The sequence below is a fragment of the Phyllobates terribilis genome, unplaced genomic scaffold (assembly GCF_046119375.1).
Source record: "Phyllobates terribilis strain yellow unplaced genomic scaffold, ASM4611937v1 Scaffold_7__3_contigs__length_470593459, whole genome shotgun sequence".
Classification (NCBI taxonomy): domain Eukaryota; kingdom Metazoa; phylum Chordata; class Amphibia; order Anura; family Dendrobatidae; genus Phyllobates; species Phyllobates terribilis.
This window is the reverse complement of record NW_027362767.1, coordinates 432,632,582-432,688,443: the sequence shown is the minus strand read 5'-3', so window position 1 is coordinate 432,688,443 and position 55,862 is coordinate 432,632,582. Positions and strand designations below refer to the sequence as shown.

Here is a 55,862-nt window from a genome sequence, read left to right as displayed (position 1 = left end):
CGCATGTACAATCCGCATGTACCTCTTGAAGCTCATCAAGAGAATGCCAAGAGTGTGCAAAGCAGTCATCAAAGCAAAAGGTGGCTACTTTGAAGAACCTAGAATATAAGACATATTTTCAGTTGTTTCACACTTTTTTGTTAAGTATATAATTCCACATGTGGTAATTCATAGTTTTGATGCCTTCAGTGCGAATGTACAATGTTCATAGTCATGAAAATACAGAAAAATCTTTAAATGAGAAGGTGTGTCCAAACTTTTGGTCTGTAGTGTATGAGTTTCACTATTTGTATTGAAGAACTGAAATAAATTAACTTTTTGATGATATTCTAATTTAGTGAGATGCACCTGTATATGCTCACCTATTTGAGTTGTAAGGATAGTGAGGAGTACCTTGAAATACTAACTTATCTGATAGTTGTTAAGACATAGGCTATGTTCACACATGTTGGGTTTTTCAGCGTCACACATCTGCAGTAAAACCTAATCTGTGGCAGAAAATCAGCTACATCAGAAACACAGGTTTTGCTGCATTTTTGATGCGTTTTTTCAGCATTTTTTTCACTGTCCTTCTGTCTCTATTTATGCATGTAAAGTTCTGTGGAAAAAAAAATCTCATTCTGGTTTTGGCATAGTGGGGGAGGTGAATTGTTCAGGAATAGTTTAGACACTGTCAATGCATTGAGTTTGTATGACACTATTTACTTTCACACTATGGGGTCTGCCATTCAGTTGCACAGGTATTGTTCAATCTCACAGGTAGCTCAGCTAAGGTTTAAACTGTACACATCACTAATTTAATTAAATTCTTCTAATAGAACTAATACAAACAAACATCTCAGTGACCAAGACAAGGCGGTAAAATGACAAAAATAAATGCGTTTCACATACTGCTGTACTTGCTTATTTTAACTAAAAACGCAGCATAACCTGATAGCTATGTTCATACATCATATTTTTTTCACTACCCATTACTTCCAATAGGTGAAAAACGCTGAAAAAACGCTGAAAGACGTGACATGCTCTAGTTTCCAAAAAGGCTGCAAGGCACAAAATACACAACAACAAAAAAACATGATGTGGGAACAGTAGAGTCTGGTTTCTCAGACTTTGCTGGTACTGCAAAACCCAGCTGAAAAATTGCATAAAAATCTGCAGCAAAAAACGCTGAAAAACCCAACATGTGTGAACAAAACCTTAGTGTGCTGATAGAAATTGTACACTCCCTGACAGAAGTTATGTCACTTATCCATGTTATGTAAATAAAAGCTTATAACCTGACGTTAAATTCATCCATTGGTTTTATAAATTACTCTTTTGAAAGCTGAAACCCTCCCAAATTTGGTTTAGGTTAAGAAAAGAAATTGGCATCAAAGCTGAAATATTGATCATTTAATGAACACAGAATGGTCAGAATTTGGCAAGACAAAAGTTTTGTTGCCCACAGAAAGTAATGTGATATTCAAACAAATAATTATCTTAAAGTACAAATATATGTTGCATAACATTGATGAATGAAGTTGTGGTGCTATTAGAGTCATATTTAATATTTTGTGTGACATCCATGCGGTTCAACAATGATTCATACAATATATTAATCCCATACACCCAATCTCATTAGCATTTCTATTCACGTAATTTCTGGGGCAGCTGAGAGCTGCTATTTTTAACCTGGGAAGGTGCCATTAGGCAAACATTGTCCCTGGCTACTATTAACAGCTCACAGCTGTTTTGTTAGCCGCTACGCCCCCACCTCCCCCCTTATCAGCACTCAGCAGCGCTTTGGACGCAGCGTATTTTTTCTGCGTCCAGAACGCAGTGTTCTAGTGCCGCATTTCTGTTGTCGCTATATGTGAATCCACCGCATATAATGACACTTCAATCAGTCAAAATCTGCAGCAGAGACTAGCATGTTCGCTACAGAAATTGACATGCTGGGGGTGAGTTTGGGTACGTCGCCACGAACAGGAGCCGCTGCAGGTTTGACGCTGCGTGTTTATACAGCGTCAAACCCGCAGCGTCCAGATGTTACAGCATAGTGGATGGGATCTCTAGGAATCCTATGTCCACTATGCGTGCATCAGAGGCTGCGAATCACCCGTGGACAATGACATGCGGCGCGTCTTTCAGGACTGCAGCATGTCAAATTCTCTTGCGGTGTCGCTAGTCTCCGCAACATAAAATTGATTACTAGAATGTATTGAATGCGGTAAATATGCAAGGTTCAGTGAACACATGTGGATTTACCTGCGTTCAATAGAATGAAAAAAATATGCATCCAAAGCGCTGCTACGTCCGGATCGAGGGCACAGAGCCTAAAATGTAAAAAAAAAAAAAAAAAAAAAAAAATTTTTTATAACCAGCAGAGGGAAAGCCGCCTGCTGGTGGCTGATATTAGTAGCCAGGGAAGGGGCCATTAGCCAACAAAGCTCCCTGGCTATTAATATCAGTCTACAGCTGTTTCTTTAGCCTTTAATGGCTAGATTACAGGGGGACCACAGAAAAAAATTGCCGTGGGGTCCCCCTATAAAATCTAACCAGAAAAGGCTAAACAGACTACTGCTGGCTGATAATAGCCAGGGAAGGGGCCATGGATACTAGCCCCCTCCGCGGTCCCAGAAATGGCACATCCATAAGATGAGCCAAATCTGGCGCTTAGCCTCTGCCCTTCCCACTGCCCTGTAGCGGTGGCGAGTGGGGTAATGGGGTTGAGGTTCACATCAGCCTTGTATTGGTGGCTGACGTGAAGCCCAGGTTAGTAATGGAAGGCGTCTATATTCTTCAGAATGTTCCCACAGTGAGGTCACGTGAGTAATTGCGCTTGCCGCAGTGTACTACCGGCTGCTGGGACCGAGGACAAAGAGCACACCAGGGGGTGCCGGACAGGTGAGTATAAGGTTTTTTATTTTTCGTTTTTATTTCTTTTACTGCGGGCACTGAGGAGACTACTGCTTCCCCAGCAGCGCCACTCTCACTGTTGTCAGCGGGAGCGGCAGTCGGATGAGAGGAATAGTAGTCCTCCTCTGCCGACCTGGGCGCCTATTGTCAACCTCACACATGTAGCATGCTTGGCACATGTGCTCAACGTTTTCTGAAAACCTACCCAGATTTGCCAGAGATTCTAGTCAAGATATGGTACGTCAGCGTTTTAAAAGATGGTCAAGCAATACCTGGCTGACCAAACCAGCGTACACCCTAACTCTTCTGCGACCTTCAGCTATTGGGTCTCAAAGCTGGACAATTGCCTTGAGCTGTCTCTCTCTGCCTTGGAGGTGTTGTGCAGCCCTGCAGCTAGCGTCTTGTCTGAATGGATTTTTAGTGCCAGAAGGGGAGTCATAACAGACAGAAAGTGCTGAAAGGCTCACTCTGATAACAATGAACAAAGCCTGGATTAGATCCGACTTTTAGACACCACCAGTTGAAAGCAACACAAAAAGTGTTGTTAATGTTATATTTTAATGAGGCCTGCAAGCTATTGTCTTCTAGGGTCTATGGAGGACGCTACTTATAATTTTTTCGTTGGCTTTGCACTTTGTGCAAAGCCTTTATGAGTGTAGGAGTGCCGCAACTACACTTTGTTCACAATATTTGAATGAGGCACTACAGCTGGTGCCTTTAAGGGTGAATGGATGACCCTGCTTTTAATTTTTGGCGCGATTTGCATAGCCTTTATGAGTCTGCTTGACAATTTGAGTAGAATGTGTATGAGGCCCTCCTTTATGTCTAGTACAGGATGTATCTGAGTCCCTAATATTTGGCAGTTCTTCCTTCCGTCATAAATTATACTGAAATTTCAATTTTTTTTAATAAAAAATAAATTTTGGTTTACTTAAATTATAATTTTTTTAAATAATTTAAAATTTTTGCCTTATATACAAGTCATTATACAGGAAAAGATGTTTCTTAACATTTCTTTTCCTGGTAACTGCAATTTCTCGTCGATTTGGAATGTTTTATTGTCAGTCCTTAACCCCTTAATAACATCTGACGTACTAATACGCGTCTGTACCCTGGGACTTAAGAGCCAGACCCGTATTAGTACGTCATATCTTTAATGCGGCACCGCGACTTAAGTCGCGGTGACAGCATTAAAGTTACGGTGCCATCTTACCTCCTGGTAGATGGCGTCATCATCCCGGGGGCTGTCGCCGCCCCCCCCGCACCAGCGATCGCTGTGATTGGCTGTTCAAATCTGATTGCCGGAAACAGTGATCTGCAGCCTAGGATCGGTGCTCCTATGAGCACCGATCCTAGACTGTTGCTAGGACACCCCAGCCCTGGCCCCGGACTGCTATGATCGGTGCGATCGCCGATCACATCGATCGCACCGATCGTAGCGCGACCGCGCGGTGACAGGGCGGTCATGGGGCGGTGACCGGCTTGTGACCTGCCTGTCACCGCCCCATGACCCCCTGTAATGTGATTCAAGCCCCCAGACTGCTGTGATTGGAGCGATCGATGATGACATCGATCGCTCCAATCAGAGTACCTGAATACAGGTGACCAGGCGGTCACAGGAAGGTGTCACCTCTCTGTGACCCCCTGTGGTGCGTGCTCTGCTCCAGCCATGTCTGATTGGTGCAATCAGTGTCACCAATCAGATGGCTGGGGCACAACATGCACCACAGGGGGTCACAGAGGGGTGACACCTCCCTGTGACCGCCTGGTCACCTGTATTCAGGTACTCTGATTGGAGCGATCGATGTCATCAATGATTGCTCCAATCAGATTACCTCCACCTGTCACCACCCCATCATCACCCTGTGACCGCCCTGCAGACCCTCACATTTGGTGAGGATTTCTACAGAGCGATCACATCTGATGTGTCTGTGCTGGGCCTTGTAGTGCCACAGAATATTCTGTGACACCACAAGACCATCTTCTCACTGTTCCAGTCGCTGCTGCTGCCGCTGCTCCTGGATCTTCTGTTCCAGCGTCCTGGATCTTCTGCTCCAGCTCCTGGATCTTCTGCTCCTGACCTGCTGTGGTTCCTGCTCCAGAGCCTGCTGCTGATCCTGCAGAGAAGACTTTGGTAAGTCTGTTCTCCCCTCATCCACCCCAATCCCCCCTCCCCCCTCTTTTTACCCCCCCTTACCTTTTTTTTCTGCGTCCTGCAGCGGTCTCCAGCTCTGGTCCGAGTCTCCAGCTCCACTCCCGGTCACCAGCGCCGGGCTCCTGGTCACCAGCGCCGGGCTCCTGGTCACCAGCGCCGGGCTCCCGGTCTCCTGCTCTGGGTCTTCTGTTCCAGTCCTGCTGACCCTTTGGTAAGTCAATCTCTGATTTCCGCTCATTCACCCCAATCCCCCTCTTCCCACTCCCCTGTCTTTTTACCCCTCTTCCCACTCCCCTGTCTTTTAACCCCCCTTCCCACCCCAGTGTCCCTGTTAATTCTTTTGCTTCTGATCTCCAGCTCCAGTACCGGTCTCCTGCACCGGGCTCCTGGTCTCCTGCACCGGGCTCCTGCACCGGTCTCCTGGTCTCCTGCACCGGGCTCCTGCACCGGGCTCCTGGTCTCCGGCACCGGGCTCCTGGTCTCTTGCACCGGGCTCCTGGTCTCCTGCACCGGGCTCCTGGTCTCCTGCTCCGGGCTCCTGGTCTCCTGCTCCGGGCTCCTGCTCTGGGTCTTCTGTTCCAGTCCTGCTGACCCTTTGGTAAGTCCATCTCTGATCTCCCCTCATCCACCCCAATCCCCCGTCTTTTTACCCCTCTTCCCACTCCCCTGTCTTTTAACCCCCCTTCCCACCCCAGTGTCCCTGTTAATTCTTTTGCTTCTGATCTCCAGCTCCAGTACCGGTCTCCTGCACCGGCCTCCTGGTCTCCTGCACCGGCCTCCTGGTCTCCTGCACCGGCCTCCTGGTCTCCTGCACCGGGCTCCTGGTCTCCTGCACCGGGCTCCTGGTCTCCTGCTCTGGGTCTTCTGTTCCAGTCCTGCTGACCCTTTGGTAAGTCCATCTCTGATCTCCCCTCATCCACCCCAATCCCCCTCTTCCCACTCCCCTGTCTTTTTACCCCTCTTCCCACTCCCCTGTCTTTTTACCCCCCTTCCCACCCCAATCCGCCTCACCCCAGTGTCCCTGTTAATTCTTTTGCTTCTGATCTCCAGCTCCAGTACCGGTCTCCTGCTCCGGGCTCCCGGTCTCCTGCTCTGGGCTCCCGTCTTCCTGCTCCGGGCTTCCGGTCTCCTGCTCCGGGCTCCCGTCTTCCTGCTCCGGGCTCCCGGTCTCCTGCTCCGGGCTCCCGGTCTCCTTCTCCGGGCTCCCGTCTTCCTGCTCCGGGCTCCCGGTCTCCTGCTCCGGGCTCCCGGTCTCCTGCTCTGGGCCCCCGGTCTCCTGCTCCGGGCTCCCGGTCACCAGCGCCGGGCTCCTGCTACGGGCTCCCGGTCCTGAAAGAACAGAGAGGACTTTGGTAAGTAATCTGATCTCCCCTCATCCAACCCAATTCCCCTCTTCCCACTCCCCACACATTTGTGCGCACATCCAGCAGCCGCCGAGTATTGATCGGTGGCATAGTTCACCAATCCACACTCGTGCTCGCTGTTTGCACCACATACAGTATTTCCTTTTTCCACACACTCTAAATAAAGTACTGACACACACACACTCTCAAAGAATTGACACACACGCACCACATACATAACAAACAATGTCCTGCTCATCCCAAACTCATTATTCAGCGGAGGAGGCTTGCGCTATTCTTGCCTCCGACACTGACAGTGAGGGTGAGGATCCCACATTTCTTTGTTTTTCCGACTCCTCGTCGTCTTCCTCCTTCTCTTCTTCCTCAGGTTCTGCTGGCCCGCCCCGCCGTCGTCGCAGGAGAGATGTTCCAGCGCCCCCCACTACTGAGCCTATATGGACTTCGCCCCCCGAAAATTATGAGCCGCTGATTCCTGATTTCGTAGCGGAATCAGGAATCAAGTTTGACACCACCGGCCTCACAGAAATAGACTTTTTCAAAGTCTTTTTCTCTGAGGATTTTATAAACCTCATGGTGGGCCAAACTAATTTATACGCTCATCAATTTTTAGAACAAAACCCCTCTTCATCATTTTCTAACTGGTCTCCTGTAGACGCAGTAGAAATGATGAAGTTTTGGGGCCTGGTCCTTCTTATGGGGATCTTGAAGAAGCCCGAGCTTCGGCAATTCTGGAGTGTTGACGTTTTGTATAACACTCCAGTGTTCCGAATGGTCATGCCCCGGACACGTTTTCAGGCCATCTACAAGTTCTTGCATTACCAAGATAATGCAAGGTGTCCTGCACGCGATGACCCGAACTTTGGTCGTCTTTTCAAAGTTCGGCCGGTCATCGAACACTTCAACAACAAGTTTGGTGAAGTGTACGTGCCCCAAAGGGACATTTGTGTGGATGAGTCCTTAATTTCTTTTAAGGGGCAGCTTGGATTCCAGCAGTACCTGCCCAGTAAGAGGGCAAGGTATGGGATCAAGCTGTATAAACTTTGTGAGAGTACCTCAGGATACACTCACAAGTTTAGAGTTTATGAAGGGAAGGACTCCCGGATTGAACCCCCTGAATGCCCCCCTGTTCTGGGAGTGAGTGGGAAAATTGTGTGGGACTTGGTGCACCCACTGCTTGATAAAGGTTATCACCTCTACGTGGATAACTTTTATACAAGTATCCCGCTCTTCCAGTACTGTCCACAAAATTCAGAAAGGCCTCCCAAAGACACTAATTGGGCAGCTGCTCAAAAGGGGTGAGAGCAGAGCCCAATGTAGCGACCACCTGTTGATGGTCAAGTACAAGGACAAAAGGGATGTCCTTTTCTTGACCACCATACATGGTGATGGCAGCACACTCAGCACTGTACGAGGTTCCACTACACAGGTTGTCAAACCAGACTGTGTAGTGGGGTACAACAAGTACATGGGGGGAGTTGATCTCTCTGATCAAGTCCTCCAGCCATACAGTGCTTTGAGAAAGTCCAGAGTGTGGTACAAGAAGCTGGCCGTGCACATTGTACAGATGGCAATGCACAATGCTTTCCTTCTGTCACAATGTGCAGGCCAGACTTCTGCGTCGTACCTTCAGTTTCAGGAAACAGTTATCAAGGCCCTGATATTTGGCAGCGGTGACAGAGAGGGCCCCAGTACTTCTGGAATTGAAGGACCAAGAATTGTACCAGGCCAGCATTTCCCAGGGCAGATCCCTCACAGCGGAAAAAAAGGAAAGTCACAAAAGAGGTGCCGAGTGTGTTATAAAAGTGGAATACGCAAGGACACCATTTATCAATGTGACAACTGGCCTGTGTATGAAAGACTGCTTCAAAAGGTACCATACTTCGATGGACTACTGAATTAATTTCTGAAGTATGACAACCTGACGAACACTGCACAGCTGACGTAGTGTTCGTCAGGTTGTCATACATCAGTTGTGTAGTGTTCGTCAGATTGTCCTACACAACTGATGTATAACACTACATTACAAAATTCAAAAATCAACTAACACTACCAAAAAGGGGGCACTTGTTAGGCATTTCACTGTTTAGGCACATCAAGGGCTCTGAGAACATGACATGACGCCCGCAGACCATTCCATCAAAGTCTGCGTTCAAAAGCGTCACTCCTTCCCTTCCGAGCCCTTACATGCGCCCAAACAGTAGTTTTTTCCCAACACATGGGGTATATGAGTACTCAGGAGAAATTGCACAACAACTTATGGGGTGCAATTTCTCCTAGTACCCTTGTGAAAATATTTTTTTTTGCATTTTTGTGGAAAAAATGTTTTTTTTTTTATTTTCACAAGTCAACATTATGATTTTCTGAGAGGCACCTGGGGGTTCAATGGGCTCACCACACATCTATATAAGTTCCCTGGGGGGTCTAGTTTCCAAAATGGGGTCACTTGTGGGGGAGCTCCAATGTTTAGACACACAGGGGCTCTCGAAACGCAACATGGTGTCCGCTAATAAATTAGAACCATGTCGCGTTTGGAGAGATCCTGTGTGTCTAAACATTGGAGCTCCCCCACAAGTGACCCCATTTTGGAAACTAGACCCCCCAAGGCACCTATCTAGATGCATAGTGAGCACTTGGAACCCCCAGGTGCTTCACAAATTGATCCATAAAAATGAAAAAGTGTTTTTTTTTCACTTATTCAATTTTACGAATCAATTTGTGAAGCACCTGGGGGTTCCAAGTGCTCATAATGCATCTAGATAGGTGCCTTGGGGGGTCTAGTTTCCAAAATGGGGTCACTTGTGGGGGAGCTCCAATGTTTGGGCACACAGGGACTCTTCAAATGCAACATGGTATCCGCTAACAAATTGTCGGCTCAAATTGTTAGCGGATACCATGTTGCATTTGAAGAGTCCCTGTGTGCCCAAACATTGGAGCTCCCCCACAAGTGACCCAATTTTGGAAACTAGACCCCCCAAGGCACCTATCTAGATGCATAGTGAGAACTTGGAACCCCCAGGTGCTTCACAAATTGATTCGTAACAATGAAAAAGTGAAAAAAAAAACACTTTTCATTTTTATGATTTTTCACTTTTTCATTGTTACGAATCAATTTGTGAAGCACCTGGGGGTTCCAAGTGCTCACAATGCATCTAGATAGGTGCCTTGGGGGTCTAGTTTCCAAAATGGGGTCATTTGTGGGGGAGCTCCAATGTTTGGGCACACAGGGACTCTCTAAATGCAACATGGTGTCCTCTAACAAATTTAACGGAAAATCGGCTCAAATTGTTAGCGACACCATGTTGCGTTTGGAGAGCCGCTGTGTGCCCAAACATTGAAGCTCCCCCACAAGTGACCCCATTTTGGAAACTAGACCCCCCAAGGCACCTATCTAGATGCATTGTGAGCACTTGGAACCCTCAGGTGCTTCACAAATTGATTCATAAAAATGAAAAAGTGTTTTTTTTTTCACTTTTTCATTGTTACGAATCAATTTGTGAAGCACCTGGGGGTTCCAAGTGCTCACTATGCATCTAGATAGGTGCCTTGGGGGGTCTAGTTTCCAAAATGGGGTCACTTGTGGGGGAGCTCCAATGTTTGGGCACACAGCGGCTCTCCAAACGCAACATGGTGTCGCTAACAATTTGAGCCAATTTTGCGTTAAATTTGTTAGCGGACACCATGTTGCATTTAGAGAGCCGCTGTGTGCCCAAATATTGGAGCTCCCCCACAAGTGACCCCATTTTGGAAACTAGACCCCCCCAAGGCACCTATCTAGATGCATTGTGAGCACTTGGAACCCTCAGGTGCTTCACAAATTGATTCATAAAAATGAAAAAGTGTTTTTTTTTTTCTCTTTTTCATTGTTACGAATCAATTTGTGAAGCACCTGGGGATTCCAAGTGCTCACTATGCATCTAGAAAGGTGCCTTGGGGGGTCTAGTTTCCAAAATGGGGTCACTTGTGGAGGAGCTCCAAAGTTTGGGCACACATGGGCTCTCCAAACACAACATGGCGTCCGCTAATTATTCAAGCAAATTTTACAATCAAAAAGTCAAATGGCGCTCCTTCCCTTCCGAGCCTTGCCGTGCGCCCAAACAGTGTTTTTTCCCCAAATATTGGGTATCTGCGTGCCCAGGGGAAATTGTACAACAAATTTTGGGGTCCATTTTTTCTTGTTACCCCTGTGAAAATAAAAAAAAATTGGGTCTAAAGTAACATTTTTGTGAAAAAAGTTAAATGTTCATTTTTTTCTTCCACATTCAAAAAATTCCTGTGAAGCACCTGAAGGGTTAATAAAGTTCTTGAATGTGGTTTTGAGCACCTTGAGGGGTGCAGTTTTTAGAATGGTGTCACTTTTGGGTATTTTCTGTCATAAAGACCTCTCAAAGTGACTTCAAATGTGATGTGGTCCCTAAAAAAATGGTTTTGTAAATTTTGTTGGAAAAATGAGAAATCGCTGGTCAACTTTTAACCCTTATAGCTCCCTAACAAAAAAAAAATTTTGGTTCCAAAATTGTGCTGATGTAAAGTAGACATGTGGGAAATGTTATTTATTAAGTATTTTGTGTGACATATCGCTCTGATTTCAGGGCTTAAAAATTCAAATTTTGAAAATTGCAAAATTTTCAAAATTTTCGCCAAATTTCCATTTTTTTCACAAATAAACGCAAGTGGTATCGAAGAAATTTTTCCACAATCATGAAGTACAATATGTCACGAAAAAACAATCTCAGAATCAGGGGGATCCGTTGAAGCGTTCCAGAGTAATTACCTCATAAAGTGACAGTGGTCAGAATTGTAAAAATTGGCCCGGTCATTAACGTGCAAACCACCCGCGGGGCTTAAGGGGTTAAAGAGGAGTAAAGTGTGACAAAATAGTTCTCAGCAGCGATCTGTGAGTCAGAGATGCTTCCAGGGGTCTTCCCCATGCTTCCACTCAACACTTTTCCCATCCATTTGAACATTTTCACTGGCCCCCAGATCTCCTTACAGGGGCTGCCGGAAAAATGCTTGAATTTCCCATTGACTCCCATTATACTTGTTACTCGAAATGAGCACCCGAGCATTAGGAATTGCTTAGTCCAAGTAACGAGCACCCAAGCATTTTAGTGCCAGCTCATCTCTAATTAGAACTAAAAAAAAATCTGACAGATTCGGCTTTCAATCATTTAAAAACCTGTTTTTAAAAACATTGTATTACATTATATTGTAGATACACAGTATTAACATACAGTGCTATTAGTATTGTATCTGCTACTGTGTATTACATCCCAGGTGACAATATTGTGAAAAGTAAAATTTTACCTATTGGTCTTTTTAAAGGACGTATAGAAGAGACAGACACTCTACAACTAATATTGAATAAGCCAAACTCCCAGTTATCATTCATACAAGTAAGAGTATGAAGCTGCACTAAGGCCTCATTCAGATGTCCATGCTTGCTCACGTTTGCAAAAAAATCGTCTTGGTGTTTTGAGTCCGAGTGTCCTTTGTGTTTTGGATCTGTCTGTCCTCAGGGTTTTGGATCTGAGTGTCCCCGGTGTTTTGGGTCCGAGTGTTCATGGTGTTATGGATTCAAATGTCTTCAGTATTTTGGATTTAAGAGTCCTTGGTGTTTTGGATACGAGTGTCCTCAGTATTTTGGATCTGAGTGTCCTCAGTGCTTTGGATCCGAGTGTCCTCAGTGCTTTGGATCCGAGTGTCCTCAGTGCTTTGGATCCGAGTGTCCTCAGTGCTTTGGATCCGAGTGTCTTCAGTGCTTTGGATCCGAGTGTCCTCAGTGCTTTGGATCAGAGTGTCCTCAGTGCTTTGCATCTGAGTGTCCTCATATTTTTGGATTTAAGGGTCCTTGGTGTTTTGGATTCAAATGTCCTCAGTGCTTTGGATCCAAGTGTCTTCAGTGCTTTGGATCCGAGTGTCCTCAGTGTTTTAGATCTGAGGGTCCTCAGTGTTTTAGATCTGAGGGTCCTCGGTTTTTTCGATTCGAGAGTCCCCATTGTTTTGGATTTGGGTGTCATCATAGTTTCAATAGTGATTTTTACATTTGAATAAATAAAATAAATAAATGAATTATAAAGCTTCTCCTATTCTTTGCAATGTTAATCACTGACTGTACATTGATGTCGTCTGCTTGCTGTCCGTGTTTTTCACAGACTCATAGACTTCTATGGATACTTTTCATCCATGATGGCGGTAAAAAACGGGCATGTGAACAAGTCCATATACTATAATAGGTACATGTTCTATCCATGAAAACGTATGTCTGAATGAGGCCAAACTCACTAAATTCATGCATCAGTTCTGTAATAGTGAATAAACCGGTCATCATCTCTAGACTTCATCAGCGTGACGATGAGTACTCTGAAGGTTGTAGTGATTGAGCTTTCCCCATAAAGCTGATAAGTCCATATATATCACATACAATCCTTTCCTTGAAATATTTCAAATTAGAACGTTTCCCTAATTTTGCGAGTAATCTCCAAGCCTGAACGGACATAACTGAAGATCAACAAGTTGAAAGACGGATCCAGTGCAGCTGATGTTAATGGATGTAATGGCATCTCGTATCGTCTCCTTGAAATAAAATGATAAAAAAATAGAGTTATTTATACTGATCTTCTAATACAGTGGCTTAAGACCAATAATATATTTATCACCATGGCACAGAGGAGACCTTCCTACACATTAGTAATATGGTCATTGAATACGTTCTACAAACATAGATGATTCCTGAGCTGCAATCTGCCTGTTGACGATCCTCAGCCCGGACTCCTAAGATGCATTTATTGTGAACGGTTCCTGGGAATACTCGTTTCCTGATAATTGTGCAGTCTAAACAGACGGCCGATCACCGGACAAACCAGCAAAACGCTTGTTCATCAGAGAAAAGGATCTTTTGTGCTGCACAAAAACAATCATTGCTCTCGGCAGCACATCATCCTGTGTAACCAGGACGCGCGCTGCCGAGAACAACAGCACTGAACAACGTATTACAGAAATATTACAGATCTCTGGGTGTATCTGAAGTAGCCGATTTGCAGTCATTTGGTGCCTAAATTCAATATGTGTAAATGGAGCCTGACGCTCAATGTAGCCAGGAAACCATAATATTCTCCACTGTGCTCGTAGCAATGGCAGTCACCTGCTCAGAGTGATAACCGGGAGACCTGAGGGGGCAGGTACTTTATCTACTCTGTACCATTACACAGATCTCCCAACGCCATTTTTCTCTCTTCTTCTTATATCAATATTTTTTTCTCACATTTTTGGACCCCTCTCATCACCATAAGAGGGTCTTTATGACCACATTCATTTATCTAGATACTCATGCAGGTTTATCAGAGTCAGGGGACGAGTCTGAAGCTGCGAAAAGATGAAAAGATGCAAAATAACACAAAAAAAAAAGCAGAATGAAATTGATAACCGTTGACAGGGGTTTCCCTAATAATTCAGGGTGGGCTGCGATAACTGCCCCCGTGTCCCCTTGTGTGGTCTGTACAGGATGATATCGGCCTCATTCATCACAACCGTCTGACAGTAAAACTGTCTGTTACCCGTAGCAACCAAAGTTCAGCTTGTATTTTACCAGAGCAGCCAATCAGAGCTCAGCTTTCATTTTACCAGAGCAGCCAATCAGAGCTCAGCTTTCATTTTACCAGAGCAGCCAATCAGAGCTCAGCTTTCATTTGACCTCAGCAGTGTCAGACATCACAGAGGCCGTCGTCTCCTTCCTGTCAGTCGGGGGTCTCTCTTTGGTGAGTGGTAGCGTTATGTGAATGCTCAAAATGGCACATTGTGAAACACACGATTGTTCTACTTGTCAGTGTCCAGATCTTTCGGTTCCAGTAATAATGTGGAAGTGCTATAACAAAGGATCCATGAATGATGGCAAAAAATAGACAATCGCCATTGCTGCCGACATTCAGGACAGTATAATGAGAATCCTGAGGAAATTACTGTATAAATGATCCGAGCAGACACGTGTCAGCAGAGCGACATGACGCCGTGTATGGAAATGACTTCATCTGACGCCACTGAGTGTCAGCCGTGCAAAGGTTAAATGTTAGACAGAGGCGAGCGGAGTATGGAATGGTGGATGTGAAGGGAGGCGGCCATTAGGACTCCAGTAATGGGAAAGGGCGCCTTTCATCCACCAGCACTATGTTGTCGTGTAAAGTGCGGAGCTCACAGTCCCTGGAGATGTTTTCGGTATTCTGGGCAAAGGTTCATGACTTGTAAATGTTACGTTGGGTGATGTTATGTTGGACACATCGTACTTTTAATGCATTTATACTTTTATGAGGAAAATGTCTGAGGTGAGTGTTTATGACGCGGTGAATGGCGCGACAGAGGAGCTCATCTGACAGATGAGGGATAGTGTGACACGCAGAAGTAGTGCTGTAGCTTTAAAAGTATTCAGCAACTATTAGCAGTAATGAGACAGGAAGTGTTGTGCTCCAGAAGCATCCAGCAACTAGAAGGGTTAACACAGTCACAGGAGAAGGGGAGGGTTTTAGCAGAGCCCCAGGGGGATTGTGGGGAAGTTGTTTACTGTCTGGCTGGAGCCAAAGAGAAAGGTGGTGTGTGTGTTCTGTATCTCACAGAAGCCCCCCTGCAACTGATAAGGATTCAAGTCAGGAGTGAAGCTAAGCACAGGTCAGGTAGAGTTCCTGAACTAGCAGAGTAGAGTATTGTCAGGCAGAAAGATAAGGGCTGTAAGAAATGGTGTCACAGGGATCATCTCCCTCAGCAAACCCTCCCTCCTCCTCCATCTCACTGTGCTGTAAAGAATGCTGTGTTCATTAATGTGCCTTTGCATTAGAACTGTGCTGTCCTGTACTACTGGGAAGACTGTGAACTGCTGTGCTGCTAAGGAAACTGTACTGTATGTCACTGGAGCCTGTTACTCATAAGACTTAACTTGCACTGGCTGTGCGGCTTCTTATTAAATGCTACTGTTCTACCGTTTATGAGGACTCTTGTCAAGTGTGTCTGGTCAGCAAGTGAAACAACCTACGTGTCTGTGCCTGAGGGTCAATACCCCTGTGTGCCTGAGAGAAACTGCAGCACATGGTCTATGGTCGCCCTGAGTAACGGTTCCCCCAGGATTCCAAAGAATTCATGTAACCTGTCTCGCCCCTATCTGAACCTAGCACCATGCGTGTAACAATAGTATGGGCCTTGTCTGGTGAAAGAGACAAGTGGTGACCAGTCTGTACTGCTACTGAGGCCGAGACAGCTGATGCCGCCAGGGCCGCTGAAGTTAGGGAGAGTCATGGTTCACCATTTACCTGGAGAAATGCCTGCAACATGACCTGGTACTTAATTGAATAGGACCAGTGACCCCCAAGCCCGGAGGGAGTGATATTGGTCATAGGACAGTGACTACTGCCTGGAGGCAGAGGTTGGCAACAGAAAAGAAGTCATTGATGTCAGGCCACTATTTGGTAGAAGATAGTAAGCTGAATATGGCTATACTGAGACCAAGAGAGTTGTGTAGGGGACGGGATCTGTCAGGGCTGCCTTGGAGGAACCAGGGCTATGGTGGGCCTATGTGACACAGGGTAACAGGGACCACTGAAGATACAATGTGTGTGGGAGTGAAGGCTGCAAATTGTCTCTTCAGAGAGGAAGAGAACTAGAACTCTAGCGCCACCTACAGGAAGTAGTAATCCTAAAAGTCAATATTGACCCTTTAACGAGCCTTGTCACATGACTTAGCATGTCTTGGCTTTTATCCCACCTCACACAGTACTGAGCAGCTTGGACTATTCGAAAGGTACAGTAAATACAAATAAAAAATGACACCTTTTTGGATATAATTCTAACAGCAGTAATACTTGACACGGCCCCTCTGACATCACAAATAGTCAAATCTACTCCCTGCCGGCTGCGGTGTAATTCTTCTTTTCTGAAATGAAGCAGAGGAGATGGGATTAGCTGTAAAAAACTGAAGACATAATAACTGTATTCTAAAAAGTTTACAAACCTCCTGATTCCTTATATATATATATATATATATATATATATATATATATATATATATATATATATATATATAATCGTCTTATCCCGTCTGTCTGTCTTTCTGTCTGTCCTGGAAATCCCGCGTCGCTCATTGGTCCGGCAGCGGCCAATCAGCGCCGCGGGATTTCTGAAAAAAGATGGCGGCCGTTAGCGGCTCATCTGCGGGACGGAGCTCAGCGGCGATGCAGCCAGGAGATGACCGGCGCGAGGCGCTCATCTCCCGGCCGGTAACAGCGGAAGGACCCCGACCGCTGGCGCCGCTGACCTCCATGAGGAGGGGAGGACCGGGGAGCGGCGCTGAAGGTCGGGATACTTCTGCTGCGAGCGCCCGCTCATGTCCCGGGTTCTCGCAGCGGAAGTACCCGCACAGGCAGCGCCGCTCCCCGGTCCTCACCAAGACAATTCGATGATTGGTCGGGTCCGAAGACCGCGACCAATCACTGATCTTGCCGCAAAAGTTAAACACTACTGTGCTGATTGGTCGCAGATGCTGCCCGCGACCAATCACCGATTTGGGCGCCAAATTTAAATATCGGCCGCGACCAATCAGCGATCTTGGCTCCACATTTAAACACCGCTGTGCTGATTGGTCGCCGACGCCGGGCGCGACCAATCACCGATTTTGGCGCCACATTTAAATAGCGTCCGCGACCAATCAGCACAGTAGTGTTTAACTTTTGCGGCAAGATCAGTGATTGGTTGCGGGCCAAGACCGCGACCAATCACCGATTTGTGTGGCACATTTAAATAGCGGCCGCGACCAATTGGATGTCAGCGCCACTCCCCGGTCCTCCCTTCACACCCTAGGCGCATGGATGTCAGCGGCGCTGCCTGTGCGGATACTTCCGCTGCGAGAACCCAGGACATGAGCGGGCGCTCACAGCAGAAGTATCCCGACCCACAGCGCCGCACCACGGTCCTCCCTTGACACGCTAGCCGCTGATGTCCCCATAGTATCCGCATGGTGTTACAAAGGTCCGGACATTTGTGTTAAAAATCGCTGATTGGTCGCTGGCGCTGACCGCGACCAATCACTGATTTGGCCGCCACATTTAAATATCGGCAGCGAACAATCACCGATCTTAGCGCCACATTTAAACACCGCTGTGCTCATTGGTCGCGGACGCTATTTAAATGTTGCGCCCAAATCGGTGATCCAGCCGCGACCAATCAGCGAGATTGGCGCCAAATTTAAACAGTGCTCTGCTGATTGGTCGCAGTTGCCAGCCGCAACCAATCAGCAAGATTGGCGCCAAATTTAAACAACGCTCTGCTGATTGGTCGCAGTTGCCAGCCGCGACCAATCAGCGAGATTGGCGCCTAATTTAAACACCGCTATGATCTTCCGACGGCAAGTGTGATCGGAGGACCGAGGAGCGGCGCCGCCGGTCGGGATGCTTCTGCTGCGAGCAGCCGCTCATCTCCCAGCTGCTCGCAGCGGAAGTACCCGCACAGGCAGCGCCGCTCCCCGGTCCTCACTAATACGACGCTGATTGGTTGCGGCCGCCGGCCCCGACCAATCATCGATATGGGCGGCAAATTTAAACCCCGCTCTGCTGATTGGTCGCGGTGGCCGGCCCCGACCAATCAGCGATTTTGGTGCAAAATTTAAACAACGCTCTGCTGATTGGTCACGGACGCCAGCCGCGACCAATCACCGAGATTGGCGCCAAATCTAAACAACGCTCTGCTGATTGGTCGCGGTCGCCATTTTGTGGTGGACGGCAGCAGAGAGCCCTTTATTCCTGATACTTACTTTTGTTTATAATAACTCCAGCAATGATGGATGTGAAAATAAGAATGATGGAGACCACCGCACTGATGATCACAGCCAGGAGGAAAGCTCGTGGTGATTCTAAAAGGTAAAACAAGGAGAACATGATATCATCTATGATGTAAAGAGGTAAAATGATATGTTTTCGAGAAGTTGTTTGACGGGTGACAACTAATATGGCTGCACTTCCTTTTATCTGCTTTACAAAAATGGCTGCAGCAATAAAATAAGAAAATATTATATCTTTATAAGTAGATAAACTATAAAGACCAAAATGGCTGTTTTCACCAAAAAAGAGAAAACCCTATTTAACATGAAGAGGAAGGTATCTAGACTATGTTTTCCTTTGGACATACGGACTACGTAGATCACACTCACCCCATTTTATGAGGAGCGGCTCCTCCAGGCTGCTGTGATCCACATAACAGGAGTAGCTGTCACCCTCTTTGGGGGTCACTTCTGCGCTGACCCTGATCTGATAGGTGCCGTCAGGATTGGGGAGGACGTGTGTGGTCTCATATGAGTGAACCTCGTCCTCCCCGTTCATCCACTTCACATCCACAGCTCGGGGGTAAAATCCATACACCTGGCAGTGAAGCTTCATGGTGTCTCCTTTCACCTTCACCTGGGGCCGAACTGAGAGGGAGAAAAGAAAAAGCATATGTCTGACTGCAGATAACATTATTTACTGATGTGGGGTAAGAATTTTAAGGATTGCGGGGGCATTTATGCATATAGCATTTATGCATACTTTATCGAAGTGCCATAATTTATCAAAGTGCCGCGGCAGTTAGAAAATGGCAGTTGGACAGGGCAGGAGACAGGTAAGACATGCAAGACAATTAAACAAACTTGCTTCCAGGTCATCTTTTTGGCAAACAGTATTCACCATTTGTATCTATGCCATTTATATTCTGGCTGCTACAATCATCCACATTCACCGTTCTCCCACAAATTCGGCACACTTCATCCATATTAACCCCTCACGCCTCTCTTCTCCTATGTACAGCTGTCATGCTCTCTTCACAATGTTATACCACACAGATCCATTCATTCCCACCATACAACACAGGAAAAGCTCTCACAAATCACTCAATCATCTGCTCACTCTCTGTATCTTCCTTCTCTTAGTCGCAGGTGATATTTCTCCCAACCCAGGATCCTCCAGTAATAATAACACTAACTCTTTCCCTGTTACATTCAGAAACCCTGCTAATCTCATTAATATTCCCTGCATATCTTCTGTTTCATTCAACTGTGCCCTTTGGAATGCTCACTCAGCTTGTAATAAACTCTCTTACATCCATGACTTTTTCCTCTCTAATTCCCTCAACCTTCTGACTCTCACTGAAACCTGGATCCAGCAGTCGGACACTACCGCCGCTGCAGCTCTCTCCTATGGTGGCCTACATTTCTCTCATACCCCGCGACCTGACAACAGATCAGGGGGAGGTGTTGATCTGCTTCTTTCAACAAAATGTACTTTTCAGGTTATCCCCCCCTATACCCTCCCTTATCTTCCCGTCTTTTGAGGCCCACACAGTCAGACTCTACCGACCCTTCTCCCTGCGAGTGGCGGTTGTCTATCGCCCTCCAGGTCCCCCCCGTCAATTCCTGGATCACTTTGCTGCCTGGCTTCCAAATTTTCTATCCTGCGACATCCCCACGATAATCATCGGAGATTTTAACATCCCAATTGGCGATTCTCTTTCCCCATCTGCCGCTCACTTTTTTATATCACTAACCTCCTCCTTCGGCATTTCACAGCTTGCTAATTCTCCTACACATGAAGACGGGAACACATTGGACCTGATCTTCTCCCGGCTTTGCTCAGTACATGACTTTACTAACTCTCCCCTTCCACTCTCTGACCATAATCTTCTTTCATTCTCTGTCAAGAACTGTGACTCTACTCAAGACACTCCCACCGTCCACACTTATAGAAATTTACGCGCCATTAACAGCCAGAAATTTATAAAAAGGTTGCAATCATCATTGGCCCCAATCTCCTCCCTCTCATGTCCAGACTCTGCATTGAAGCATTATAACAAAATAATGCTATGCGCCCTGGATGAAGCCGCACCTCCTACACAAAGAAAAATTCAGCATAGACGGCGACAACCCTGGCACACGCCTCAAACACGTCTTCTCCAGAGGTACTCCAGGTGCGCTGAAAGGCTGTGGAGAAAATCAAATCTGCCCGAAGATTTCCTCCATTATAAATTTATGCTGAAAACATATAACTCTGCCCTTCACCTCTGCAAACAAACATACTTTAACAACCTCATCATCTCACTTTCCAATAATCCTAAACGACTCTGACACGTTTCATTCTCTCCTCAATCAAACAACACAGGCCCCGACCACCGACCTCAGCGCTGACGATCTGGCCAATTATTTCAAAGAAAAAAATTGACAATATCCGACAGGAAATTTTCTCCCAATCCCCAAATGTTATGCATGCTCTCCCCCGCCACATTGTATCTTGCTCACTTTCTGACTTCGAACCAGTCACGGAAGATGAAGTGATCAGGCTCCTTGCATCTTCTCGCCCTACCACCTGCACCAGTGACCCTATTCCCTCACATCTCCTTCAGTCCCTTGCTCCAGTTGTCACCACTCACCTAACTAAAATTTTCAACCTCTCCCTCTCATCCGGTATCTTTCCCTCTTCTTTTAAACACGCCAGCATACAACCATTACTTAAAAAACCATCCCTTGACCTGAACTGCACGGCCAACTACAGACCTGTTTCCAATCTTCCCTTTATCTCTAAACTCCTGGAACGCCTAGTCCACTCCCGTCTCATCCGCTATCTCTCAGACAACTCTCTTCTTGACCCTTTACAATCTGGTTTCCGCTCTTAACATTCTACTGAAACTGCCCTCACTAAAGTCTCTAATGATTTACTAACAGCTAAATCTAATGGTCACTACTCCCTGCTGATTCTCCTGGATCTCTCTGCAGCATTCGACACTGTGGATCACCAGCTCCTCCTCACTATGCTCCGCTCTATCGGCCTCAAGGACACTGTTTTCTCCTCGTTCTCCTCCTATCTCTCTGACCGCTCCTTCTCTGTGTCTTTTGCCGGCTCCTCCTCCTCCCTACTTCCCCTTACTGTCGGGGTTCCTCAAGGATCAGTCCTAGGCCCCCTTCTTTTCTCCTTATACACCGCTCCTATTGGACAAACAATCAGCAGATTCGGTTTTCAGTACCATCTCTATGCTGATGACACCCAATTATACACCTCTGCTCCGGACATCACCCCTGCATTACTACAAAAGACCAGTGATTGTCTTTCTGCTGTGTCTAACATTATGTCCTCCCTCTACCTAAAACTGAATCTGTCAAAAACTGAACTACTCGTCTTTCCTCCCTCCACTAACCTACCTGTGCCCGATATTGCCATTTCCGTTTGTGGCTCAACCATTACTCCCCAGCAACAAGCCCGCTGTCTTGGGGTCATTTTTGATTCAGATCTTTCTTTCACTCCTCACATCAAATCACTCGCTCGTTCATGTCATCTACACCTCAAAAACATCTCAAGAATCAGGACTTTTCTCACCTTTGACTCGGCAAAAACTCTTACTGTAGCTCTTATTCATTCTCGTCTTGACTATTGCAACGCTCTACTAATCGACCTCCCTCTTACGAAACACTCCTTTCTCCAATCCCTCCTTAACGCAGCAGCCAGGATCATATTCCTCGCCAACCGCTACACCGATGCCTCTTCCCTGTGCCAGTCATTGCATTGGTTGCCCATCCAATATTGAGTTCAATTTAAACTTATCACGCTTACCCACAAAGTGCTCCATGCTTCAGTACCCCCCTACATCTCCTCTCTTGTCTCAGTCTACCACCCTACACGTGCCCTCCGTTCTGCAAATGACTTAAAACTAAAATCCTCCATAATCCGAACTTCCCACTCCCGTCTCCAAGATTTCTCGCGTGCTGCGCCAATTCTTTGGAATGCATTACTTAGGACAGTTCGATTAATTCCCAATACCCACAGTTTCAAGCAAACCCTAAAAACACATTTCCTTAGACTGGTGTATCGCCTAAACACACTCTGTCCGTCCCAGTTTTCCCCCACATTAAAATCTTCTTCAACTTCAGGTTCATACCAACCATGCACTTAATAGCCTCTGTCAGGACTGCACACATACTGGCCGGCGACCAGTCCATGTATTATTTATCCTATATAGTATATCAAGGCTGCATTATACAATATATGTACTTTTTACCTTTTGTGTCTCCCCCATTTTCCTCAGACTGTAAGCTTGCGAGCAGGGCCCTCACTCCTTTCGATATGAGATATGCTTATTCTGTATTGTCTGTATATGTCCCCCCTAAAATTTGTAAAGTGCTGCGGAATATGTTGGCGCTATAAAAATATAAACTATTATTATTATCACAGTTCCACTGTTGTCCTGCTGTCAACGTCAGTCCCAGCATCTCTACCTCTGCATTTGCTTTGACATAAGAGAGAGCTTCCTTCTCTTCCCTGTATGGATGATGTAAATGTGGCGCCCCTGCGGGTCCAGTTGCCACAGAGGTATTGCACCTCACCCAGAGTTGTGGCACCCCACTCCCAGGTAAGGAAGAAACACTACCCGGAACCCACACACTTGCATCCAGCACTACACCACTCCAGACCTGCAGACGGGGCAAGATGCTCTTGGTCACGGCTGAGCCCTGTCCCTGGCTGGAGGTGGGGGGGGGCCAAAGGAGATGGAACCATGTAGTGGGTGTGGGTGGAGGAAGCAACAAAGAGGAGAACCCTAGCAGAGGGTATAAGAAGAAGGGGAACCTTCTAGAAGGGGTTCAGTCACGGCTGTAAGCCCAGGAGGGAGGTCCTGCTTGTGACAGGTCCAGACAGGAGGGGGCCCAGAGTAAGGGGCCCAGAAGAAGGAAGAAGAGACAGAGGTGGTCTCAGGGGCACGGGAGCGTGGATGCTCTCCGTGGGACCCTCATCCACCCGACCGCTGTTGAGTGGAGGGACCAGGCTGCAGAAGGGGACCGGCCCCAGACTAGTGGAGAACAACCAGGCTCAGCTAGCCAACCGGAGGCCGCAGCATTTTTAAGGTGTTGCAGCCGAAATACACAAGTACATCGCCGAAAAGGTGGCCACATAGGGTCCAGGGGACTGAGAGTAAGTCGCCTGACAAGGCCCGAGGCCACTGGCTTGGAACACTGATTGTGAGGTGCAGGGCAGGAGGGCGAGAGCCAGCGCAGAGAGACGGCCAGAGAGGCTCATAAGAAGGGGATCCCGACTAAGTGTACCTGAACTGCCTGGGAGTTGACTGGATCCCTTACTTGGAGAACACAGGATGACGTGGGCGGTTATAACCGGCTGCGGTGATAATCTGGAACTGCGTAAGAACTGTGAGTAAAGCCTGAAGACTGCACCCCATTGTGTCCTTAATTTATTGCTGCGTCACCGGCCCTGCACTACACTGTCCCTGCCAACAACGTCTACCTCATCAAGTCCTATATACTGCCCTGGAGCTTAGCTCTGCCCGTGGAGAGCTGCACTATCTCTGCTGTGTCATCATCAGCCCCAGTGGATCTGCACCGCAGCGGCGGCCCCCTATAGCCGCATACCACGGGTGGTGTCACGAACATTATCCCCAAATCTTTATTGCCCCAATTGACTCTTCACTTTATTTTATTGACCGCCCTGGGCCACGGACCGGGTCACTGCCACCGTGACAACCCCAATAGAAAAGGACCGGACCGGCTACCGAGTACTCCACGGCCCAGGGGGCGCGTCATAAATAACACGTGTCAAACTCCGGCCTGTGGGCCAAATCTGGCCCACAGGGCAGTTATATTTGGCCCTCAACACCAGAACCGCCACCACAATGGTGAGGCCATTATTCTGTATGAAGGACAATGTGGGGCCATTATTCTGTATGGAGGACTATGTGGGGCCATCATACTGTATGGAGGACTATGTGAGGCCCATTATTCTGTATGGAAGACTATGTGGGGCTCATTATTCTGTATGGAGGACTATGTGGGGCCATCATACTGTATGGAGGACTATGTGAGGCCCATTATTCTGTATGGAAGACTATGTGGGGCTCATTATTCTGTATGGAGGACTATGTGGGGCCATTATTCTGTATGGAGGACTATGTGGGGCCCATTATTCTGTATGGAGGACTATGTGGGGCCATTATTCTGTATAGAGCACTATGTGGGGCCATTATACTGTATGGAGCACTATGTGGGGCCGTTATTCTGTATAGAGCACTATGTGGGGCCATTATACTGTATGGAGGACTATGTGGGGCCATTATTCTGTATGGAGGACTATGTGGGGCCATTATTCTGTATAAAGGACTATGTAGGGCCATTATTCTGTATAGAGCACTATGTGGGGCCATTATACTGTATGGAGGACTATGTGGGGCCATTATTCTGTATGGAGGACTATGTGGGGCCATTATTCTGTATAGAGCACTATGTGGGGCCATTATTCCGTAAGGAGGACTATGTGGGGTCCATTATACTGTATGGAGGACTATGTGGGGCCATTATTCTGTATGGAGGACTATGTGGGGCCCATTATACTGTATGGAGGACTATATGGGCCCATTATACTGTATGGAGGACTATGTTGGGCCATTATTCTGTATGGAGGACTATGTTGGGCCATTATTCTGTATGGAGGACTATGTGGGGCCATTATTCTGTATGGAGGACTATGTGGGACCATTATTCTGTATAGAGCACTATGTGAGGCCATTATACTGTATGGAGGACTATGTGGAGCCATTATTCTGTAAGGAGGACTATGAGGGGCCATTATTCTGTATGGAGGACTATGTGGGGTCCATTATACTGTATGGAGGACTATGTGGGGCCATTATTCTGTATGGAGGACTATGTGACGCCATTATTCTGTATGGAGGAATATGTGGAGCAATTATACTGTATGGAGGACTATGTGGGGCCATTATTCTGTTTGGAGGACAATATGATCCCCATTATAGTGTATAGAGCACTATGTGGGGCCCATTGTTCTGTATGGAGGACTATGTGGGGCTTATTATTCTGAATGGAGGACTATGTGAGGCCCATTATACTGCAAGGAGCACTCTGTGAGGTCCATTATACTGTATGGATAACTATGTGGGGCCTATTATTCTGTAAGGAGGACTATGGAGGCCCATTATTCTGTAAGGAGGACTATGGAGTGGCCATTCTTCTGTATGGAGGACTATGGAGGCCCATTACTCTGTATGGAGGTCTATGAAGGCCCATTATTCTGTAAGGAGGACTATGGAGTGGCCATTCTTCTGTATGGAGGACTATGTTGGGCTCATTATACTGTATACTGGTTGGCCCGCTACTTTGCCCAAGTTTTTCATTTTGGCCCTCTGTGTAAGTTTGACATCCCTGATGTAAATGAAGGAAGTTAGTTGGCTGACATTACCTATGCCAGATCCCTTATAATGTCTTATATCAGCCATGATAGACAGGGGATTTGTATAGCTAATAAAATTAGCCAGACAGACTGCCCCTTCATATACAGGGTGATTCAAAAAGGATGGGGTAAAATTATAGCCTCAGTATTCATAATTGAGAGAACATAATACACATTTATTGACACTAAAGGACACTATATGAGCCAGATTCATCTGGAATCCAGAAGTCTGGTGTAAAAGCTTCGAAAAGTTTAAAAAATAAGGATCAACTTGAGGTTGCACCAAAGTTTTATGTCTTTTGGCATCTTATCTTAGAGAGAACAAAAATAATTCACAGTCCATAATCAGACATGCCAGATCCTTAACGTCCCCAACCAAGAGCATGACGATTGCGGGCGCAGAGGGTGGCCTGCAGAGAATGCACATTCAGCTGACATATATTGTGGCGCAGAGACCTGCTGGGTCCCAGCACTTCAATACCTGCCGCTGGCCAATCAGAGGCCAGCAGCTGAAGTCAGCATGCCAGTCACAGGCAACGCATAGCAGTGACGTCATGCACCGCCTATAGCAGGCACGCCGAAGTCAGCTGCCGGCCTCTTCGCCAGCTATTGAAGGTGGAGCCACGTGTCGTGGGAGCAGAGGAAGGTAAGAAGACTCTTTTTTTTTTTAAATGTGTTAGAGAACAGCAACAGAATGGGAATCATTATTACAGGAGGGACCCAGGCACTGGAACATTATTTGACATTATTACTGAAAGAGGCCCAGAAGACATTATTACCGAAGAGGGCCCAGGATGAAGGACATTATACCAGTAAGGGGCCCAGGAAGGAGGACATTATACCAGGAAGGAGCCCAGGATGGGTGATATTAGTACAGGCTCTAGGACATTATTACATTATGGAGGGAGGGGCAACACGTATGTCTTTATGGGATTTAGAACACTACAAGGGCTAAACACTACAAGAGCTAAAACATCTCACTAATAAGTCCAAATTTTGCACTGGGGCCAACTAGACTCTAGTTACACCATGGCTCAGACAATGAATTGTCCAAGATCAACATAAATATTACACAGTAGGCCGAACCAGTCGATAGGGGAGAAAACAAGGGGATCTGCTACTTTGGATCTAATCCTTATAAACAAGGAGGAAATGGTTGAGGAGGTAAAAGTGGCTGGGACCCTAGGAGGCAGCGATCATGCTATTATAGAATTTTGGATAACTAGAGGAGGAAGACATGTGAAGACTCAAACTTCAAGGTTAGATTTTAGAAAGGCAGATTTTAAGAGACTCAGAAAGAGAATAGGAGGGATCCAATGGCTGGATGTCCTTAAGGACAAAAATGTCCAGGAAGGATGGGAAATTTTTAAAAATGAGATTCTCAAAGCACAATCGTTAACAATCCCGAAAAGTAGGAAGAATGGGAAGCATTTAAGGAAACCAGGATGGATGAACACAGAACTTAAACACATGCTAAAAAGAAAGAAAGAAATGTTTATTAAATGGAAAGAGGGAGGCATATCTAAAGAAGATTATAATGCAGTCTGCAGATCCTGCAGGGCATGTATCAGGTTAGCTAAAGCTGACAATGAATTAAGGCTTGCAAGAGATGTCAAAAGCAATAAAAAAGGATTTTGGGGGTATGTCAAAAGTAAAAGAAAAGTCAAAGATGCTATAGGATTTTTACAGGATGAAAATGGAGAAATGGTAAGAGAGGATGTTGAGAAGGCCAAACTTTTTAATTCCTATTTTGCATCTGTTTTCTCTCAGAAAGAAAATGTAACATCAACTGATCTTCACTGTCCTTTTAAAGGAATAGAAGAATCCAAGTTATCTGTAAACAGAAAGATTGTGAGGGAATATTTAGCTAACATAAATGAGTTCAAGTCTCCAGGTCCAGATGAATTACACCCCAGAGTACTGAAGGAGATCGTAGAAGAAATTTTAGAACCACTCTCCATAATCTTTGAAAATTCTTGGAGAACAGGAGAAGTCCCAGAAGACTGGAGAAGAGCAAATGTTGTTCCTATCTTCAAAAAGGGGAAGAAGGTGGACCCAGGGAACTATAGGCCGGTGAGTCTGACTTCTATACCAGGAAAGATCTTTGAACAAATTATTAAACAACATGTATGTAAGTACCTGGATAAGAATGAAGTGATTAACCAGAGTCAGCATGGGTTTATAACTAACAAGTCATGTCAGACTAACTTAATTTCCTTCTATGACAGAATCACTGACTGGGTGGATCAGGGAAATGCTGTAGATATAGTATATCTTGACTTCAGCAAAGCATTTGACAAAGTATCTCACACCATCCTTATTGAAAAAATGACCAAGTATGCAATGGACCAGGCAACTGTTAGGTGGATTCATAACTGGCTTAGTGATCGGACTCAAAGGGTGATTGTAAATGGCTTCACATCCAGCTGGATGAATGTCTCAAGTGGGGTACCACAGGGCTCCGTCCTGGGACCTGTATTGTTCAACATCTTTATCAATGATTTAGATGAAGGAATTGAGGGTAAACTGATTAAATTTGCTGATGACACAAAGCTAGGAGGGATAGCTAATACTAGAGAAGAGAGAGAGATGATTCAAAAAGACCTAAATAAACTGGAGCAGTGGGCAGCAACCAACAGAATGGTTTTTAACAGGGAAAAATGCAAAGTACTACATCTGGGCAATAAAAATGAAAAAAGCATATACAGAATGGGAGGAATAGAGCTAAGCAACAGTACATGTGAAAAAGACTTAGGTATACTAATAGATCATAGACTGAACATGAGTCAACAGTGTGATGCAGCAGCAAAAAAGGCAAATACAATTCTGGGATGTATTAACAGAAGCATACAGTCTAGATCACGTGAAGTCATTATCGGTCTTTACTCCTCTTTGGTCAGACCTCATCTGGAATACTGTGTACAGTTTTGGGCACCACATTTTAAAAAAGACAACTGGAGCAAGTTCAGAGAAGAGCGACCAGAATAGTGACTGGTCTGCAAACCATGTCCTATGAGGAACGGTTGCAGGATTTGGGAATGTTTAGCTTGCAAAAAAGAAGACTGAGAGGAGACTTAATAGCTGTCTACAAATATGTCAAGGGCTGTCACATTGTAGAAGGATCATCTTTATTCTCTTTTGCACAAGGAAAGACTAGAAGCAATGGGATGAAACTAAATGGGAGGAGACACAGATTAGATATTAGAAAAAACTTTTTGACAGTGAGAGTGATCAATGAGTGGAACAGGCTGCCACGAGAGGTGGTGAGTTCCCCTTCAATGGACGTCTTCAAACAGAGGCTGGACAGACATCTGTCTGAGATGATTTAGTGAATCCTGCTTTGAGCAGGGGGTTGGACCAGATGACCCAGGAGGTCCCTTCCAACTCTACCATTCTATGATTCTATGATATCGGTGGGTGCAGATGGCATAAATCTAATGTGTATGGGCGACTTATGAACCTGTTGGTCGCAACTCCTGCCTCTGTACTATAAACATTGTCCTCCTGAACTGTACAGATATTTGTAATGGTTAGATGCTTAAAATAACAAGGGAGGGTGCAAGTACTTAAAGGCATTATTTGGGACTTTTATTAGATATGCTTCTAGAATAACTTCAGTGGCCAGGGTGAAATTTGCAAAATTTCTAGATTTTTACTGCAATACAGATTGTGATATAAAGAAAAAAAACATTGCCAGAAATGTTATAAAATACTTTTAACATAAAAACCTAATTTAACCCCTTCCCATCATGGCAATTTTCCATATTTTTTTTGTTTTCATTTTTTACTTCCCTCCTTCCAAGAGCCATAACTTTTTTTTATTTTTCCATTCTCATAGCATATGAGAGATTGTTTTTTGGGGGATGAGTTGTAATTTTGAATAACACCATTCAATGTACTGGAAGCTGGGGAAAAAATTCAAGTGCATTAAAATTGCAGAAAAAAACCCTCATTTCTACAATTGCTTTTTTGCTTTTGTTTTTACAGCATTCATGGTGCAGTGCAAATCGCCCGGCAATATTATTTTCCAGTTCAGTACAATTATGGCGACATATATGACATGTATAATTTGTTTGTTTTTTTTAAGTGAAAAAAATTCTGAAATTATCTGACACGTGACAGTTTCATTTTTCCATTAATGGAGCCGTGTGAGGGCTTCTTCTTCTTTTGTGTGGTAAGCTCATTTTTAATGGATACTATTTGGGGTAAATATGATGTTTTGATCACTTCTTACTGCATTTTTTAGGGCGTTGCAGAAAAAAAAACGCAATTCTGACATTTTGATTTTTTTTCTCTTTATGACATTAACCAATCAGGTTAATTAATTTTATGTTTTGATACATTGGAATTTTACAGATACAGCAATACCACATACAGTAGGTGTATTTTTTTTAACTTTATTTTGCATGGAGGGAAAGTTTTTTTGAATTTTTATTTATTTTCTATAGTTTGAAAAAAAAATTTCATTTAAGGAACTTGAACTTGCGATATACAGTGTATGTGATATACTGTATACCACAGTATTGCAGTATATAGTAAAAATCAGAGTCTCTTATGAAGTCCAGCTATATGCTGATCATTACAGAAGTACCGTAATAACAGGCACAGGGGTCTTCAGCAGATCTCTAGCTGTCAACAACCCATCGGCACCCCACAGTCGTGGTGTGGCGCCCCTGAGGGTTCAGTCGCCACAGAGGTACTGCACCTCACCCAGAGGTGTGGTGTCTCCTTCTCTCAGGTAAGATGGGAGTGCTGCCAGGAACTGCAACACCTGCATCCAACACTACACTGCTCCAGGCCGGCTGGAGGGGCAAGACACAATGTATGTTCCTGCTGAGCCCTGACCCTGGCTGGAGTGGGGGGAACCCAAAGGTAGGGGGAACCAGTAGTGGGTGTGGATGGAGGAAGTAGTTAGGGGGGAGCACTTTGGTAGGAGTATAAAAAGGGAAGCCATCTTAGGGTGGCAGAGCAGTAAGACTAGTAGTTGGAGAACAGTCCGGGAGCAGAGTCTCAGTAGGAGCTCTTCTCCACAAGTAGGGGCCTAGAGATAGAGGCCCAGGAGGGGAGCAGAGGAGTAGGCTCCGTTCTAAGAAGAGATCCTAGGGGGTACGGCGAGTGCAGGAAGGCACCCGTATGCCCAGAATCTGCCAGAAGACAGAGGGATCGTAGGCCGCAAGAAGGGGACCGGCCCCTGGCCCAGTCGTGTACTTCAAGTCTCGGCTGGAAAAACCGGAGGCTTCTGGCTTATATAGTCAGTTGCCGAAGCCGCATTCTAATCCCCAGGAGGGTCAAGCAGGTCCGGGAACTCCGACGCACAGGAGGGACTTCAGAGCACCCGAGCGGGATTGAGAGTGGGCAGCGCAGGACAGGAGGGAGAAAGACCCAGCGTGAAGTCGGTCTAGCTAGGAACACAAGAAAGTGGGGTTCTGTCCGGTACTCCTAATCTGCCTGAGGAAGTGCTGAACCCTTGCCTGGTGAACGCAGCCCAACGTGGGAGGCTAGCACCCGTACAGTGCACCAGTGGAACTGTCATAAAAACTGTGAGTAAAGACTCGGATGACTGCACCGCACTGCCTCCGTCCATTCTTTATCTGCGCCATCTTTCCCTCACTGCACTACAATGCCCAGCGCAACTTCCACATCCTTCACTGCCCTGGAGCTTGCTCTACCTGTGGAGAGCCACACCACCACTGCTGCCGTAACACCAGCTCCAGAGGACTGCTCCACAGTGGCGGCTCCTTTTGGCCGCAATCCACAGGTGGCGTCACAAACAAACCCAAAAACCCCATATAAAAGTAACCCCCCTCCCCCCCCCCTTTTGCACTGACCGCCCTGGGTCACGGACTGGGCCAGCCACCTTGATATCCCCCGGCAACCAGAGGCCCGGCTGCCGAGTACCCCACGGCCCAGGTGGCGCGTCAAGTCTGGCGTCACGAACAGGATACGTGACCAGCCCGTTATCGGCGGGTGAAGTGTGCCTAGAGAACTGTGTTATGTTACTGAATGTGGTGCCCGCCCCAGAAGAACGGGCGCCATTATGTGCGTGCTCAAAGACAACAAAATGAAACCTCCCATCGTGGGCCGGGTCCTGGAATAGCGCCAAAAGCCAACCCTGCCCCTTGCAACAGTGACTGTCCGCATAGATGTGTCCGTCAAGGCAGGGAGGCCGTCACAGGGAGTGACCGACAGCAGATTGCCATGGGACCGCCCCCGAAAGAAGAGAGGAGGAGGAGAAAAGGAATGGAGATAGGGTGTGGTCTTAACCAGTCTAGACAGACCGCACCAGGCAGCCGGAATGGACGGACGCCAGGACCAAGCCTCCCCCTCTGGCCTGCTAGAGTGGCAAGCGACACCCCTCACCCTGGAGGGAGAGGCCGGTAAAATATTCCCGGAGGACGCGTAGTTCCTCCAGAGTGAGATTCTGGGACTAAGCCAACAGGTGGAACAGGCCCATCAGGCCGCGGTCGTGAAGTGGAGGAGCGAGCTGCTAGAAAAGTTGGCAGCATGGCGGAAAGCAGCACCTGATGTCAGCAGCGGCACCCCAGCCCTGGCGGAGCCCGCTGAGTACCAGGAGGCCGGATGCAGCACAGGAGCAGGTAGGAAAGAATCCCCTACCCCGGGCGCTGCAAGCGCCGACCTGCTCCTGGGCCTCTTTCATCAGCACTCCCCGTATACCGCCATGCCCTCCCTGGAGCAGCTGCTCAGCCCGGAACCTCCACCCCCGGGGCGATGACCCTGAGGAGCCTCCACTTAGTGCCCTCCCGAAACCTTCACTCCCGGGCACGGAAACAGGGAGCCTTCTACTTGGTTCCTTCCCGGCGCCTCCACCTCCGGCACCCGAGTGGGTGTACGCGCGCCGGTCTTCGATTGGTCCGCCTGGATCGAGAAACAGCAGCCGAGCATGCTACTTCCGATACCAGCACCACCGGTTGCCTATTCCGGCGGAGTGGAGTTTTGCTGAGACAACCAGGGAGGGACCTGATGGGGTTCCCGCGGGAGACCCAGGCCGAAGCCCTGCAGAGGAAGGAGTTCTGCAGGCGGGAGCTCCGGCAGCTGGAGAAGGAGCGGCGTGCTCGGCGGGCGCGCTGTGAACACCTGGAGGCCTGGGACAAGGCCACAAAGGCCCAAGTTCGCCAGGCGGAGTCAGCCCACCCCAGCCCCCGCGACGAGGGAGTCGTGGTAAAGTTTGATCTGAAGGCTGGGTGGGGCTTTATAAGAGATCCCAACTTTGCAAGGGACATCTTTGTTAACCGGCGGGATGTTGAGCACGAGCTGAAAGAGGGCCACCCCGATCGGAATCTCTACCCCGGTGACAAGGTCACCTACACACGTCACCACGGGGAACGCGGGTGGTACGCCCTGCATGTGAATGGCATCATCAAGGACACACCCCTGCAGGACATACCGTATGACCCGGCTGGGTCACGTAAAAATCAGCCGTACCCCAGGCGGGGACCCCACTATTGGTTTAGCAAGTGGGACTGAAACTGTAAATAATCACCCGTGAGGGTACAGTGTGAAAGTTTAATAATGTTTAATTTACTGTGTGTATTTATATGGCTTGGAGTGTGTGTTTATAGGATTACCCGTCAGGGTATATAGAGTCCGGGCTGGGGACAGTGAACGGCCAGAAACTTATATTGTAAATAGTTCCGCACTTCTTAAAGTGCACCCTATTAGTTTTTTATTTGTAACCATGACCACAGAACAAAAACCCGTTTGGCGTGGCTAAAGCCGTGGTCTTACTCCAGGATCACTTATGCCCTGCAGCAACGCCCAGGGCCTACGTTGAGGGTTTGCGGACAGGTCCCTCATGCTGCTACTTGTTGCACCTGTTTTAAAGTAAAATGGACACCCGGTTACAGCATGAACTGTAACCTGCTACGAGAAATGTTTATGAAAAATGTTTTATAATGTGTGATAAATGTTACCTGTAATGTTAAAGTGAAGTGCCTCCCATAAAGGGAAGAAATGTTTTATCATCTTATATGCGAATGCATTCTAAAAATTTGCATGTCAAATATACCCTGTCTTTACTCTGTTCCAGCCCGCGGACGTGCTGTGCTTTACCAGAGGGGAATGTGGCGCCCCTGAGGGTTCAGTCGCCACAGAGGTACTGCACCTCACCCAGAGGTGTGGTGTGTCCTTCTCTCAGGTAAGGAGGGAGTGCTGCCCAGAACCCCAACACCTGCATCCAACACTACACTGCTCCAGGCCGGCTGGAAGGGCAAGACGCAATGTATGTTCCTGCTGAGCCCTGACCCTGGCTGGAGTGGGGGGGAACCCAAAGGTAGGGGGGAACCAGTAGTGGGTGTGGGTGGAGGAAGTAGTTAGGGGGAGCACTTTGGTAGGAGTATAAAAAGGGAAGCCATCTTAGGGTGGCAGAGCAGTAAGACTAGTAGTTGGAGATCAGTCCGGGAGCAGAGTCTCAGTAGGAGCTCTTCTCCACAAGTAGGGGTCTAGAGATAGAGGCCCAGGAGGGGAGCAGAGGAGTAGGCTCCGTTCTAAGAAGGGATCCTAGGGGGTACGGCGAGTGCAGGAAGGCACCCGTACGCCCCGAATCTGCCAGAAGACAGAGGGATCGTAGGCCGCAAGAAGGGGACCGGCCCCTGGCCCAGTCGTGTACTTCAAGTCTCGGCTGGAAAAACCGGAGGCTTCTGGCTTATATAGTCAGTTGCCGAAGCCGCATTCTAATCCCCAGGAGGGTCAAGCAGGTCCGGGAACTCCGACGCACAGGAGGGACTTCAGAGCACCCGAGCGAGATTGAGAGTGGGCAGCGCAGGACAGGAGGGAGAAAGACCCAGCGTGAAGTCGGTCTAGCTAGGAACACAAGAAAGTGGGGTTCTGTCCGGTACTCCTAATCTGCCCGAGGAAGTGCTGAACCCTTGCCTGGTGAACGCAGCCCAACGTGGGAGGCTAGCACCCGTACAGTGTACCTGTGGAACGGTCATAAAAACTGTGAGTAAATACTCGGATGACTGCACCGCACTGCCTCCGTCCATTCTTTATCTGTGCCATCTCTCCCTCACTGCACTACAACGTCCAGCGCAACTTCCACATCCTTCACTGCCCTGGTGGCGTCACGAACAAACCCAAAAACCCCATATAAAAGTACCCCCCCCCCCCCCTTTTGCACTGACCGCCCTGGGTCACGGACTGGGCCAGCCACCGTGATATCCCCCGGCAACCAGAGGCCCGGCTGCCGAGTACCCCATGGCCCTGGGGGGGGCGTCAGTGGTACGGGGGAAGGGGCGATGGGTGCATAGATATATGCTCATCAGGTTGTCAAATTCATGTCGGGAGACCCACGGCCAGTGTATGTATCATGATCCATGCTCAGACTGTGTTGCACGGACGTCCGCATGAGCCATTACGGTGATTTATAGGTATTGTGTTACCTCTCCTCTCCAGATCTTCTTTCCTGTATTCAATGAATCTCTTCAGCCTCTCTGTACATTCATTCTCCATATAGATCTTGGTTATTTCCCTCATTCTGAGATCCTGTCTGTTCCATTTCTGAGTGATGATACGAGCCTCAGCCATAGTAGGGATAAATGTTCCTGTTGTTGTGTCAAAATACACAAACTCTTCTCCATCATATCTGTACTGCTTATAACCTATGGTGCTGCCATCATCTCGCAGCTCACAGCTGGTCATCACCTGCAGAAAATGGAAATCTGGCCAAGAGAAACATATTACATAGAATATTTATATGTATCTACAAGTGGGTTATATGCATACAGTCATGGCCGAAAGTGTTAGCATCCTTGAAATTGTTTCAAAAAATGAAGTATTTCTCCCAGAAAATTATTGCAATTACACTTGCTTTGTTATACACATGTTTATTTCCTTTGTATGTAATGGAAAAATACAAAAACAAATTAGAAAAAGGGCATATAGGACATAATTTCACACAAAACCCCAAAAATGGGCTGGCCAAAATTGTTCACACCTTTCCAAAATTGTGAATAAACAACTTTGTTTCAAGCATGTGATGCTCGTTCAAACTCACATGTGGCAAGTAACAGGTGTGGGCTATATGAAAATCACACCTGGATTCAGATAAAAAGGGATGATGACTCAATCTTTGCATTGTGTGTGAAAGGTTGCAACGCAGGATAGTGCGGATGGTGGATATGCAGCCCCAATCAAGTTCCAAAGAAATTCAAGCTGTCCTGCAGGCTCAGGGGGCATCAGTGTCAAGCACGTACTATCCGTAGACATTTGAATGAATTTAAACGCTATAGCAGGAGACCCACAAGGACCGCACTACTGACACAGAGACGTAAAAAAGCTAGACTGCAGTTTGCCAAAATGTACGTGAGTAAGCCAAAATCCTTTTGGGAAAGTGTCTTGTGGACAGATGAGACCAAGATAGAGCTTTTTAGTAAAGCACATCATTCTATTGTTTACCGAAAATGGAATAAGGCCTACAAAGAAGTGAGCACAGTACCTACAGTCAGATATGGTGGAGGGTCAAAGCTGTTTTGGGTTTGCTTTGCTGCCTCTGGCACTGGGAGCCTCGACTGTGTGCAAGGCATCATAAAATCTGAAGATTACCAAAGGATTTGGGGTGGCAATGTAGTGGTCTATACCTGCTCCCATGGCTGCAGCGTCTCCAGACTTGTCTCCCATTGAGCACATGTGGATGTCATTGGTCAGTGATTACACAGGAGCTGCCAGCAGAGGATCTTGATGATTTGTACATTTAGCGGTAGAACCTTCCTCAGACGACCATTAATAACCTCAGTGACAGCAGCTAAGGCTGGAGGTGCCGGGATTTATGGATATAATCAGAGAGAGAGCTGCACTACCGGAAAGGTGCTCGAGTAGTGTCCAAACCTGAACTTGTATGAGAAAAACCTCGGCTTTCAAAAATGGTAACTTTGGAACAAAATTTTAATGCAGTCCAAGGAAGCAACAAATGTTCCGGCCAATTTAGGCCTTCATCAGTGTAATCCGACTGCTGGAATTTCTGGATATGGCTCAGACTCCAGACTGACTATATTGAGATGTTTGGATAATTTAGTTTCCTTTTTTTTTTATAATTTACGTATCATTAACATGTCTATCCACCCTGTGATTTCCAGAATTCTACAACTTTTCTTTCGTAGTGTTGTGGAGACAGCATCAAGCTTTGATCTCATGTAGATGCACGAATGGCAAATGTGGGATGATGAAGCGCCCGGATCTATACTAGGGCTCAAAACGTCGCTACTGTTTCTGTATTTGTGATGCCAGATTAATGCAAGTTGATTATTATTGGATGCTGAAGCCACCTTCTTTTACTTAAATTCCCTGTGAGCTAACAGAGTACAAACACCTTAAACAGAGTTTTGGGAATAGGATGCTAGTGTGATCCGCTATGGTTGTTCCTCTGGGTATTGCAGAATCATATTTATAAACGCAGTGAAATGTATACAGTACATTGATGAATATGTAGGATATTGTGCACCTCACCTCCGGTGTGATTGAATATCTTCTTCCATAGCTTTACTTCATGTTTAAATAGAGCCTCATCTCCCTTAGAAAAATGTGTCCATCTCTCCCAGTACTCGTGTTTCTCATTCTCCTTCATCCATTGAGCCACGGGGACACGACTCCGAGCATCACTAGTGTATATCTCAGTCTGCTGATCATCCAGATATCCAGCTATGGAATACTCAGGCAGTCCATATCCCGGGGCTGAGACTCCATTGGTGTAATAAGTCAAAGAATGACTGTCTAAGAGAGAAATGGAGAGTGTCACATACAACATCGGTTATATTAAAATCTACTACAGGGAAATCCTCATATTTAGTATGTGTGTACTGCCTGAATAATAATCACAAGACAGGTCTGTGTATCACAGAAATACAGCTTATGTTGTGTTCAAGACATTCTATCCATTTAAAATTTTTTGGTGTGTTCCTATGTTGTTTTATATTGGGATGAAAAAAAAAACGTCTACACCTATTTGGTATCGCCACACCTATAAAGACTCGAACAATACCACTATCACATCATGTATCCTGGCATAGTGAACTCCTTAATAAAACTACGCTAGCATAACTGAGTTTTATTAATCTTGGCTCCCCCAAAAAATTGTGGCAATGAAAACTACAACTCATCCCGCAAAAAAAAACAATTTCTCAAAAAGCTAAATTGACAGATAAATTAAACTGTTCTGGCTAGCGATTAGTTAATTTCTTGATATTCACTTTGGGCTCAATTTGTCCTAAAAATGTTATTTGGACTGAATCGATTTTGTATAGAACAAAAATGCTCCAAAGCCTCCAATTGTCCTATAAAGACATGTGTAACACTCTGAGGCCTCCTAGGACTGTATCCAACCTCTTTCAAGCACTTTAACTCAAACCCAGCTGTATATGATATTATGTTGTAACAGGATAAGCTTGTATGATACCTCTGCAGGGGTATTAAATTATATGTGTTTCAGGAGCTGTCTGATCATGAGGGATTGGCACTCTCTCTTTGTAATATGGTGATCTTTTCCATTATTCCCTATATCTGTTTTTAGTCATCCTTCTCTCTTTACGCCATACTTTTCTCTTGATTATTGAATATTTGTATTAGTATTGTTTAATAAAATATTCTAAATTATCCGGTGTTTTTGGTTTTCCATCACTCCGGACAGGCTGTATTAGTCTTATAAATGTAGCATGTATCTCAGCCAGGTCGTACGCAGATAGTAATCCATTTCTTTGGTTATACAGCTTTAGTAAGCTCAAAGCGACCTTTTCATAAATGGCTATGGGTAAACGTATTGTTTTGTTCAAGGTTATTGTAATTGTTCTTGTACGTATACCCCTTTTTCACCTGTGAAGCGCCATGGAATAAATGGTACTATAATAATAAATAATAATAATAATTGGTGGGAAGAAACAGCTTGTTAAATAACACATTGCACTGTCAATCTTTTTATGCTCTGTAAAAAAAAAAAGATCCAAGAGTTAGAGGGTGCTAACCGTGCAGGGTGCCCAAACTTTTGCATCAGCCCATTTTTTTTTTTTTTAGTAATTTTTAAAATGTAAAAGATAAATATATATATATATATATATATATATATATATATATATGCCTAAAATACAAAGGAAATGTGTCATCTTTAACTTTAGACCTTTTAGAGATCATTTAATCTTCAACTTGCTTAACCGTTCACAGTAACAGTAATATTGACCAGGGGTGCCCAAACTTTTACATGCCACCTGTATATATGTGCTCTGTGTATACATGTATATGTCCATAAGTATGTGCTCTGTAAACATGTGTCTGTATGTATGTGCTCTTTGTATAGATGTGTCTGTATGAAGGTGCTCTGTGTATACACGTGTCTGTATGTATGTGCTCTGTGTATACATGTGTGTATGTGCTTTGTGTAAAAATATGTCTATGTATATGCTCTGCATACCTGTATCTGTATGTATGGGCTCTGTGTATACATATACAGTACAGACCAAAAGTTTGGACACACCTTCTCATTTAAAGATTTTTCTGTATTTTCATGATTTTGAAAATTGTACATTCACACTGAAGGCATCAAAACTATGAATTAACACATGTGGAATTATATACTTAACAAAAAAGTGTGAAACAACTGAAAATATGTCTTATATTCTAGGTTCTTCAAAGTAGCCACCTTTTGCTTTGATGACTGCTTTGCACACTCTTGATGACCTTCAAGAGGTAGTCACCGGAAATGGTTTTCACTTCACAGGTGTGCCCTGTCAGGTTTAATAAGTGGGATTTCTTGCCTTATAAATGGGGTTGGGACCATCAGTTTTGTTGTGCAGAAGTCTGTTGGATACACAGCTGATAGTCCTACTGAATAGACTGTTAGAATTTGTATTATGGCAAGAAAAAAAGCAGCTAAGTAAAGAAAAACGAGTGGCCATCATTACTTTAAGAAATGAAGGTCAGTCAGTACGAAAAATTGGGCAAACTTTGAATGTGTCTCCAAGTGCAGTTGCAAAAACCATCAAGCGCTACAAAGAAACTGGCTCACATGAGGACCGCCCCAGGAAAGGAAGACCAAGAGTCACCTCTGCTTCTGAGGATAAGTTTATCCGAGTCACCAGCCTCAGAAATCGCAGGTTAACAGCAGCTCAGATTAGAGACCAGGTCAATGCCACACAGAGTTCTAGCAGCAGACACATCTCTACAACAACTGTTAAGAGGAGACTTTGTGCAGCAGGCCTTCATGGTAAAATAGCTGCTAGAAAACCACTGCTAAGGACAGGCAACAAGCAGAAGAGACTTGTTTGGGCTAAAGAACACAAGGAATGGACATTAGACCAGTGGAAATCTGTGCTTTGGTCTGATGAGTCCAAATTTGAGATCTTTGGTTCCAACCACCGTGTCTTTGTGAGACGCAGAAAAGGTGAACGGATGGACTCTACATGCCTGGTTCCCACCGTGAAGCATGGAGGAGGAGGTGTGATGGTGTGGGGGTGCTTTGCTGGTGACATTGTTGGGGATTTATTCAAAATTGAAGGCATACTGAACCAGCATGGCTACCACAGCATCTTGCAGCGGCATGCTATTCCATCCGGTTTGCGTTTAGTTGGACCATCATTTATTTTTCAACAGGACAATGACCCCAAACACACCTCCAGGCTGTGTAAGGGTTATTTGACCAAGAGGGAGAGTGATGGGGTGCTACGCCAGATGACCTGGCCTCCACAGTCACCACACCTGAACCCAATCGAGATGGTTTGGGGTGAGCTGGACCGCAGGGTGAAGGCTGGGAACTCCTTCAAGATTGTTGGAAGACGATTTCCGGTGACTACCTCTTGAAGCTCATCAAGAGAATGCCAAGAGTGTGCAAAGCAGTCATCAAAGCAAAAGGTGGCTACTTTGAAGAACCTAGAATATAAGACATATTTTCAGTTGTTTCACACTTTTTTGTTCAGTATATAATTCCACATGTGTTAATTCATAGTTTTGATGCCTTCAGTGTGAATGTACAATGTTCATAGTCATGAAAATACAGAAAAATCTTTAAATGAGAACTTGTCTCCAAACTTATGGTCTGTACTGTACGTGTGTAGGTGCTCGATGTATACATGTGTGTGTATGTAGCACTCTCATTTATAAATCCCTGCAGCGCAGATATGGTGTAATGTACGCTCCTCAGTGTACAGGGTGTAATGTACGCTCCTCCGTGTACAGGGTGTAATGTACGCTCCTCCGTGTACAGGGTGTAATGTACGCTCCTCCGTGTACAGGGTGTAATGTACGCTACTCCGTGTACAGGGTGTAATGTACGCTCCTCCGTGTACAGGGTGTAACGTACGCTCCTCCTTGTACAGGGTGTAACGTACGCTCCTCAGTGTACAGGGTGTAACGTACGCTCCTCAGTGTACAGGGTGTAACGTACGCTCCTCAGTGTACAGGGTGTAACGTACGCTCCTCAGTGTACAGGGTGTAACGTTCGCTCCTCCGTGTACAGGGTGTAACGTTCGCTCCTCCGTGTACAGGGTGTAACGTACGCTCCTCAGTGTACAGGGTGTAACGTACGCTCCTCAGTGTACAGGGTGTAATGTACGCTCCTCAGTGTACAGGGTGTAACGTACGCTCCTCAGTGTACAGGGTGTAACGTACGCTCCTCAGTGTACAGGGTGTAACGTACGCTCCTCAGTGTACAGGGTGTAACGTACGCTCCTCAGTGTACAGGGTGTAACGTACGCTCCTCAGTGTACAGGGTGTAACGTACGCTCCTCAGTGTACAGGGTGTAACGTACGCTCCTCAGTGTACAGGGTGTAACGTACGCTCCTCAGTGTACAGGGTGTAACGTACGCTCCTCAGTGTACAGGGTGTAACGTACGCTCCTCAGTGTACAGGGTGTAACGTACGCTCCTCAGTGTACAGGGTGTAATGTTCGCTCCTCCGTGTACAGGGTGTAATGTTCGCTCCTCCGTGTACAGGGTGTAATGTACGCTCCTCTGTGTACAGGGTGTAACGTACGCTCCTCTGTGTACAGGGTGTAATGTACGCTCCTCAGTGTACAGGGTGTAATGTACGCTCCTCAGTGTACAGGGTGTAACGTACGCTCCCCCGTGTACAGGGTGTAATGTACGCTCCTCAGTGTACAGGGTGTAATGTACGCTCCTCAGTGTACAGGGTGTAATGTACGCTCCTCCGTGTACAGGGTGTAATGTACGCTCCTCCGTGTACAGGGTGTAATGTACGCTCCTCCGTGTACAGGGTGTAATGTACGCTCCTCTATGTAGTGACCGGCACATTATAACTTATTACAGGTGTCGTCTATTATAACAGCAGAGGTCACACAACAGTCGCCGTCTCGCTCTATTACACACTTGTGTTGTGTTCACACTATCGCACACGACCTGCAGCTTTCCTGGATTTTTGCATCTCATAGACGACACCGCACTGATATATAATCTACAGGACGACACACGACATAAATAAGACGTAATAACATGTAATATAAGGTCCAATCACCGGTCGCCTCCATACTCACCAGAACCCACCGCAGACACATAGAGGAGCAGCACAATGAGGGGGGACATCCTCCTCCTCCTCCTGCCTCTGATATATGGGGGACCCCCGAGGAGAAGAAAGCAAGTATCACATGAGACAAACACAATGTAACAGTATCACAGGCACTGTGCACCGGGGGGCGGAGCTCAGCTCTGATTGGATGGGAGGTGCAGCTTCCTCCAATAGGAGAATGAATCTGTATGTGGTCAGCAGTTACCGGGCAGATAGAGGCCGGAGAGGTGAGACATCGGAGAAAGTGAAAGTGCTAGCTGGGGAGATGTGGGAGCTGTAGGGCTTGGTTCACACCACAGCTTTGAAACTTTTGAAAGCTCAACGTTTTTATATTGTAAACACAAAAAAATGATTTGTTGTAAAAGTGATGACAACGGATGGATTTTGATGCAAGTAGATCTGTTTTTTTAACATGTTTATTTTCTTAAAACGCATCCGTCTTTTTTTTTAAAGACATAAGAAGGAGTCAGGAGATCATGTGACTCTTTTCTTATAAAAAAAGTACATGAAAAAACAGTTGAGAAAAAGAATGATGTAAATGTAAGAGGACGATCCGCTCTGCTTCATAGATGCAATGTTGTGAACGCCGACTTGTTGTTTCATCGGAATTTTGTAAAGGAGATAAAATAAATCAAAATAGAAACCGATTTGAACGAGGTTTTTCCTATTATAATTTTTACAATTTATTCACATACAAGAACGTGATGTGAAACTGGTGTAAGACGCGGTCACATACTGATCACGGGGGGATAAGACATCGGCCGGGAAGTGCTGCCTCGTATAACAATGCTCCTGGTAATTAGTGATGAGCGAATATGTTCAAAATCCGATCTCAAAAGTTAAATTCGACATGAATATGGTACATTCGGATTTGTGAGGCGAGCATTTTTACTTAAGTTCGGGAAAATTGGCACTGTTCGGCGGATAAGTGCAGGAAAAGGATTGCGGGGCAACTACAGTGTTTTTAACAGTTTGGCTAGCATAGTGCTTGTGTGTGATGAGCGGGGGGATGCGATAGATGAGTGGAGGGGCTGGGGAGAGCTCAGAAGAGGTCATTTGAGTGGCGCACTTGTAAATTTTTTCTTTACTGTAACTTTCAATGAGCAAAGCACTGTTAGCCAATCACAGCGCAGGAAGCATCCACACTGTCCAGACACAAGGGCTTCTGCCATTGGCTGCTGAAAGCACATGTCCTCTCTATATAAAGAGCAGTCATGTTCCCTCAGCACCATTTTTTATGCATGTCACTGGTCACAGACGCTGCTCCTGTTTAATGAGAGATATTAGCTAGATAGATTAGATAAGTCCTCTGCTCTGGGCCTGTGAAATCGACCTGCAACACATTTTTTTTTTTTGTGCAATTACTCAGGATCAGACATACAGGGCCCATGGCATAGAACTGTGCTGTGCACTGCTTGTATTGTGCTCTATGTACCAGTATCCCTTTAATCTATTTTTTCTCTTGCTAATGTGATACAACAAGTTATCAAGCCCTACTAGCCCACCTGTTCATTTAGAGGGGTTGAAATTCAGCTGTATGCAGACTCTGCAGAGTTCCTGAGTGCAGAGCACAAAACTCTTTATTTTTCATTTGCTAATGTTATAAGGCAAGCTATCGTAGCCTACTTTGTCATTTTTTGTGGGTGAAATTCAGCTGTATGCATAGTAAAAATATATTTTTTTTTTCTGTCGCTAGCCACAGTCCAAAAAATATTTTTTTTCTCCCACAAACGTGATACAGTCTGCTATAAAGCCACCTAGTCCTTTAGTGGCGGTGAAATTAAGCTGTTTTCAGAGTAAAAATATATTTTTTTTCTGAGCTAGCCAGACTACAAAAAATATTTTTATCTGTCGCAAACGTCATACACTCTGCTAAAAGCCACCTAGTCCTTTAGTGGCGGTGAACTTCAGCTGTCTTCAGAGTAAAAAAAATAAAAATTCTGTTGCTAGCCAGACTATAAAAAATATTTTTTTCTGTGACAAACGTGATAGAGTCTGCCATAAGCCACGTACACACTCCTTTACATTCACCATTATATTCCCGCCCATTCACATATCCCCTGCAGTCCCTTATACACAACCCCCATTCACTGATTACTTATAGTTAGTGTTTTCTCACATTAACATTTCACAGTACAAAGGACATACTTTTCATCAGTTTATTTAATCAATAGATAGATGTCAGATATATAAGATGATAGACACGGCACCTCTTTTTCTCCTTTCCCAATATATAAGCTACAAATATGATGCGCCCCCTGGGCCGTGGGGTACCCGGTGCCGGGCGGGTAGATGCTGGGGGATGTCACAGTGGCAGTGACCCGGTCCGTGACCCAGGGCGGTCAATAAAAAGGGGTTATTGATAGGGGATTTATAGTGATTGTATAAAGTTCGTGACGCCACCTGTGGAATGCGGCCAAGGGAGCCGCCGCTGCGGAGCAGTCCTCTGAGGCTGATGTTACTGCAGCAGAGTTGGTTCAGCTCTCCACAGGAAGAGCTTAGCTCCAGGGCAGTGTAGATGTTATCGGTTGTGCTAGGCGTTGTAGTGCGGGGGTGATGGCGCAGATAATAATCACAGAGACAGGGGGGTGCAGTCCTCAGGGTCTTTACTCACGGTTATTGCAGTCCAAGTTACAGGTGTCAAAGTAACTTCCCTCGTCGTGCTCAGGGAGGGGTTCAGTCCACCCTCAGATATCTCCGGAGTACTTAGCAGGACCCCCTTCTGTGTCCTCTCTCTGGCCGTCTCCCTGCACCTCATACCAAGTGTCCCAATCCGGTACCTGCGGGCCTTGTCGGGCGACGTCTGTTCCGTCCCCTGGGTCCTCTATAGCTACCTTCTTGGTGAGACTGATATGGACTGTTGGCTGCAGGACTTGAAATACTGCAGCCTCCGGTTTCTAGTTGAGTCATAAAGTTTTCTGCTAGTTGAGGGACCAGTCCCCTTTGTGTGGCCTGACCCCTCCACCTCCCGGTAGATTCGGGCGTACGGGTGGCCTCCAGCACTGCCCGTACCCCTGGGGTCCCTTCTTCCGTTCCTGGAGCCCTTCCTGCTCCCTCTCCTCTTTCTTCAGTCCTGGGCCTCTCCTCAGGCCCTCTGCCTGAGCAGAGCTCCTACAGAGCCCTGCTCCACTCCTCTCACTGTAGACTGTTCTGATCTGGACTGATCTCTCTAAACAAGATGGCTTCTCTATTTATACCTCCCTCTCATGTGCTCCCCTAAGCTACTTCCTCCACCTGCACCCACTACATAGTTCCTGCCCCCCAGCTAGGGACCCGGGACTGTGCTCTCCCTTAGGAGTAATCTCGTCCTACCCCCACTGCGGGTATGTGTTGGATGCAGGTGTTAGGGTCCTGAGCTGTACTCCTTCCTTACCTGAGAGTGAGATACCACACCTCTGGGTGAGATGCAGTACCTCTGTGGCGACCGAACCCTCACGGGCGCCACAAATACATTGCTTCCCATTTACAAATCCGGTGTTAGATTGTGCGCATACGCTGGCTGCGGTCGCATAAGGACTCCGTGTTCACGGTCAGAAATGCCGGATACGCCTCTTCTCCGCCTATCGTGACCGGAGGTGAGCATCATCGGGCACGTGACCGCGACCCTGTATCCATATTCATAATGCGGCTAGATCAGCGGGCGCATGCGCCGCAATAATCACACACCGGTGACATCGCATTCTTATTGGGCCATTTGGATATTTAAGGTCACACCGCCCCCCACCTTCCTTATTAGACACACCCCAGAAGAAGCTTGGGTGAATCGTGTGCGTCGGGGCTGCTCAGAGGAGCCACTTTACCCCAGATACAGTATAGCGTTTTGTCACACACAAGGTAAATAACTGATTAATCATTTCTAGCTTCCTATATACAGTATTTATTTATATGGCTGGTAACAACAAGCTTAGAGTTTAGCTTAATGAATGCCGCACATTATAAGTGTGGATTTGCCCATTACACTGTATATATAGCCATGCTTGTTGTTGTTGCAACCAGTTCTTAAAGGAACAGCAACTCACTATCTCCGTTCTATTAATGAGATTGAGATATTGGAATATTCTTTCTACATAACCATTATTCTGTGTTCTAAAAAATAAGTATCTGCTGATAAAGAACTTGCACTTTAGGATATAAAGCATTTTTGCTTAGTCCTAATCCTTCCTGCACTAGAGCACATTACAGACCTATATCACTTTCAGCATTTACTTATTGCACTAATGCACTTTACCTATAGTATTGTTAGTTTTTACATCAATTGTACGTCCCTTTTCCTCATTATTTTGAGGTTTTGTGACTTTTGGCACATTCTCGATATTATAGTGCATTTTGAGACTAGTAGATATTTACTGTATTCTGAATGGGCTGCTCATCAACCATGTGATTTATGGCCCAGTACACATAATATACTTTCTATGAGCTCCTTAGTTTTTGTTTTTAGTGCCTCCTTCCTGTTTTACATGTTTTTAATCTTTTGTTAATAAAATGTATATTTTCTATTCCATGTTTGTGTCGCTTCTTGTGCTTGTCCATACACTCCTAGTATCTGGTAAGTTATGTTGATCATTCTAGTTTAAATTGTGAAGTGTTAAATTTATTTCTAATATGTGTGAATTGTGGTGTAGACAATAATACCGGTAGACTGTCAGTCCCTGATAGGACCGGGCACTGGACTCCTCGGTGCACAAACAGCAGAAATATCAATGAATAAAATGCAATTTATACTGAATCTTTTCCACCTTCTTGCTCTTGTAACTCCACGGTCAGTCTTATTGCTGGATACTTCACACGTCTATATGATTAAACCCTGGATAAATGGGGACAATTTCGGCAGCATAGTGCGTCTGGAGCAGCGGGGTGTGCAGGGAAATGTAGGATAACCCGCTGCCAATTCATATGAAAGGGGGCGGCGAGATTAGAAAACCCAATAATAGAAGGACTGTCCTCGGTTCAGGATCCTCATCCCTTAGGGAGAGAGGAGAGAAGTCACACACGGCTTCCATGGAGGACCTACCCTGTATTCTGCTAACAACCATGCTGGCTGAATGAGTGTAATGCCTACATTCACCTGTGATGGCGCTGCAGGGAAATACTTGCTGCCAGCTTCCCTATGATTGATTGCTGGGGATATGAGTGGTTTGAGGCCGTCCATTCTCCATAGGGCTTCCTTGTATGACAACCATATGTCCTAATGGAGATGTCTGATGGGACAATGCCTTTTAAAGGGAACCTGTCATGTCCTGTCTACTATCTACACCGCCCCCATTGCTTTGTTACTGATGCAATGTGCATCACTAACAAGCTTTTTTCATTAAAATTGGTGGTAATATAATGAGTTTATAACATTTTATACACTAATATCCCACCTGCTTGTTATCAGTCATAGGGGTGTGATCCTCATATTTAGTCAGGGCGAGCGCTGCATTCAGTCACTGCTGGCGCCGTCCACATATTTGAATTTTGCTCCCGCGAGCGCTGATATTAGGGGGGCACATGCGCAGTTTTACATGTCCGGCGTCAGGCCCCCGCGCATGCGCAGTTAGGCTATGTACTTTCCAGCTTCACTGCGCATGCGCTGTGACGAGCGGCTCCCGTGTATGTGTAGCACCCTGAGGATTCGGCTGCTACAGGGGTATTGCACCTCAACCCAGAGGTGTGATATTCCACTCCCGGGTAAGGAAGGAGTGTGGAACTGAGCTCAGATAGACTGCATGCACTACATACATCCCATTCCAGAGGAGCAGGCCGACGGCACTCCCACTTAGAAATGTGCAGGTGCGACCGAGCCTGTTCCTGGCTGGAGTGGGAGGGGGGAGGAACATCCCATGTAGTGTAGGGGCAGATAGGGGGAGCAGTCTGGGTAGTGGTAGGAGCTCATTGGGTGCTGGTCACCTGAGCTCACACATAGAGGGATATATAAGGAGGGCACCAACTTAGAATCAGGGTCAGTCAGCTGCAGAGGACAAGTCAGATGCAGAGAGCAGGAAACAGCAGTCCTGGAGAGAGAGAGAGTGGAGTGAAGAAAGACCCAGAGGGGGACAAAGAAGGGACCCAAGAACCCAAATAAGAACACCGGGTGAGGAGTCAGCAAGAGGGTACCGGAACCCAAGCTGGTGGGGGCAAAGACATTCCCCAGCCAGAGACCGGAGACCGTGGGCAGTGTCTGTCACGGTCACCCACTACATTCACCCTGAAGGCACACCACAGGAAGGGTCAGGGAACCTAAGGCCAAAGGTTGCCCAACAGAAGGCCCGAGGGAGCTGGACTTAGGTGAATCACTGGTGGGGACGGCTGAAGTAAGGACAGAGGGAGAGCTCAGGGCCACGCTCCGGACTTGTTTGGGGGTTGGCCGGATCCAGGACCTGGTGGACGCAGCACGGCTCGGGAGGTCACTTGGAGCTAGAGTGACCAGGAACATCTGCAGTAAGTAAAGACCCTTAACTGCACAACCCGAGTCTGTCATCATTACCGGCTGCACCGCACCACCACCACCCCCATCCTCTGCGCCTGTCCCCTCTGAGGCTATACCCCTCCCGTTGGGGGTTATCCCACCAAGCTGCGCATCCACCATCAGCCTCAGCGGACCCTGCTGCAGCGGCGGCCACAGTGACCGCATCACAACGGGTGGCGTAGTCGACACAACGAACTTTAATAACATCAGTAAAGACTGCCACATAACACTGAGCTTGACGCCCTGGGCACGGGACCGGGTCACAGCCGCTCGGAGACTACAACCCCCCATCTGATCCGGTGCCGGGTATTCCCCTCAGAAAGGAATATGTCCCAGGGGGCGCGTCAACTTTGGCGTAGTCGGCAGGATTACGTGCCCGCAACACCCGGGTACTGCGTGCCTGAAGAAAAGTACAAGTTTACCTCAGAAAGAAGACTCCTGCCGGTTCCGGAGGGTCCACGCCATCGGACTCCATCACCAGTCGTTTCCCGCCGATTGTCCGCCATTTCCAGCTTGTTCCCGCCATCTGCAGAGTTTCCCGCCACTGGGCGACGCTTCCCGCCAAAACCGCAGATTTCCCGCCTTGGAAGAGCAGCGGACGCCATTATGGGCGTGCCAAAGGAGGGCAAGAGGCCACATCCCATCGTGGGCCGGGACAGAAAATGGCGCCAAAAGTGGAAACCGCCCCCACCAACAGAGACTGTGATGCTGGAGGTGTCTGTCAGCGTGAAAGAACTACCCCTGGAGCTGACAGTCACCGAGTTGCCCCGGGACCGCCCTCGGAGGGGGAAGAGACGAAAGAGAAGAGCAAAGATGGGTGTCGCTTGGAGCAGTCTGGAGCGAGCGCACCCGGAGGCAAGAGGTCTAACAAGGAGTAGCGGAGAAGCTCACCCGGAGAAGGAGAGAAAGCAGAACAGCACCGGCCCGCTGGCCAGGAGTCTGCTAGAGACCGAGGAAGGAGGGCAGAGCAGCACCGGCCCGCTGGCCAGGAGCCTGCCGGAAGCAGAGCAGAGCAGCACCGACCCGATGGTCAGGAGCCTGCTAGAGTCCACAACCCCGCTAGGTCTAGCGGAGATCCTAGCGCAGCTCCCCCGAGACCGGGAGTGTGCACAAACAGCCCTGGAGGGCCTCGCACGGAGGATGGCCCGGGTACAGCGTGAGATACTGGCGGAGTGGAGCCGGGAGATGGCCCAGCAAGCAGAGACCAGTCAACGGAGCACGCTACCCTGGAAGAGGAAGCAGACCGCCTCTGAGGATGGCGCAGGAGGACCCAAGGCCGGAGACGGCGCCGAGGAGGGAGCCGAACGCATGGAGGCAGGTAAAGGGGACGCCTATACCCCAAGCCGTGACACCGCTCACCTGCCCCAGCTCCCCGTCGCAGAGCCCGAAAGTCCCCCTGCTGTGCCCGTAACCGCCAGGTCACCGCCATGGACTAGGCCCCGACCGGAAGCCGCCGCAGCGACCCCTGTGACGTCACGCGCCCCGACCCGGAGCGTGACAAAGCAGGAAGTACCACCAGCCTGGTCGCAAGGCCTAGTACCTCCGGGCGCCGCACCACCAACAGCGCCCCCTACCTCCGCGGAGCCTCCGGCCTGGCCGCAAGGCCAGGTAGCCCAGGGCGCCGCCGTCCTAACGGTGCCCTTCACCTTCCAGGTGCCCCAGGCCTGGCCGCAAGGCCTGGGCAACCCGGGCGCCACCACCACCGCGCCCGCGCCCGCAATACCAAGGGTGCCACACCTGGGGGAGGACTTGTTCAGCCAGCTCACATGGCCGGACGGGTCTGAAGTAACAACCAGCTACAAGCAAAGAGCAGGAGGAAGACGCCGTTGAGTGCGGCAGAGCAGGTGTTGTAAATAGTTACCCAATCAGGGTATAAAGGAACTGGAACTGTTGTTGTTGCTTTAAAGTTTAGTCCCCGTTGGGACCAGTGAACAGTTTAACCCGTGTGTCCCCTACCCAAACCAGGCTGAGGACTGTGAGCAGCCATCCCATTCCCTTTACTTGGCCGGGGACTGAGAACGGCCAAAACTTCCCTGTACATAGTTGCGCTTCCTAAGGCGCCCCCTACTGGTTTTATGAGAAACTGCTTATCAAAAGACTGTCGCACTTTACCTGGTCACGAGTTGCACGGTGACCAGAGGAGGAAGAAAGAACGAGACGACGAGAATGTTATAATGATGTCTATATGAAAAAGTTTATATATATATAATATTTTATATGTTTTATATGTTTATAAAAAATTTGTATGTTTTGGTGTTTTTGTCTTTGCAGCCCGAGGACGTGCTGTGATTTACCAGGGGGGAATGTAGCACCCTGAGGATTCGGCTGCTACAGGGGTATTGCACCTCAACCCAGAGGTGTGATATTCCACTCCCGGGTAAGGAAGGAGTGTGGAACTGAGCTCAGATAGACTGCATGCACTACATACATCCCATTCCAGAGGAGCAGGCCGACGGCACTCCCACTTAGAAATGTGCAGGTGCGACCGAGCCTGTTCCTGGCTGGAGTGGGAGGGGGGAGGAACATCCCATGTAGTGTAGGGGCAGATAGGGGGAGCAGTCTGGGTAGTGGTAGGAGCTCATTGGGTGCTGGTCACCTGAGCTCACACATAGAGGGATATATAAGGAGGGCACCAACTTAGAATCAGGGTCAGTCAGCTGCAGAGGACAAGTCAGATGCAGAGAGCAGGAAACAGCAGTCCTGGAGAGAGAGAGAGTGGAGTGAAGAAAGACCCAGAGGGGGACAAAGAAGGGACCCAAGAACCCAAATAAGAACACCGGGTGAGGAGTCAGCAAGAGGGTACCGGAACCCAAGCTGGTGGGGGCAAAGACATTCCCCAGCCAGAGACCGGAGACCGTGGGCAGTGTCTGTCACGGTCACCCACTACATTCACCCTGAAGGCACACCACAGGAAGGGTCAGGGAACCTAAGGCCAAAGGTTGCCCAACAGAAGGCCCGAGGGAGCTGGACTTAGGTGAATCACTGGTGGGGACGGCTGAAGTAAGGACAGAGGGAGAGCTCAGGGCCACGCTCCGGACTTGTTTGGGGGTTGGCCGGATCCAGGACCTGGTGGACGCAGCACGGCTCGGGAGGTCACTTGGAGCTAGAGTGACCAGGAACATCTGCAGTAAGTAAAGACCCTTAACTGCACAACCCGAGTCTGTCATCATTACCGGCTGCACCGCACCACCACCACCCCCATCCTCTGCGCCTGTCCCCTCTGAGGCTATACCCCTCCCGTTGGGGGTTATCCCACCAAGCTGCGCATCCACCATCAGCCTCAGCGGACCCTGCTGCAGCGGCGGCCACAGTGACCGCATCACAACGGGTGGCGTAGTCGACACAACGAACTTTAATAACATCAGTAAAGACTGCCACATAACACTGAGCTTGACGCCCTGGGCACGGGACCGGGTCACAGCCGCTCGGAGACTACAACCCCCCATCTGATCCGGTGCCGGGTATTCCCCTCAGAAAGGAATATGTCCCAGGGGGCGCGTCATATGTGCAGTGAAGTTCCCAGCTTCACTGTGCGTGGCCGGAGCCGCTCGTCACAGCGCATGCCCGGTATCAGCTCCTTCACAGCCACAGCTCTGGTCTATATGAGGACATCTTTAAGAATGACAATCTTATATTCGCCTCTCCTCGGCCCTCCCCTCCATCCACCGTTCCTGTCTTCGGCCATCCAGCACCGCTGTTTTTCATAATGGCTGACATCATCACATAGAGAAGGCATGGGCAGTGGTTGGCTGCAGCGGTGATGTGCACTGTCGACATGGCATTATCTCTGCAGCCAAAACACAGAGGCTGGAGCAGTGGCAGAGAGCTTGCGCTGGACCCGGGGAGGTTTTTTAGTTTTTTTTAACAGTATTTAATCATTTTAACACCAGTTTTTCTACAAGCAGAAAAGCCCTTCATCGCATTTTGCTTTTAATATTTATTGATAACATTTGTGATATATTTTAACTTACATTAATGTCCCTGCATGTGATTATGTAACAAAAAGTTTTGGCAACTTTTTAAATTTATGAAAACTTTATTTAAAAGGATAACAGCATTTTACAAATGTGACCTCTGCATCAGGCAGTAATGGCCGCACAATTCAGTGCAGTGGATCCACTCTACGGGGAATCTACTGACAGATTTCAGACTAATTACACTAATTTGATAATTTAGATGGTAGATCTCTAATAACAACCTATACTATCAGAGATATTAATAAGGGTCCATTTAGAATAGATGGACTGATGGGTGGGACTAAATGACCGCCAATTTGTAAACCTTTACCGATTAATATCAGTAGTTTAATAGCCTGTTTAGACAGTAAATCCGTAGTATATGATGTGCACTGAGCGATCTGTAATAGATCAGTAACAGATCTCCCAGTGTGCATAGGCTGCCAAGGTTCTTGGTAGCACGTTTACACAGGACAATGCGCTGCTGAGACTTTAATGAGAATCTGTCACCCCCTGGGACTTTTCAGACCACTAATATGGGCATACAGGTGATAGAAATGTAAATCTATAGATATATGTATGGCCCAAATTAGAGGTCTGCTTGCTTTGATATATCTTTTTATAAACTCCATTTTCCTAGGCTTGGTGCCCGCCTACCTACTTAATTTAAATATCACCCCCCTCCCCTGTCCACCCCTGCACGTTCCAGGGCCCTGTGACGTGCAGTCTAGAGCTGCAGATCCCATGCATGTGTCTATAACTTAAGGCACATTTTTTTTCTCTCTGCCCTATTTTACTGCTGTTAGGTATATAATTTATATGTGCTCCTGTGTATGTGTCCACTATGTCTATACATCTGTAATGTATTATTATTTGTGCCTTTTATATTTGTGTCACTGTCCTTCCCCTTTCACACAGAACTGGTCACGTGTCAAAATAGGAAACATTGTCGTGTCAAGGACAAGGCTGGAAGTGAAGCGGAAGGACCAAAGGCAGGGGTGTCATCAGGAGATTGATGGGCTTCAAGAGTTTATTTGTATCTTTATTTATAGAAGCAACACAGTGTAAAATATAATATATAAATATACAAATCTATAATATATATTTTTATATATTATTTCTTATTTAAATGGACATCTCCTTAAAGCAATCTATAGACAGTGACAACAATGATCTGTCAATGATCGTCTTTGCTGTTGTGGCACTGAAAAACCATGTGCTCCAAGCAGAGGAAATCTGCTCCTCCGGTTCGAACAGTTATCATTCAGGCTTAGAAATTCTCAGTCACAGCATCTCATTATTGGTTGATGCTACAATTGTGTCTCTTACTACAATACTGTCCTAATGACCTAGGATAAAATACATTTATATGGGCCAAAGGTCTCCTAAGAGTGTGGACCTTTACTAACAAGTGTTTTTAATTTAGAAAAACATGTTCATCATATCGTAGCCAAATCTTTGTGGCTGACATTTCTCAATTGGTCAGAAATCTGTGCGTGTAATTCCAGCTGAGAGATATGTTGTAACAGAAATATATAATGAAAGGTTTGTTGTAAAGTTTCATCTTTGGGAGCACACCGCTCTCCTGTTTCCTGGGTTTGTCGGGGGCGGTGCACTCCTGAAGATTGACAGTTCACACCAGCGGCATGGATGAGGCGCTGGAATGAACTGTGCACTGTGATCCTGCAGGAGCATAATAGGAGCGCAGGGATACTAAAAGTAGTTGGATCACGCACATCAGTGATCCAGACAGCTTTACATCAGTGCTTGCAAGCTCTGTTATAAAAAGCTTGGAAGCTCTACACATACACAGTCATTATGCTACACTGCAGAGGTGGCTGATAACAGTAACAACAAGCATTGAATAATAAAATTAAAAATTCCTCCTTTTGTGAGAAGGACCAAGCGACGCGCCCCCAGGCCGTGGGGTACTCGGCAGCCGGGCCTCTGGTTGCCGGGGGATATCACGGTGGCTGGCCCGGTCCGTGGCCCAGGGCGGTCAACAAAAAGGGGGGTTTACTCTTATATGGGGTTTTTCGTGACGCCACCAGCAGCAGTCCTCTGAGGCAGATGTTAGGGTAGCTAGTGATGGGACGGCTCCCCACAGGTGGAGCAGGCCTCAGGGCAGTGTAGGTAAATGGTGGTTGCGCTGGGCGTTTTAGTGCAGGGGGAACAATGGTGCCGCTGAAAGAATGGACGGAGGCATGCGGTGCAGTCATCCAAGATTTTATTCACAGTTCTTTAGACACTTCACAGGTGCACGGTGAAGGCAAAGGCCTCCCACGTCGCGCTGCGTTCACCGGGTAGAGGTTCAATCCTTCCTCAGGCAACTTGGGAATACCTGGCAGAAAACCACTTTCTTGTGTTCCTATTTTGATCGTCTTTACTCTGGTCCTTCTCCCTCCTGCTCTGCGCTGCCCACTCTCAATCCCGCTCGGGTGCTCTAGAGTCCTTCCTGTACGTCGGATCCGGGACCTACTTGACCCTCCTGGGGGTTTAGAATGCCGCAGCAATCCCTCTGTCTTCTGACAGATGCGGGGCGTACGGGTGCCGTCCTGCACGCGCCGTACCCCCTGTGATCCTTTCTGTAGAACGGAGCTTACTACCTGCTCACCTCCGGGGCCTTCACACTTGGCCCTAACTGCGGAGCAGATCTCCTAATGAGACTCTGCTCCCGGACTGTTCCTCTGAACAGTCCCGAGCTGTTCTTCTGAACAGCTCCCTAGAACTGACACGACTACTCCACCACTCAACTGAACTGCCACCCTAAGATGGCTTCCCTATTTATACTCCTATGAAAAGTGCTTCCTCTGTCTACTTCCTCCACCCACACCCACAACTGGTTTCCCCTACCTTTGGGTTCCCCCCACTCCAGCCGGGGTCAGGGCTCAGCCGAAACATACATTGCGTCTTGCCCCTGCAGCCGGCCTGAAGTAGTGTAGTGTTGGATGCAGGTGTTTTGGGGTTCTGTGCTTCACTCCATCCTTACCTGAGAGAAGGGAGACACCACACCTCTGGGTGAGGTGCAGTACCTCTGTGGCGACTGAACCCTCAGGGGCGCCACACAAGCACCTCCTCCGTCTCGTCTCATCTCATCTGAAGACTTTGCCTCATTCTTCAAGCAGAAGATTGATAACATCAGAGAAAGCTTTGGCCTACAGCCTCCACAGACCCTCCTCATACTTACTCAGCCATTACAGAAGATTAACTTTCCTCTCTAGTCTCAAGTTCACACCTCACCACCTGTGCACTTGAACCGATCTTGTCCCACCTCATCCCAAACCTCACCA

At 47.1% G+C, this 55,862-nt stretch overlaps 1 protein-coding gene across 1 annotated transcript; it reads right to left on the bottom strand.

The window, feature by feature from the left end:
• Positions 1-11,640: 11,640 nt before the first annotated feature.
• Positions 11,641-42,270, bottom strand: LOC141155259 (major histocompatibility complex class I-related gene protein-like). Its single transcript, XM_073642059.1, has 7 exons — positions 42,137-42,270; positions 37,113-37,376; positions 35,051-35,329; positions 18,596-18,853; positions 18,200-18,298; positions 16,225-16,327; positions 11,641-12,990 (listed from the first exon to the last, which is right to left on the bottom strand). Exons 1-6 carry the CDS (start codon positions 42,183-42,185, stop codon positions 16,293-16,295), a joined length of 984 nt encoding a protein of 327 aa, XP_073498160.1. The 5' UTR covers positions 42,186-42,270; the 3' UTR covers positions 11,641-12,990; positions 16,225-16,292.
• Positions 42,271-55,862: the final 13,592 nt, after the last annotated feature.

What these genes read in the sequence shown, in the direction of transcription:
- LOC141155259 (XM_073642059.1), bottom strand. Translation starts at nt 42,185, where the DNA reads ATGTCCCCCCTCATTGTGCTGCTCCTCTATGTGTCTGCGGTGGGTTCT. An exon ending in TGTGTCTGCGGTGGGTTCTG is followed by an intron (nt 37,377 to 42,136) that starts GTGAGTATGGAG and finishes TTTCTCTCTTAG; the next exon opens with ACAGTCATTCTTTGACTTAT. An exon ending in AGAAGATCTGGAGAGGAGAG is followed by an intron (nt 18,854 to 35,050) that starts GTAACACAATAC and finishes TCTCCCTCTCAG; the next exon opens with TTCGGCCCCAGGTGAAGGTG.